Source organism: Poecilia formosa, unplaced genomic scaffold (assembly GCF_000485575.1).
Source record: "Poecilia formosa unplaced genomic scaffold, Poecilia_formosa-5.1.2 Scaffold7, whole genome shotgun sequence".
Taxonomy (NCBI): Eukaryota; Metazoa; Chordata; class Actinopteri; order Cyprinodontiformes; family Poeciliidae; genus Poecilia; species Poecilia formosa.
In genome coordinates, this window is record NW_006799946.1 from 335,058 (window position 1) to 401,604 (window position 66,547).

At 39.7% G+C, this 66,547-nt stretch overlaps 3 protein-coding genes across 5 annotated transcripts in view; 2 read left to right on the forward strand and 1 right to left on the reverse strand.

Moving 5' to 3' along the window:
* Positions 1-7,165, forward strand: part of fam53b (family with sequence similarity 53 member B) — a 16,913-nt gene extending 9,748 nt beyond the window's left edge. For both annotated transcript variants that reach the window (XM_007570165.2, XM_016680760.1), the window contains 2 exons: positions 681-1,426; positions 6,087-7,165. In XM_007570165.2, the coding sequence (XP_007570227.1) occupies positions 681-1,426; positions 6,087-6,389 (1,049 nt within the window). In that variant the 3' untranslated portion in view covers positions 6,390-7,165. The remainder of the gene's footprint in view (positions 1-680; positions 1,427-6,086) is intronic.
* A 7,323-nt stretch (positions 7,166-14,488) lies between these two features.
* On the reverse strand, positions 14,489-39,109 carry lhpp (phospholysine phosphohistidine inorganic pyrophosphate phosphatase). The gene is made up of 7 exons (XM_007570178.2): positions 38,953-39,109; positions 38,493-38,680; positions 37,984-38,137; positions 37,830-37,893; positions 37,632-37,724; positions 36,979-37,070; positions 14,489-15,135 (listed from the first exon to the last, which is right to left on the reverse strand). The coding sequence occupies exons 1-7, from the start codon at positions 39,081-39,083 to the stop codon at positions 15,033-15,035; spliced, it is 825 nt and encodes a 274-aa protein (XP_007570240.1). The 5' UTR covers positions 39,084-39,109; the 3' UTR covers positions 14,489-15,032.
* A 982-nt stretch (positions 39,110-40,091) lies between these two features.
* oat (ornithine aminotransferase) lies at positions 40,092-47,137 on the forward strand. 2 transcript variants are annotated; one of them, XM_007570190.2, is made up of 10 exons: positions 40,092-40,272; positions 42,339-42,530; positions 42,632-42,856; positions 42,964-43,059; positions 43,194-43,321; positions 43,539-43,661; positions 45,131-45,259; positions 45,368-45,481; positions 45,610-45,754; positions 45,983-47,137. In XM_007570190.2, exons 1-10 carry the CDS (start codon positions 40,107-40,109, stop codon positions 46,141-46,143), a joined length of 1,479 nt encoding a protein of 492 aa, XP_007570252.1. In that variant the 5' UTR covers positions 40,092-40,106; the 3' UTR covers positions 46,144-47,137. The 2 variants fall into 2 exon arrangements, with proteins under 2 accessions (XP_007570252.1, XP_016536260.1); XM_016680774.1 differs by having other exon boundaries at positions 40,136-40,220.
* Positions 47,138-66,547: the final 19,410 nt, after the last annotated feature.

Here is a 66,547-nt window from a genome sequence, read left to right on the forward strand (position 1 = left end):
CTTCCTTCCTTTTTCCAGTCGGCACGGCGACTAGAGCACTGCCTGAGGGACAGGGCAGGGTGTGTTTGTGGTGAATACAACGCAAAGCAGCCAGTGCTATGAATACGGAAACAATCCCGAAGCAGAAGTTTGACGTCACTTATGTCTGCACAACCCTGGCATATATAGTAACAAAAGAGCAGCAGTTTGGTCTGTCAGGATAATAATGTACTTTCTTTCTAGTGGAAAATTGTCTCTATGGAGTAAGAAATTCAGCCGTCAAACCACAATGCTTCTATCACTATTGAACAAAACAATCAATACAGACCGAGCGTGGGCTTTTTCATCAATAGTAATACAACCGTCACGGCTTGGGGGCTGAATTTTACTGTATATTGTCAATTTTCCACTACGATTTCAAGCAAGTTAACAAAGCCTCTGCAACAAACCACGTGAGGCTCTTCTGTGAGCAACGGCAAACAAAAGCAAACAACAAAAGCTACTTAGATTTATAGTATTTTAAACCTTACAGTCAGCAGGGATGTCAAACTCATTTTCATTTGAGTGTTTTTTTTTCTGTTTTACCCCCGATACCAGTAAGTGGCCCATTCTTATCGGAGATACTATTAACAAGCTTGCTCTGAACATCTGCTGTCTTGTGTTGAGCATTTTGAAAAGGCCGCTGCTGCTGTTTGTTACAGAGACGAGCCGATGGTGTGAGGTGGGGACCAGCTGCGCCTTGCAGCAGCGGCCGGTCGGAACCAGCCTGGAGAGCCTTTGGGACGTCCTGCCCGACGTGCACAGGACTTCTGCCCACTGGGGCTGGGACGTGGGCTCCACCTCCAGCACCATCTCCAGCCTGCTGCAGGACCTGAGCCTGACCGAGGCCTCGCACTCCACCGCGCCCCCCAGCAAGCGCCAGTGCCGGTCCCTGTCCTGCTCTGACGAGCTGAGCAGCTGCCGCTCCACCTGGCGCCCTCAGGGCTCCCGCGTGTGGACTTCGGTGGAGAAGAGGAGGTGCCACAGCGGGGGCAGCGTTCAGCGCGGCGGCGGCCTCGGGAACTCGCAGCTCTGCTTCCCGGCCATGCAGCGCAGCTCCAGCTTCAGCCTGCCTGCCCGCTCCAACGGCCAGGAGCAGCCCTGCTTCCCCCAGCTGTCGTCAAGGCCTTCCGCCTTCTCTGGCCCAACTCCCAACTCCTCCGATCCGTCTGCCCAGGCCCTCTACCTCTCCCATGAACAAATCTGTCTCCCTGAGGCGGAGGAATCCTCACCGGCGAGCTCGCCAGACTCCACTCCAGAACTCGAGCGCCGCAGTGGGGAAGGTGGCCTTGCCCGGAGTCGCTCCCAGCCGTGTGTCTTAAACGACAAAAAGATCGGTGTGAAACGCAGGCGGCCGGCGGACTCTCAGAAACAGAGGCCTTCCCTGGATCTGGCAAAGATGACTCAGGTTAGTGTTTGGAGAACAGATCATAAAGTAGGAAAATATGCGGAAGAATTTCCTGTTTTCAGTCAGTTCGTCGTTATTTATAGCGGACAACATAAAATGCTGCGTATCAGATAAGAGACAAAGGAAAACAAAGACCAAAAGGAAAAAAAGTGATGCTGGTTTGGAGACTGAGAAAAAAGTTTAAATGGAAAGGAGGAAACGGTGAAGTTAGATGAAAAAAAAAACTGATTCTAAAAACAAATTGAACATATTAAATGGCACACAGATGGATTTCTGAACACGTAGGTTTTATTTATTGGTTTATAAAGGGGGCTGAACAGTTCAAATTATATAATTTATTTCCTGTAAATAAAAATAATAATAATAATAATAATTGTACTTCTTAGTCTTTATAACATCTACCAGATGTAAATTCTACAGACATCTATTGGACAAATTCTACATTTTGTGATCCAAACATGATCATGACTTGTGAGATTTAGTCCATGTCCTCCAGCCTCTGTTACGTTTACGTGTTACACTCACAATTTTTTTTTTTTTTTTTTTTTTTGCTTGTCATGCCATGAAAACAAACACTTTTGGTAAAGGTCGCGGCAGTCTCCCTCGACACACCTCGCAAGTGTCTGTCTGCCTGCATTGTCGTTGAAAGCAGTCATTCATTCATGCAGGCCTGTTGAGATTCACATTCCATTATGTGGGTGTGTATTTGCATTCGCATTCAAGGAGGATTCTGTTGTATTTATTGCCTGGGAGAAGACAGCCGGGTCAAAGCAGACTTCTAGAAAACGGGTTCGCAATCCAGCACACCTCTCTGTTTTAGTTTGCTCGTCCATGGAGGCGTTATGTCTTCCTGCCCTCACACGGAGTAAAGTTTCACGTATTTTCATAAACACAAAGCAGGCCTTGGCCTTTCGGAGACAGTCATTTGGAGTTCAGCGGTGTCACTGTTGTGACACAGCAAGTAGACGCCACAGGAGCTTCAAACAGAGGCGAGGTCAGTGCAGAGAAAAACAACCAGAGGCAAGACAACCAAAAGTGTTTTCACACCATTCTCAGCTGCAGATCTTCTCTATTGTTGTTCTCTGATTCTGTGTGGAAGGACGACATCAGTCAACGCAGGGAGGGGCAAAAAAAAAAAAGTGAAAGCTGTTACTATTTTGGAAAAAGTTCTGCAGAAATCTAAAGAGTTTCTCTTTTCAAATTAAGAAACTCTGAGACATGTTTAGTGGTGATAAGACTCTGAGGTTACTCCCCCCACCCAGCTGTAGGACTTTTACCCCCATCTACCTTATCAGGACTCAAAGTCACCTCACTATTCAACGATTGCTCGCAGCGTTGCTGAATGTGTGTCTCCAGAGCGTACCGTCATCCAGACATGTCGGCGGTGTAGCTTTCCCGAGGAGAAACCAATCGCCTGCTGCGGAGCTCGGCCTCGCTTTACAAATATCAGGAAGTGGAGCGGTGGTGGCTGAAGGTTATAGATTATCGAAAAGATAAGACGGATTTCTGTTAATTCAGCTTATCTATGGGGCGCTATAAAAGTATCCATGCCCCTTGGCGTTTTCTACGTTTTGTCAAGTTACAATCACATTTTACAATGTATTTCATGGGGACTTTTATGGGATAGAAAGGTACAAGGTAGTGCATAAAAGTGGAGTGGAAGAAAATGATTGTTTTTTTGTTGTTGGCCATTGTATTAATAAGCAGAGTCCAGCTGTGTAATTTGATCTCAGTGTTAATCCAGGTATTCTGTGAAAAGCCTCAGAGAACGTTAGTTAACAAGCAGCATAATGAAGACCGAGGAACACAGCAGGGCAGGGATGAAAGGTGTGGAGGACTTTAGAGCAGTAATCCCAAAGCAAAGCAGTGGTAGTAAAGCTGGTAGAACAAACAGGAAAATAAGAGCAGCTGAAACCAGAATATTACATACACTACATAAAAAAACAGCCCTTCTGTCCTATAAAACAAGATAGCAGTGTTTAAGGTGTGGCCTTAACACAAATCTACAGGTGTTTACTTCAGTTATCTCAAATGTATCAGTTAACCTATCAGAAGCTTCCAAACCCATGACATCACGTGGGCTTTTTCTCTCACTGTTTTAAAGGGATAGTAATCACTCCGTATGAAAACTCCTGATTTCGAAGATATTAATGAATAAACCTCTTAGATTCTTCCTCTGGTCATTGTGGCATTTAGCAAATAGAAATAATTTTAGTAATTCCAGCTGACCTAAAAGATGAGACGTTTGGTCTGGCTTAACTTCAGACTGAGAGACAAAAGGTTCATGTGTCTAAATACAAATGCTTACTATTTGCAAAAGAAAACTGGAAACCATGTATCATTTTTCTTCAACTTCAAAACTGTGCACTACTTTGTTTCGATCTGTCACAAAAAAAGTCAATAAAATACATTGAAGCCTAGTGGTTATAGTTTGATGAAAGGGGAATGAACTTTTGCAAGGAACTGTATTGATCTCGTTTTTCTGGATGTTGTGGAGTTGAGGTCTGCATCTGTAGCTTTGATGACTTTTTCGTTTTGCTCAGACCCATGTTGTTGTTGGGTCCCTTCCACTGGTTCGTCCCATCGTGTTTTGATCCAGAGGTCTGACTCTGGAGTCTGAAATGCTAATCCAACAATGCAATAATCGGCATGGCAGACGAATGTCCCTGCTTTCCCAGAGCCAAGAAAAACATCAGTATTCCTCTTTGATCTCCAGAGGAATACTGGATCGTCCCTGTCTAGAAGGTCATGGCTGACAGCTTCAGCTTTAGCTACCCCGGTCCTCGTTTTTCACATTTTCTGCTGTTAAATGATGATAAATCACTTTTAATATATCTGAACTAAATTCACTTTGGTATTTCTTTTTTTTTTGTTAGATAATGACCTAAGAACTCTAGGTCATTACTTGGAGTTCGGAAATGAAAAGCAAACTCTTTATTTTGGGTCTGAGTAGATTAAACTCGTTAAACTCACCAGCAGTTCCTTTCAGCAGAGAGTTATCTGATCATAACAGCTCGAGTTTTACTCCTCAGTTCTCAATGTGGCTTACACTGAATGCTACATCTGTGCCTCATCTGAGATGTGCAGATTTATGGATGTTGCAGCAAACGCCATTTCCACCGCTTGCAGCTGTTCGCCCTGCACTCGTTTGTGAGGGGAATGGCTTTTTAAAAGACGGGCGGTGCATTTTAATTGTCTACAGAAACATGTAATGGCCAACTACTGATGGTGTTTATGAGTTCACACAGAGCACACATCAAGTTTTGTCAATCTAAACGTATTCATCTGAATCTTGAAATCGTAGGTTTTTCCACCCCAATCAACTAAAGCTCATCTGCATCCACACACCTCTTAAACTTAACAGTCCTATTCCTTCTAAAGGTTACATAAGCGCGCAAATGACGGGTCGGGGGATGGGGGGATTCACAGAGGCCCCATTCTCTCTTGTCCCCCTGGCCCGACACCGGCGAGGCATGAGGCAGCTGTCCGGCCTTCTCCATATTAGCCATACAGATTGGATAAGCCTCTGTCATAAAGGCTTCTCATTCCGGCACGCACAGCTGTCGCAGGGCATGCCCGCAGCACCACTGGCACATGTGTATTCGCCTGACGAAGCTTGTAGGTTTCCCCAGATCTAAGTGCGCATTGTGCAGGGCCATCGAGAGGCCAGAGGAGTCAAAAGGCAGACCCGAGTGATGTACGGCCGCTTGCTGCGTGGGTACTCGAAACACAGATCACAGCTTTGTAGCCTCGACCAGTGTGAAATGTGAGCTGAATTAATGCCCCAAGTTTTCTGTTGTTTTTTTTTTTATATTATATTACATTATATTATTCCTGCATTTTTAAAAGTAGCTCTGTTGTGGTTCCATACTTTCATCACATAATCTCAGAAGTAATGAGAAGCAATGGTGCAGATTAATTTCATCTTTTAAATAGAGATGTGACTAAATGTTAGTAAATGAAAAGAATACTTTGGTTCCTTGGTTTCGATTTAAAATTTTCTACCACATTTTTCATTCCACTCAACTCTCCTTTAATATTATTGGGTGATGCACTTTGTGACCAGCCAGTTTCTTTAGGGAGGAATTACTGACTGTCTGCTGGAAAACTGTCAACTNTCATGTTTTTGATCTGAGTTTGTTTTACAGCATGAAATGTCTGAATGAGTGCTCATCCAAGACTGGTGATTCCATACTTTTTGCCAGGGGTTGTAACCCACTCCCAGTGACTGCCGAGGCCATGACATCAGATATCTCTAAAAAACATTGTTTTTTTTATCTCAACAGTTATCCATATAAATTAAATTTAATAAGATTCATCGTTGTGCGCGTAATGGACCTTTGAGTTTCACTTCTTGATCTGAATTACTAAAATAAATGAACATTTCAAAGATATTCTAGGTCATTTAGATGCGGCTGTAAAGTATAAATATCTTTTTAAGAAGTGGCTTACAAACTGCCTTCAGCACTGCTGATTCACCTTTATGTAATCTTGATGCTGTTAATATAATCTTTATTAGTCATTTCTTTTTCACATCAAAATTTCGGGCCGACCTTTCACAGTCATTTACTGTTACTAATTTGTTCCGATTAAGAAATTATGATATTTACAAGGTTTTGATTTCTGTTTTTTTTTTTTTTTTTTCCCTGTTTTTCTACAGAAACTTCGGAATTTCCACAGCCTCAGCTGCCCTGGGATCACAAGCGACGACCCGTTAAAGTCCGGCCCGGCGGCCCGCTCTCTCAGGCCCAACGCCGACGACCTGTCCGACAACGAGGACGCCTCGGAGCTCAACGGCAACGAGTCGTCCGACGCCGACCCCAGGGGCCGCGGCGACAACACGGTGGCGGGAAGAACCGGAGGGAAGGACGGCGAGACCCTGTGGGTGGGGCTGTGCAGCATGACGAGGGACATGTACCAGCTGGGAGGAGAGCTCGACATCGAGCAGATTGAGAGGAACTGAGCTGAGTTGCTTTTTCCTCCTCCGGCGGGGAAGCTAATCACGGGACTGGAAGTTTATCACCAGGTGGTACAATAAACAGTGCTGATAGTCTTAAGGGCAAAGCAAGAGGGGAGCTCATGCAGAGAGCATTCCAGGGCTTCTTCTTCTTTTTTGTTTTTTTCTTCTTAAGGAGAAACTGAACAGGAGTTTTGTGCTTTAAATGTCCATGTTTGGGGACTTTGTGTTGTTAGAGGCGACTCCCCTCCCCATCCCCACTGTGCGGTGTCTCAGGATAAAACGGAAGTCAGGGAAGAAGGATCTGAGTTGAAATAAGAAAAAAATAATAAATAAAATAGATACTCTGACATCACTCTAACCCTGAATAGCCTACTTGTGCTTTGTTTGGAGAGAATTCACAGCAGGTTTGTATAAATTCTCTGCACTAGAAAGAGTGTCTTTACTTTTCCTCTGACGTTCCTCACTAGCACATAGGTACATGATGGAGACGAATGAACACCACTTATCAAGCTACTGTTGAAACTCTGTTCACTCTTTACTGAGCAGCAAGCAGCACAAAACACCTATAAAGTATCCGGATGCTTCACGTTTTACTGAGTAACTTCAGGCTTAACTCTGAGATCTGAGCTCCTGAATGTCTGGAAGACGCTTTGAGATGCTAACTGTGTTAATGTTCTTTCTTTCTTATGATTTGTAACTACAAAGTTATGTAAAACACGAACATAATTTCTAAAAAAAAATAAATAAATAAAAAATAAACACAGGTTTAAAAGTGTAAATTGTAGTCACTTTACTTGACTTGATGTTTACAATCTCTGTTTTGTACGCTTTGCTGGTTTGTGTCTTGTGTTGTTTTTTTGCTCAGGTGCTGTGCCAAAAATATTTATTACATTGCTTGAAGTTTTTCACGTTTTCTCACGATACAACCGCTTTATTTGGGTTTGGTTTGACAAATACAGCAGAGAAATGCAAAGTCGTGCAGATTTAACATATGAAAAGCTAGAAATATTGAACTGTATTCAGACCACAAGTCTTTGCATGGTTTGCCCATGCGAAGTTTTTACTCATTTTTGCAAACTTTCTCAAAGTAAGCTGGATCATTAGTCTTCACCTGATTTGATATGGACTCATTGGATATAAGTCTGGACTTTGACTGGGACATTTTTACTCATGAATTCAATTCGTTTTAGTTCTGGCTGTAGATTTAGGGTTGGTGTCCTACTTTAGAGTTCAAGTCCAACTGGTTTTCGTCTTCCTATCAACTCCGGCCAGCTTCGCTGTTCCTGCTGAAGAAATGCATCTCCACAGCACGATGCTGCCATCACCATACTTTTACAATGGGGATTGTGTGTTCAAGGTTATGTGCACTGTCGTGTTTCCTTCACATATTTGTGTTTTGCACGTAAGCTTTAAAAATTAAAAATACATATATATTAATAACAAAACAAGTACGAGCAATTGCATAAAATGGGGGTCGAACACAAATAGATGCCACGCTTCCTGGCTTTTATTTGTAAAGAATTGTTTCCATCAAACTTTACAATCATGGAGTACTTTGTGTTGATATATCATAAACTCCAAATATGGTCGCTTTTAAATTTACGGCTGTGATGTGACAATACGGAAAAAGTTCAAGGGTTATAAATATTTCTGCGCGGCACTGTATGCCATGTTCCCTTAGCCGGCCTACTTTTTTTTTTTACGAGATGGCATGAGATCTGACATTTTATGTGTTGGAGCAGTTTCACAATGAAAGCGGTTACACGTGAAATAGATCCAACAGTTTACTCGAGGACTTTGGTTTCACGCTGCTTTTTAGGCAGGCAATTAATTGTTTTAGATGTGGATGCACTGCGAGTTTATAGATTAGATTATTCTGCATAGATTTTCTTTTACAGCCTTTCTCCAATAAATTGTGCACATTCGAGTTTTGAAACATGGCTATTAGTAGGGCACGTCTATTTAGCAGCAAATGCCCTTGTTGGTTTACTCGTCAGTGCTGCAGTAACACAGACTGACCCAATTAAGTTGCATGAAAAAACAATTGCAGCAGTAAGCGTGGTGCGGCTGATGGGCCTGTGTTTGTGTGCTGAAGCGGGGAGGACGCTGAGGCAGGGGAGGGAAGTCCGCTTTTTTTTTTTTTCCCAACATACATATATATATATATATATATTTTTTTTTTTTTTGATGGCGGGTGGAGAGGTGAAGCTGAGCGACGGTTCACCCCAAAGGCCTCGCTCCCTCCCCGCTCTGGGAAACAAAAGGGGCTTTTTCTCTAAGGAGCGCGGTGACGTGGGAGGCGGCAGTGAATGTGGGCCATGTGTCAGGGCTGTTGCTGCTCCGTTTGTCTGCTTCCCCTCCCCGGCTCTGGTGCCTGTGTAGACCTCAAGAGTTTGTATTGTTCCCTTTTTTTTTTTTTTTTGGCTCTGTTGTGATTGCACACCCTTTTGTAGCGTGCTCACACTGAGAGTGATGCTGCTCCACATTCTTTGAAAGTGTAAGGTACCTTCTGAAGGAATGAAGTCACATCATTAAAAGGTCCGGCTGAGTAATTCGAAGATTGCTTGACATGCTATTCTCCTGGCTCAAATAGCACACAAAGCCCCATCTGTGGGGAATTTAAGTGGCCTCCAAGGCCACTGCGTGCTCCTGCAATGGATGATTATGTTGTCCTACGAGAATCTGTATGCTTGCACAGTAAGGTCACATTCACTCTTGTCAGCCGCCTGTGGTACGTGCAAGCCACTTACCGGCCCTGGAAATGAGTAAACATGGCCCTTGTTAAACGTGCTGAGCGGCAGACTGACACACTGAGGGCCCCTGGGCTTTAATCAGCGAAGTGACAGGAGTGAAAGGAGGCTGTGTTCTGGGAGAAGATAGGCATACAACAGGAGGAGTGGGCTATGTCAAGGTCCAGCGCTGCACGCTCTCACAACCCCCCCGGCCCCCTCCACACACACAAGCACTAACTCAGCAGAGTTTTGGTCACTTTTGAACTGTCATAAGGGCTTATACCCAGTCCTTTCTGCTCCAATCACTATGTTTGCTTTGTTTTTGTTTTTTTTTGTTTTTTTTGTTACACCTAACTGTTCAAAATCATCAAACAAATTTAATGTCAGATAAAGATAACCAGGGTAGACGCAAAATCCAGTTTTCAAATGATGAAAAAGCTGTCTAAACCAACCCGGCTCTGTGTGGAAAACGAAGTACCCTCAGAGTGGAGAACTATCAGAAGTTTTTTTTTGTTTTGTTTTGTTTTTTTGTGAGAATCAACAGCTTTATTCTATCACAGATTCTCAATCAGATTTAAGTTCAGGCTTTGACTCTGCCCACTACAAAACTGTAAGCCATTCACAGGTGAGTTTGTTTGTTTGCTCTGAATAATTTTTCTGCTGGATAATCAAAGAGAGCTTGCATTTCATGAACTGAATCTTTCCAGATTTTCTGGTACAGTCGTCCATATCCAGGAGAAGCAAAGCATCAGACCATCGCACTAACACAACCACGCTCGACTGTCGGTTTGTAATAAAACAAACACTGTTTGTTTTAATTCTGGTTTACAAGGGCAACCTTTCAAAAATGCTCCTTTTCTTTCTTGACCAGTGGTGTTCCATACAGTGTTGTTTAAGCAGTTTCTTCATTGCATTCGGAAATGTAACTGTTAAACTGTAAAGTGAGTGCTAGAACCTGTCAGTAATCAGACCTGGTTAGTTGAACTGAATCCAAAAAAAATGTTTATAATGTGTAGTAGCAGTTAACTTGGAAAAACAAGGATGTGCAGGTTGTTCTCTGGGTTATCTGTGTCTGATATTAAAATTAATTTGATGGTGTCAAACATTTACAGTAAATGTGACAAAAAAAAAAAAAAAGAAAAACAAAAAAAAATGCCAGGAGGACTACATCTTTTCACAAACACACTTCTTTAATTACTACTTTTAAGTTCAGGGATTCATTTAACTTTATAAAACTAAACTGTTTCCTGGAACCTCATTTGGGTCTTCATCTCATCAGACCTTTGACCCTTTTTCGTGCAGCTGGGGAGTTGAAGTCGTGCCAGAAACTTTTCTTTTTCTTCCTACGTTCTCCTGTGGGACGGGCACCAACTTTTATACGTTTCGTTTATTGGGTTGATTCAAGGCTAAGCTGTCGCAAAAAGGACAATTTAAGGCTATAAAAGCTCTCCCGATGTCAAGAAAGATCCCATTTCCAGGATGGTTGCAGGAGCCGTTATAGGAGCACTCAACAGGCCTCCTTTCACTCTGACAACAAAGCAACTGGAAATCCTCCGAAAAAAGGAGCCCAGAGAGAGGGAGAGAGAGACCTGGCTACAAAGCCGAGGTCAGCTGTAAGCTTTCAGATGTTTTGAATACCAAGACAATCGGTTTACATTGCATGGTGACATACGACCGCTGTTACACCCGGATTATGCATACGTACAAGGTCGAGAACGGCATCATGGGGACGTGCTTTGTGTCTAGAGCGCGAGGCCTCAGAGAGGCTTCAGTGGGCAGATGAGAAAGGGTCGTGTCCCTGGAGTGGGCGGGGGGGATTGTGACGACTGTGGGCCACATTAGAGGAATACAGACTCCTCTGTGTTTGAACTGGGATGCTTCTCAGATTGCTTGTAAAGGCCGTCATGGGGAAACTGGGATTGGACTGGGAGAGAGAAGGGGGGGAAAAAAATCAGGCTTTGGCTCAAACCGTAATTATTCAGACTTTTAAAAAACCTTACCACACCTCTTGGAACTGTTGGCACAGTTGCCCAGGAGGAGGAATGGAGAGTGATGAAATGTGGAGGAAAGCATGAAGCCTGGCACGCAAAAGGCAAATATTCCACACTCAGGAGGGAGGGGAAGGAGGAGGAGGTGTGACAAACAACGGGCCTCTATAAAAAAAAAAAATAAAAAAAAACAAGTTCAGGTTTTCCACGGATAACGGAGCGCTCAGTGCTGCAGGTGCTCTGCTCCGTCTGGTCACCTGACCCCACCATTTCCTGTTAAACAGGAAGAGGCAAATGAGAGGAGATGAAAGTTCAAGGTAGTACACAGCTGGAAGTTGTTTTAGGTGGGTGAGTGCAGGTGTGGCACAAGTGTGGCACAAGTGTGGCAGTGTGCTGCAGTTAAAGAGGAGGCCAACCCAAACAGATGACATACAGCCGAGTACGAACTTTGGCTCAGGCTGAGCATGCATGATGTGTGCTAAGTAGGACCCCAAGGGCGTCATTTCTGGGGGGGAAAAAAAAAAAAAAATCTGTTTTGCTTTCTAATTTTTCTAAAAAGTGCAACGAATATCTGCTACAGCCTTTTATTTTTTTTTAAAAAAAGAGCTTTCTTAAGTCGCATAGAATCGTTTTTGATTTTTCTTTTTTCTTTTTAAAGAACCTTAAATTCTTATGCATATGTGAAAGTTGTGCAAAAGATCGCTCCGGGGTAAATGCCAGAGGCTGGAAGAGGCAGAGCCATTTTCTGCATTCTCCATTTGTAGGCAGCGGCTCTCTCTGTGGAGTTTAAAAGCCGTAAAAAAAAAACAAAAAAAAAAACAGCTCTGCGACTCCTTATTGAAATTAGTTGAACGATCAAACAGGTCAGCTCGCAGCCAGGTTGCTAAAGTTGTTACAAAGACCTTTTCCTTTTGAGCTGCAAAGAAGCCACAGAAAAGGAGTAGAAGCCGCATGTGAAGGTCACAAGTACAAGTCAGTCAGTGAGGTCAAGTCATGAACCAAAACCCCAAGCAACGAGCAAATCTCACCATGCAGAAGAGTAAAGAGGTGACAAGCTGATGTGAACATTAGCTTGAAGAGCGGCCTGTTGCTTAATCGTTCGACAGCCTGTCAATAATGGGAGTGAGCTCACAACATGTCCAGACATGTCAGCTGAAACTGAGGTCATTGCTGTTATCTGGAGCGGCTCTGCAGCGACAGCGAAGGAATCAATGCGCTGGACTGCAGGAGGAACGTACCGCTGTTTACCCAACATGGCAACCGGAATTGGGTAAACTCGTACTAATTTGTGACTCGTGTAAAAAAAAAAAAAAAAAAAAAAGAATTTTTTTTTACCTTTGGCAATTTCTGAGAGGTGCAGTTAACAACCAGCCGCATCTCAGGGTCATGAGATGCGTTTGTGTCTGAGACGGAGTAATGCTGAACTTTCGAAGAGAACTTCTGTTTCAGACTCCGTTCGAAAAATTGGGAGAAAAAGAAAAAGAAAAAAAAGTAAACAGTGAAATGAATGTTTAGTTGCTTCACATACAAGGCCAACAAGCAGGGAAAGTATCACAGACAAAAACACTCATTCAAACAGAGCATAAGCTGTTAGAAAACAGAGCACCAGCAGTACCAGCTGCTAGCACTTTGGCGGGTGCATTAATATTTAATAAGCAATCTGAAGGAGCAGCGACACAACCAGCTCAGGCACGGTTTCATAACACTTTGCAGCATTTTTATTACCTCTAATTGTCCAATAACATTCAAGCATGTGTGTCAGCTAATGGCGAAATGAACCAGTCAGACCTCAATGAATCACTTGGCAGCGGATTTCTGTTCTCGCAGAATGTACACTGGGACCTTGGGGGCAGGCAATTGAGAATCATTTGTTTTATGCCCCACTTCAAAAAAAAAAAAAAAAAAAAAAAAAGGCCTCTGTGATCCAGCTGGCACGCACGGATTTTACACACTCATCATTTTATCAGCCCTCGCTGTACGGCGCAGTGCAGACAACATGTGACGTAACCATCAGAGGCCAGCAGGGGAGGAATTCAAGTCAAAACAATAAACATAAACAGTCTCCGGTCTTCTGCTGCCTCACGCGTTTACTACCAGGATTGCCCTGTAGTTTTCTGAACCCATCTTCCCATCAACTCTGTCGTCTAAAAAGGCTTGTGGCCAAATGCAGCGGGGGAATTCTTTTGGTTTTCTTTCAGCAATACAACTTCCCTAAAAACATGAGTTGAGTTTTGCAAAACTAATAGTTGTGCCATCATCAGTTTCTTCTCTTATTTGATTTCTTGGCTGCTTACAATTAAAGCTCTCCTTGCATGTTTAGCTTGATGGCCCGATCTTGTTAAGTTTGTAGTTGCGTCGTCCTCATTTTATGTGATTTAACACATAAAGTTAGCATTAGCCTTAGGCTTTTGTGACGATCAAACCTTGGGATATTGTTTTAGAATTGAATCCTACTTTAAACAACTCAACCATGTTATCTCTGACCTTCCTGTTGTGTTCTTTGGTCATCATGATGCTGTTTGTTCACTTATGGTTCAAACCTCTGAGGCCTTCTGGATTTTTACTGGGAATAATCACTAAAAAAAGTGACTTTGGTAAGCCCTAGATTTATTTTGAGGTGGAAAGGGAGATTGGAATAAAAATAAATGTTAGTTTACCAAAAAGTTGTTTTTAAACACATTTTTGTTGATTTATTATTACAAGGGTCAGCTAATATTACCATTTTTGAAATCACTGTCAATACATATAATTTATGTAGAGCTACAAAACTTTGCCCTTTGCAGAAATTTTATGAGCACCTAGAATGCAAACTGTATCAGTTTGACAGTTTAAAAAAAATGTAATTTAACATCCAATTTTAGGTTACAGAATAAAGGAAAGACTAATGTTTCAACAGGAAACGACTTCTTAAGTTTGTAGCCTAATGATCAAAGGAATGAGCTAAAACCCCCCCCCAGCAATTCTGTTTTCGTAAATCTTTGCACAGATAACTTGGAAAAAACAACAACAAACATAGCTGACCATGTCTAGACTTTTGTATTGATTTTATATTTAAGAATACCGCTCAGTTCTTCCGGACAAAGTTATGAAGAGCCACCGTAAAGGGCTTAGAGAGGTTGAGGAACCTCAGCTTGCTGACCCCTGGTTTAGGATATAAAATTCCAACACAACACATTGTACTTTGCGGTTATAAATGCAACATCACTGTGAATCATCATGTCTCTCTGAGATTAACTCACTTCCCATTTCGAGAGTTTTACTGCTGTGCAAACAAAAGGCTTCTCTGCTACGAATTAAGGTTCAAAGACTAAAGAAACGAAAGCCAAACTTTTCCCAGGTGCTTTGAAACCTTTGGGGTTTCCGTGACAATTACTCTGAAAACTTCAAGAGGATAAAATATCTTTATTTTCCAACTAAATGCGTGATATCATCTATTTCATATGCACAGACATCATTTGTGTTATGACACGTTCAACAACTTGATCACCAGTCATTCTCAGCTGCACTTCTGTACATGTTTCCAACGACTCTGAACGCCTCGACTTTCCACATCTAACTGTCGATCAGCAGCTGGTTACGTGCTCGTTCGTGTCAAACTTGAGGTATCCCATCTATGCCAATCGCGTACCGACAAATGAACAGCGCAGCTCGAGAGCATTTACAACCATCTAGGATAAGTTTCACTGCAGTTAGGTTAACACTATGTAGGGCAAGCAGATGGCTGATCCGCTCCCATGTTTAACAGCACAGTTTATAGTGGTTAGACAACATGGGAATAGTTCTGGTAATTCTTTTCACATTTTTCTTCAACGACCTCAACACAGAGGAACCTCCTCATACGAAACGACACTTTTATGAGCCATAAGTTAGCACTACAGTGTGACAGTGGGCCCGGACGGCTCTGGGCCACAGCAAGTGGAGCGTTCTCAGGCGCCGCGCCCTCTCTGTCCGAGGATCACATCCACAGCGTGGGCCAGGTTGTCCACAGTTGCATCGGCGATCACAGTTGGGTGCCTCTCGTCACTTGGCCTGCAGGGTGACAAGTGAAACCGTAAGAAACAGGAAGGAGCAGCTGCTACATGAGAATCTGTAAACATGGAATCTAGCTCTCATGTGATAAAAAAAAACAAAAAAAAAACGCAGAATGGCAGCTTATAAAGTGGACAAGATGGCTTAAAAATAACCCACACAAGCCAGAGTTAGAATACAGACCACCCTGATGAGCTTCTGTGGAAATATGTCCCAGTAGAAACAGGTTTATAGTCTCCAAGAAGGAATAGCAGAGCAATAAAAATAATGTTTGTTTGCAATAAATTTTGCGGAGTTATTAGTGCTGTTAAAAGAGGGTATCCGTGTAGCTGCTTGTGTTACAGAAATGCAGGGCAGTGCACGCTTCTGACCTTCATCACCAGCTGCATCGGTGCGTTCTAAACCTTTACCATTTTGACATCTAACTGAAACAGACAAACTGGAACACACACACCCAAAGGAAAACATTTCAAAACATACATACCAGATTCTACAACTGATTTAGGCTCCAACACCTGAATTTGGCTACTTTCAGCACACACACACACACAAAAAAAAAATGCAACCTTTCTGTTCAAATAATCTCCAACAGGTTTCTTGGACATGACAATGAGTTCAATGTACTCCAAAGGTTTCCACAATCACTAAATCGCAATCAGATAACAAGGCTAGTACCACTGTACCCAATAAACTATGCTATATAAATATCCCTGCCACTAAATGCTATGACAACCAGTGTTCACTTTACCTTTCCTGTGATTTAGACTTTTCATCATGTTGTACATTTATAGTTGGTCTTGTTTTTTTTTTTGTTTACCAACTATGGCCTTATCCATACCTGCTTTGACAACTGACAGTCTACTCATGGTGTTGATGAATGATATCTACCAGCAGGAGGTTGCTTGGATGAGTCAACTGGTCTAAATTGCTATCAGAACCAAAATAAATGAGTAAATGGGGTGTGATGGAACGTTTTCAGAAAATATTACATGGTTGAAATAAGCTAAAGAAGATTTGACTTCTTTTATGACCAAAATCCATGATAATCCTGAATAACTGGAGGCTGCAAGTAAGAATACTATCACATGAAAGAAGAACCACCCACTAGAGAAGAGTGGGTTGATACAACATGTTCCTTAAAAAAAGATTCACCTTTCCATGAGACCACATAAAGGCACACTTTGCAGAACATGGTCTAACTGGAAAAATTGTGTAACATTAGTAAGAGTCAACTTTAAGTGATGGACTTGACACAAAAAGCATTTAATAATTCCCTTATCCAGTTATCAAACCGTGAAAGAAAAAATACCCTCCAACTGATCTTTAATGGAAATAGCCACACAAAGCCACTGACATTGTGTTGGATATAAAGAAATAAACACATTTGTAAAGATTATAAGTCGCTGTATTTGGTTGCTTTTCAGGTATCAAGGGTAATTGAAGAAAACGCTGAACTACAATGAAAAATAAACTGATTCAACAGGAAAATATTTGCTTACAGCATTGACATGGAAGTAAAAAGTGATTAAATAGCAATGCGTAGGTGAAGGCCCATCTGTCAGTGGTCATAAAAGTTATGCCTGGTATCAAGTTTTCTTTAAGTGAAAACTGTTTGCTGTTGAAAACTCAACTAAAAAGGTCTCAGACTGGTTGAGGTTACAATCATAATCTTGGCTCTGCTTTGGCTCCTAAATTGTGGGAAAGCTTCACAAAGCGTTCCCCAACAGTTCATATCTCCCCCACTGACTAATGCCTTTCTTTGGATCAGGGTCCACTGATGGATGCAGATATGGCTGTTTAATCAGCTGGTGGAGGAAATGTAATCCATTTGGTGTGGCACCCGGCCCAGGGTCGGCATGCGAGACCTTTTTCCTCCCAATCACATCAAAAGACATGGACACCCTTTTCATTCAACTACAGGAGTCCTGTTCATTTATAAAGGGGAGCCTATAGATACACACCCCCCACACACACCCGCTTCTCAGACCAGCCTAGACCAGACTCTGTGTGCTGCCTCTGTTCTGTCCCTCAGTCACGGGTTGGAGCTCCAGATGGGGACTCTTTGTCTGGCTACGGGCGTGCGGCACACACCACCATTAATCCTCGCTTCTGAGAGCCTGCGGAGAACCATGGCAAATATTTGTGAGCTGCCCAAGTGTAGCGCTAGAAAGAAGAGGCCTGGAGGTGGTGGTGGTGGGGGCAGAGAGGTGTTGAATACTGAAGCCACGTTGAATACGGGGGAAGCGGTGCCATGTGTTTACGCATGTCTGTCAGCTGCCAGCGCTTGGGTTATGTGAGCTGCTGCACTAATGGTCGGGGTGTTATGTCTCCTGTGCAGAATTACTCCCGCACCCTTTTCTGCCCGAGGACTGATAGAGTTTACACACGCACACGGATGCATGAACTCACAAGCAAGTCGCTCACATGGCTCTTAGGTTTCAAGAAGTGAATTCAACCGCATTGTCTCTTTTACCTCTTGCGCTATTAAATCTTTCAAACGTCCCTTTGCTCCCGTCCTCCAGATATCCAAGCATGCATGCATGTCTGCATGTATTCATTTTGCTGCTTTCCAATCTCTGCCATGAATAATAGAGGAGCAACCAGGTCAATGTGACCATGCAAAATTCAGGACAACGTATCTAGTGTTACCGGTGAGGTAATCTGCGGCTTGCTCCGTGCCCTTCAGGTCAGCGCAATATCAATACGGCATAAGCAGATCCGTTCGGCCTCTGCGACTGACCGACACTGCGCAGCCTTTGTGCAGCGATGAGGTCAGCCATGAGGTAGGAGGTAGACAGCAGCAGCAGTCAGGGATTTTGGCCAGCACAGCTGCTAACATGTTGACAGGGCAAAGTGTTTCTCTGAATTAAAGTTACTAAGTCACCACAAGATTTAGCTTGCATGTGGAACCTGGAAAAGCAGTGTATAATTATAATGCACTGGGCAGAAATCTTGTTAAAAATAATAATTATTGTTTCTGTTGTACAATCGGGGAGGTTTTTCTTTGTTTGTACTGTTACAAAAGTAACAGTACAAAAAGGTACACAAAATAGAAACAGAATTGCTTTGAGTATGATTCCAAATGTGTTACCTTCATGTTCTCTGTAAAATTAGATAAGATTACACCATAAAGTTGAATTTGCTTCCTTAAATGACACATCATATCTTAGAGCCATAAGACAAATTCAATCATAATTGGCTATTTTATTGTTTATTAAAGACAAACAAAATCATTGAAAGCCTGAGGTAAGACAATACAACATACTTCCCCCATGACAAAGACAAAGCTTAAAGAGAAAGTTACCAGGCAGGCCACTAAATCAGCTGTTTGTGAGCATAAAGTTCATAAGGTTAGAACATTGTTTCAGTCTCTAAAATACGTCTATAGGATGTTTAAAAATAACTACTTTCAGCTTTAGCTTCTCTTTTATCCACCGCATGTAGCATAGGGTGACATCATCTTATTTGATTAGTTGCAACTTGGAAGTTATACCGAGCAGCTGTAAAATAAATACATCCAAATAACTGGGTAAAATAATTAGATGAAAAAAAAAAAAAAACTCAGATATTACGCAGAAGAAAAGTTAAACCACAGCAACCTGGAAGATAAAGCAATGTTGAAAAGTAACAGCACTAACAGTGCTATTGTTGGTTTGACCTGTCAGTGCTTAAGCATGGTGCATTTCCTGCTCAGGAAAAGACCAGAAATTTGACTTTATGACCCCCCCCAGTCACTGGCCTGGGCTTAGTAAGCTTAATGCATATTTTGAATAGCTGAGTCTTGCACATTTGATAGGACATGAGTATCCTAATAGATGTGGCAAGTGAATGCTCTCTATGTATGATAAAGGCAAAGCTAACATACCATTAGTCCATGTAAACATAGTTTAGTGTAAACTTGTTGCCTATGACAAAACGGAACTGCTGTGTGCTGAAAGTCTTGCTCTCTCTTACTTTCTTGCAGCATGAATGAAATACACTTTCCAAATGCTTCTTATACCTCTGTGTTGCAAAAATCTTTACCTACCCATACTGAAAAGGTTTTTATCTCCACCAATAGGACACATATGGCATATTTATTCATTAGAAAAATTAAGCCTTTCTGTTATCTGCTGAAAGTATTGCCCTTTCTCATTCATGTAGCCTGAAATAACTATCCACATGTCATAGAGCATACTTAAAGTTTCCAACATGTATGTTTGAAAAAATTAAACAACTTTTGGAAGGAATTCACATTCAAAAATTAAAAAAAAAACCTAAATATTTTTCACTAATTAACACCAGTTACGCTTCAAAAAAGTGTTGCCAGTACAATATGGTAGCAATTTCCAACCTCCCGGCCACCTGTAGGGGCTGACCAAAGTGAATTCCAGCATAATTTCTTTTGAGGTAAATGCCACACCTTACTAGTGTTCAAAATATTTACAACCCCAGTCAGAAACATGGTGAACGAGATGTTCGGGAAAGAATGCAAACTGTCAAATTAGGAACAAAACTCTAAGTCCATTTAATGGACAACCTACAGAAATGCATTGATAAAGGCAGATTATTCGGTATGCCTAATACATGTCTTTGGAAAATCCCTTTGAGTAAGCAGATTAAAATGGGAACCCCTGTTCTAGCTTGAACCAGTAAGCAGACTCTGATATGCAAACCATAAAATTCTGCATAGAAGGAAATACAAGAGGTTCATCTTTGTGGTTGATCTTTAACCAAAGGTCCAACCAAACTTTTTTTTAGCTCTCTGTACAAGCAACATTTAAGTCCACTTTTATCACACCATTTGAAATCCATTTTGATTTACTCAACTGAAAGTTGGGCCTTCATAGCTGTGTATTTGGAATGACTCAAGAACTTAAACTACATAATAAATGTTTTAGAAATTAATCTCTTCTCTGCTCTGTATGTGCTTTAAAGATGAATTTGTAAACCTCTAATCCTACCCATGTTAGACATTATAAAAGCTGAACCCGTGTTGCAAGCGAACGCTCTTCATGCATTACTGAGACGATGGTGGTTTAGAGAACTTACAGGTGGTTAATATACCACTAGTCTCTATAAACAGTTTGTGAGTACAGACTGTGCCATGATGAAATGAAAGTGGACTCAAATGAGTCATAAAAAGTGCAAACTTGTTTGTGAAAGTCAGCTGTGCATGGGAGATAAACACAGATAAGACACCGCACAGAAAAACAAAAAAGGGAAACGGGATCATTAAACCTCTCGTTAGGAGAACCACTCCATTGTTGTTTTGATTGCATACATTGTCAAGGCAACCGCCCGCAAGGTACAGAAGACATGACAACTCTCCCAAACGCTACGGCCCACCACACAGGAAACATGAATGAGAAACACGCGCACAAGACCGAGGGAAGCAAATCTGTCACATAATGTGAACTTAGTTTCGATTTATACTTCTCTCTTAACCTCTCCACCTTTTTTGCTGAGTAGGTGTTTCAGCTGAGTGAGTGCAGATGGCGCAGATATGAAGCAGGCATAGGGGGTTGAGATAAAAAGTTCAACCAGAGCCAGCAGTGAATTACTTAGTAGGCTGTTATGGTGGGAAGATGGTGACAAGAAAACAAACCAGGATAAAAAAAAAATTGTTTTGTTTTTCTGGCAACGTAAACGGAAAGAATCTTGGTCCGTGACACCCACGGTTATTATTGTTTTGACCTTGATTATCTATATGGGGACTTGGTCTCAAATGACCAAAATGCCTACCCGAATGTGTTTTGGCCCCAAATAAAATACGATGTTAAAGCTGGTTTCAAGACGCAATATGTCCAAAAAATGATAGCCCTTTCCCTTTGCTAGTTGTAGCATCTTAACCTTTACTGCTACGAGACCTTTGTATTGGTAAATAAGAGCAACATCTAGACGAGCCTGTAGGACGGACAGCAAATGTGCCTGCACTTTTAAAGATTTTAAAAGTTGTGTATGCATCGACGTTAACTGGAGCTCAGGATTATTATACAGGGTCTTGCAAAAGTACTCATGTGCCTTGAGCTGTTACAGATGTCAAATTCAAAACTTTTTTATTGGGGTTTATGCAAAAAAAAAGCTTCATAAAATGGTTCATAACTGACCTGGAACGACAATGCGGGACTTCATGCAATTGTATTTAGCTCATTTCACGCCGCAGGGCGCCTCTTTTGTAAAAAAAAAAAAAAAAAAAAAAAANAAAAAAAAAAAAAAAAGGTTCATAACTGACCTGGAACGACAATGCGGGACTTCATGCAATTGTATTTAGCTCATTTCACTCTGCTGGGCGCCTATTTGGCAAAAAAAAAATGCTGACATATTAGCAAAACCTCAAGCCTAACCTAATCCTCAAACGCATCATAAATAACAGCGGCAAAATCTTTTCAGATTTTTGCTTGTAAAATAATACATATCCATAAAACCATATCTCGTTTTCCTTCTACATCACCACTGTGCCATATCATGTGTTCTTCTATCACATAAAATCCCAACAAATGACATGGTAGTTAGTAGTTTTAATCTCCCAAATTGTGGAAAAGTTAAACTTGGCAAGGGTCTGTAGCTGGCCAAGACTGTGTCGCATGGTAATTTGATGCTGGACTGATATACTTTCCCACTGCACTAAAAACAGATGTTGGCAGAATTTTGGAACTCTTGATGAGGGTAAAAATGACTCAAGATTGCTGTGGATAGGTGGGATTTACCACAACAAACACCCATTAAAGTCTAGAAACTGTACTGAAAATTCCATTTAAGCTGACATAAACTAAATAAGTTAAAAATGTCAGATTAGGCAAAAAAAAAAAGAAAAGAAAAAAAAGAAAAAAGATTGCTCCCATCACACTGAAATGACCATTTAGTTTGTTATGAAGGAGGCCAGGCAATCAGAGCTAACTTTAAAGTGGTAATGTGCAAAGAATTACGTCTCTTGTTTCTGAATTACATGTCTTCTGGTTAAAGAACATTGCATGAAGAACATTTTGATTCATATCGGCAAAGTATTCAAAAGCACATTCAAACAAAACAAAAAACAAAACAAAAAAACAGACGTTTATCAACATGTTCATTACACCTGCGTAATAGAAATAAGCGTGCAATTATTGTTACTTTAGTTCTGCTTCCCCTGTCCCAAATGGAGAAAAACTACAGTGACAAAAACAGAAATATGGAAGTGTTTTGTGGCTTCCATATTTCTAAAGCTTTCTACAAAAGCAAAACATAAGTTAGAAAAAGATTTTATGTGAAACTGATTGTGGTGCTGTAATTTACTACGACAAATTCTGACTGGTGTCAATTTCTCTCATTTGGTCCCATTTGTTGGACGCTGGTACGATTAAAATGCAATGGAAAAATAAACCATGTTTGAGGTACAGTTGAATGTAGGTCACTACTTTGTTTATCTACTGGAAGCACACATCTCCTTTTTCTATTCCATAATTAAACAAGATAACAAGATAGTAATGCAGAAGAAAGGATTTGAAAAATGACACACAAATAATGTGTTGGCAAAAGTAAACCCTTTTTTCTCCTAGCAGGGCCAGTTCTGTTAACTAAAATCATCCTGAATTTTGAGGTTGATTCCTGAGCTCAACTTTTATTACTGACTCTAGGGTATTTTTTATACTGATTTTTAACAGCTAGATATGAAGACATGCACTTACAACATTAAGCAAGTTAATACAGCAATTAGTGTAAAGTAGACCCTTTGTACTACTTTAATGAAAAGGGTCTAGATTTCAATTTTTTTTAAATGAAAGACAAAATAATTACAGTTGAACATGCTTACCATCTTATATTAGTAATTAACATTTCTAAATCAGATACCACTGAAAAAACAACACATCAGTCTCCTTTGATGTTCACTAATTTGCAGATCATGATCTTAACACCAAAAAAAAAGCTGCCAACATTTTAAATCCAATATGTTCATCAGTAGACAGAGGAAATCATAAAAAAAACACGGACACTATACCTTCCTGTTATCTTTCTCAACTTAAATAAAGCACAGATGTGTCTTCACATGTTGCAGAAAAGATTTTAAAATAGCTAATCGAATCTTGTTCTTCCTCTGACCTCATTTTTAAATGCCTCACTGATAATGTTGATGCTATGGATTGATAACTTTGGGTTCAATTTTCTCGGTAACAGCTTCCACGCTGAAAAAGAGATTTTGATAGCAAGAGCATTCTGTATAACCAAACAGGGAATTTTTCAGGGAATTTTTTTTTTCTTTTCTTTTTTTTTTTTCAAGTTTCCCTCTTGGTCTGTCAAGCAAGCAAGAAAATTAGCCGATTTCGGTCAACAACCGAGTTCTTGGTTAATCTCCAAAATAAAGTAACCGAACATGTCTTGATTGGGTGGTTTTGCACGTCACGCTCCCATCTGACTGCTGCAGTGAGGATATTAAAATGTTTCCAAATGTGGTTTTCATGACAAAACACAAAAGCTTTAAAGTTCGCAAAAAAAAAAGAAGAAGAAAAAAAAACACCTATGTGTAACTGCTGCAAATCACCAAAAAATAACAACGTGGGTGGATTAGTTATGACAGCAAACCGTCGGAGATGATGTGGAAATTTTCATACCAAACTGTTGAATCAGGAAAAGAGTAATGGGAAGGACTGTATTTTCATAATAAAGTTACCTACACAGACACACAACCTGAACGCAAACACGACTGCATGATAACTATAGCCGTTATGCTCAGCCAAGCCTTGTGGGTGGATATTAGATGCCAACACAAGACAAAGCTCCCTGCTCCAACCCCGGGGCAGTCGGAACGAAGGTGAGCAGCTGCTCGTGTTTTCCCTAAACGGGAGACTCAGTGGCCTTGAGGGTGAGAATGTGATCACAGTTTAAATGCTCAAAAATGTGAAGAGCTCCAGGCCAACTGAGATGAAGCGTGATTTCATCCCAATCAACTCAGGGCTTTTCATATATCTCCCTCCTTTATCTGACATTGCAAGGCCTTACTAAAATAAACAACCCAACGGAACAATGACGAACCACCATCTTTTCACATGTTGTGGCAACAGACGTGTCCCTTTTCTCTGCAGAGAAGATGTGCAATGTTGACTCACAAGCAGCAAACAGCTGCACGACGGTGTTCGCACTTTACTCAGATTAACCGCTGTTTTCAGGCGAGCTGGACTCAAAGGGAGTTCCCTACGTGCAGCGTGATGAGCAACTAGATTTGCTTTCCGTTTTCCACTCATCCTGCTGCTGTACAAAAAAGAAAAAAGAAAAAAAAAAGCCTCTTGAGAGAGCCAGGCAGAGTTTTTTGCAAGAGAGAAAGTCAGAAGCGTCAACTCCCTCCCACTGGAAACTTTCAGCTTTTCCAAACATTAAAGACCAGAGGACACAAACCGTTACCGAACGTCTTCGTCTTCTTAACTGCATTTTAAGAAGTTCATTATTTCACAGCTGTTAGTATTTGCTCAGTATGCAGAGCTTCATGTGACCCAGATCTTACCACAGGCTTTTAACCAGCGTGTTATTATTTCCAGTGTTGCTGACGAGTTGCACAGCTTTTATTTGCGTATCTCTCTGTATGAGCGTTTTAAGATAGCGACGCGGTTCTGCCGAGTCACTTGCTTCAGACACGCATAATGCGTTCGTGTGCACACCCAAACAAACATGCAGAGACAAGGCATGTGGATAAATGGTGGCAAACAACATTAACTAGGCATATCCCCAAATTCACACCATGCTTGGCTGATTAGGGTGGCAATTAGGAATTGTTTAGCAGGACTGATTATCCATTCAAACGGCAAAGAATTTTCCTTTGTGTGTTAAAGAAGCTGCTCAATGCTTTTGCTTGTGGGCTTTAGCACTCAGATTCTTCAACACTTTTTGTTTTCTCTGTCAAAGGGTGGAAAAGTACAGTTGTGGAGGTCAGAGGCTAAGGCCCAGTCAGCTCTTTTGTCTTGTTGTGGCAGTCTGGTCTTACCATAAAAGAAAAAAGAAAGAATCTAGGTTAATAATTGATATCTTATTGAGTTCCAACACCAAACAAGCTTCGAAGGAGGCCGGCGGAAACAGTCACCACATGGTGCTGAGGACAACAGGCTTTCTGAAAGAGTGTGTCGTCCACTGACGGTTGAGATTTCATAGTTCAGTGTGTTGATTTCCTACATTTCTCCAGACAAATTCCTTCATTTACCACAACTGTTGTATTTCAATATCTAATCAGACTTTTTATATTATTATAAAGATCCAAAACTTTAAACATAGCCCTCAACATTTTATTAGACTAACAGTTGTTTTTTTTGTTTTTTTGTCTGGGACAGCAGCAACTGGAGTTGGTTTGGCAATTAGAAATTCTTCCAAAAACCAAGACTGCCTTTGTTGTAAAAGAAAAAAAAAAAAAAAGGAAGCTGGCTAGCATTGTGCAGCAACAAGTGGAGGAGGGGCAATACTGCATTACTCTATACAGGCACAATTTACTTTCACTCTCTTTCCTGGATTTGAACTTTAGATAATACGCCAGAAATTATTAAGGGTTCTAAAAGGTAGGACCATGTCAAAACTCAATGAAGGTATAGCAATAAAATGGCAGCACACAATCATGAAATGGGTGTACAAAGAAGCTGATCCAGGAATAAATGAACCAAAATTTCAATTAAAAGAAAAATAAAAATCCTATGAACTTTACCCATTTGTAAATGTTGTAACCTGTGTAATTCTATGAAAATGAAAAGTGTGGCATCCTAATGCACTTTAATTCTTTGGAAGCAAAAAAAAAAAAAAAAAAAAGATCAGTGTGGAGCAAAGATGGAAGGAGGGGTGGGGACCAACAAAACAAAAACAAGCTTTCATGTGCCATCTATTAAAAATAAAGGAGATACAGCAAAGGAAATACTAACCTTTTGTAACATGCATGTTCCCATTTACCATGCAAGTGTTTCACCAGCTGCTCACAAAGGAGGTGCATAGAAATGTGCAGCTGGCAGACAAGAATGTGCATGCATGCATATTCAATATGCATTTTTATTTTTTTTATGTTGTTTTGGCACAACTCAATATCAAAATTTGAATAAACATGCACAGATAAAACGTATTATGTATAAATTGGGTGGGATAAATCATTGAAAAAATAAACAGCTTCGCTCAAAACGCGCTGGCTCGATAACAAAAATCCCTAAATGATTCAGAATGCTTTTCATTTTCTCTTCGAATGAGGTTGTGAACATAAAATGGTGTCTTTGTGGATTGTGCTGTGGAAGCAAACCGACTGAAATGACACATTTAGAAACACGAACTGGTGAGCTGACGATCCTTTGACAAGTTTACAACCTCAATGGAGACGAGTTGCACTGAGATAACTCCATTTCCTTCCCACACAGACAAAACTCATCTGCAAACGGTGGTTAAAAAAAGGACTGGGTGTGTGGGACTGCGCTGTTCTGCTCGACCAGACTCTTGCCTACGGAGGAAAAGCCTTCGCAAAGCTGAGCAATTGTGTGGTCAAAGTGTGACTCAGACTGAACCTGCAAAGGCACGACTGCAAGAAGAAGAATCTGGTTCTACAAAAAAAAAAAAACTACCCTGAGAATTAAAGGCACAATAAGTGGGTGAAAGATTATAGAGTTGCATAGGTGAAACCTACAGAGAAGGGTATTAAATATAGAAGGTGACATAAATTATGTTACAGACGTCATCGGACACCGATGGAGGAATGAAAGATAAGCCAGGCTGAAATACAGTATGTACCTGAGAGCTAAGCTAGGGGCACTACTCGGTTTGTAAAGAAGATTAAGCTGCTGCTACAGAAGACATAGCCACCCTGTCGAGGTTCAGTGACACAGGTCTGCACAGAACAAAGGCCAGCCGTAATCACTACGGTCTTATGTTCAGTCCGATGCCTAGTCGAGTCAGTGAGGAGGAGATCGGATAGGAAAGAGCATGTGCTTTCTGCAGACGCACATAAATCCTACAGTAACACATTTACGGTGTTTTATAGCTGCTTTAACAAAATCCCTAACCTGACTGATCAGGCTGCTCTCTTTAGGTCCTCTGAAAATGTGTCCTGTCCTTTACCAGAGAATGCAATGTCTGTTACACTCAAATGTTAAATTCACCAGGCAATAGTGCTACCATTCAAAATGGTGGCACCAAAAACAGTAAATGAAGCAAAACAGTTTATTGTCAAATGCAGCGGTGGGCACAGTTCCACTGATAGCAGAGCTAATTTTTCATTTAGCTCTTTTGCTATATTCGAAAAATGTTTATCGCACTTAGCTTCCCTTAAATGTATTTCTCCGGATAAATTCTAAGGCGCTAATTTACTTGGCTGTTCCGAGGACGTTCCACGAAATAAAGTTTGACAAAATAAACCAGTTCAATTCACCTAAATAGATTCCACCATGAGGAAAAACATAAAGAAATATTGAAAAAAAAAATCTCATAACATTAGCCAAGAAGTTAAACCTTACGTACAAATGAGGCATAGGACCAAATTATTTACAAAGTGGCATAAGGACAACAAAGTCAATGTTTTGGAGTTGCCATCACAAAGTCATAATCTCAGAGCTGAAAATGTCTTTGATACCAGAGGCCTAAAAATTAGACCAGTTCTGTCCAGAGGATTGAGCCAAAATTACAGCTAACTCAACTAAATAGGAAAGGTTTAGTCTTTCTGTACAGTTTGTGTAAATATCTGGTTTCAACTTTTTATCATTTTATTATTATTGAAAAAATACAAGTCAACAAAATATTGCATCCAAGATACTGTAAATGTGATGGTGAACACATCGATTTAGCAATTTCAATATATATAGAGAGAAGCTCTAATGATCCAATGATCCAACTCTAGTATAAACTTTGATCAGTTGCTAAAAGGTTGTTGCTCCTGGAGACTTTCCTTTCATCTCCACAAACTCTTTGATGTAGAGGCTGGACGACGATTATCTCCACTGTAGCATTAGGACCACAAACAACTACTCCTAGATTTTCCCACTGTTTCAAAGTTACAGGATCCTCACATTCCCCATGCGGTAATGCATAGCAGGCGTTTTAGTAGTTCAATGTGTGACAAATGTGTGTTAAGCCTTCTTGTTTACCTTTCCATCAAAATATACTGTACCACCTCTACGGGTAGCAGTGCCTCACTGTGACGCTGACCCACATTCTTTCTACGCTCATTCCCTATTCGGTCTCAGGCCATCGTGGTTCTGACGACTGACTGCAGGAAAATGGAGAAGTTACAAGGATGTCTGGATATTTGCATAGCGACCATCTGGGGGTAACTGTGCTCCAACTGATGTTATTCATTTACAAGCTTGCATTTGTGTGTATATGTGTGATTTTTTTTGCACAAACACAACAGCTTCACTGATAAGACGTGCTAACCTCCGTACTTTATAACCCTGGTTACACAATTCCCACCATTCATTCTAAACTAAATAAGGAAGTGCATTATAAGTTTACTGTAATGCAAGCCACTGCCTAACATATTAAAAACAAATTTTGAGATGGGATTTTTTATTTTTTTTTCTTTAGATACGTTTGTGTAGATCCATTTTCTGAGCTTACACAAAATGTAGGCCCATTCAAAAGGAAAACTATCTTTTACTTTCAGAGATATCTACAATTTCGAATCATTTTAAAAAAATTTTATTCAAGACAACCATTTCTCCTGGTTGTCTTGAATAAGACTCAGATTACAGTTCCCAAAACATCCACAGACAAGTAAAGTTCGTAGTGGGTTTATTTTGGATGGATAATGCTTTTTTTCCCCCCCAATCTCTCATCGTCCAATTTTGGTGACCCTGTGAAATAAATAGCCTCAGTTTTATTTTTTGCTGCCTGGTGTACATTTCACTTTTCTTACCCTTCATGATGCTTTTTTCCAAACTTTAGTAAATTTTCCTTACTACAACTATTTGCCCAGATGAAAACAGTTCCTGCCATGTGATTGGCCAATTATCCATTTGTTTTTGCAAGCAATTGAACAGGTGCACCAAATAACATGGCCAATGACGGTATGTTTCAGATATGGGAGAATTCCTTTGTGAAGCCTAGATGGCAATTCTTTATATTCCAATTTAATGAAACAGATGTAACTCAAGCATTTTTTTATTACTATTTTAGGTTTTAGTTCTTGTTTGCCTTGGATAAAGTATGAGGTGAACAAAGTTAAATTATCTCAGTCCTAGACAAGAGGTGTGTCTTGATCTACAAACATCAAGTCTCCTAGACATGTACAAAGTCGAAAGGAATAAATGAAAAGATTAAAATGACTGGGACAATGACAAACCAGACTGGATGGGGACCAAAGATAATTTAACTACCATGAATGGAGAGAAGGATTGTTAGAGAGAGAGAGTAAACGTCTTTGAATCAAGACTCTAAAACAGCAGTTAAAAGGCAAGACTAAAAAAGACTGCAAGCACTTTTATAATGAACCTAAACAGGTGGAGGGTCCTAAATGCTACGAGGTCTAAGATAAGACAAGATTGAGCTATTTGGTAATAAACACTCCTTGCATATTTGATGTGAAACAAAGGTGAGCAACGGAAAATCCATCTCATGGATACTGGTAAGTAGAGAGGCGAAGGTGTGATTCTGTGGGTGTGTTTATCTTCTAAAGAACGTGGAAAGCTTGTTGGAGAGCATCATACACTGTATAAAATACCAGAGTATTTAGAATGACAATTTGGCGGAAGAGAAAACCGAAAATTTGTTATCACTTGAGCATTTCTGCAAAAAAAAATAAAAAAGTGCAGAGAAGAGTTAAATGCCCCCCCTCCTTGTAAGTATAGACACTGTGAAATTTTATAGATGACAAAGTTCTACGGCATTAGCAAAATACAGCTGCATGCAATCTCGACAGCAGAAATATTGCACTACTGTTAATGTTGCATAATAAAATCTCTGTCTCACAGCATGATTTTTACATCTTCCTTCTGGGGGTGTCAAAAATCATGGAGGGCACTGTTTACATAAAACTGCCACAAATACTATTTTTATTTAACTTCAATGAATAAAAATTGTTCCTGTAGGTAAAATAAAAATCTTTAAGTTGGCCTCTGGAAATGAGTCATGTTGGACTAATAATACTGATTAACAGGAACAGAGAGCTGTGGTTACAATAAGTCGACGTTTCAGGGAAGTTACATATTTGCTGTAGTGTCAACAACTGCAAAAGCATTTCTCAAGCTCTTTTGCCAAGTGCTTGCTCAAAGGGAGTTGTTTATTAAAAGCGCAAATCCTTTCCTTTCCTATTTATGACCCTAAAGTAGCACACACTTCAGGGTGTTCCGACACCCTGAAATACTTCTAACTCTTTGTTTTATACGATAATTTTATGCCAATTGCCAAAACATGTGGTTTGTTGTCATGTGCATTTTTTGTTCCTTGAGAAAAGTGCAGTTAAGCTGCAGGAGGAACACTTATCTGGATTATAATCACATGACCACTGACCCCCCAGTGCAGAGCTTGCTTCCTGTTGCGTCCCTCTGTGACGACCGCCGACTGAGAGGGCACAAACCTGGGTGCGGTTTCAGTGAACTTGCACTGTGGTTTCGTATCATCGGGGGACTCGCACTCTCTCCCTCCCGAGAGTCTCAATCTGGCTCGGTCTGCTTGTTTCCCAACGTTCCCATTAGCAGTGACGTGCTGGCCAGAGTGGGAGGTTTACAGTGTAAACCTTTGAAAGACGCTTACTGCTGTGTGTCTGACCTCTCTGCCAGATTTCATCAGAAATGCAACAAGTACTCATCAATGGCTGGTTAAGATCCGACACACTGCTACAGAGACAAAAGGATGTCGACGTGCACAGAGAGTTTTTGCAAATCTGTGTTTCATCTGAAAGAAAGAAGAAAACACAAACAAACCAGCAGCAGCAGCAATGAAATCATGTTGCAAAATGGGATGTAAGGAGGCAGTGTGACGTGAAGCCGCTTTTAAATTGCTTCAAAGTGCCCCGGTTCCGTGCTGATGCAGCTCCCTGAAGATAAGAGAACAAGAAACAAAGAGCACAGGACCAGCTAGGGTCAGAGACTGTGGGAGATCCCTGTCCAAAACCGAGAAAACCACAGGACAGAAAAAAACAAGAACAAAAACACAGAATTCACGTGGCTGCGTCATACTCTGGTAACACACGGTACGAAAATCTAGAACACGGCTTTCATTAATACAGAAAATGTGTGATGACAACAACAGTCCCTTGAAGAGACCACAAACATCCAAATGTTTAGTTCCTCTTTTCAATTCTTGATTGGTATTTTGAGATCTTCCGATTAAGATTCTTTTTATTGCTTGCAACTTGGCTGTTTTGTTTCAGCACCTTCCTTGGTTTGTTGCAAAATGTTTCACACCCCTCGATCTATTTTCACAATGTGTTACATTTCAACTAAAACCTTCAGTGTTGCCTCAGTCGATCTGACGTGAAAGACGAACACAGTGTGTTGCACAACACAAAGTGGAAAGACAACAACATTATCTTTTCAACATTTCATAGAAACAAAGTGTGGCATGCATTTGTTTTGATCTGAAAATGGAAAGTGACACATAGTGTGTCACTTTCCATTTTTAATGCTGACAGGCTAGGTCAGCATTAATCAGACAAGCAGCCAAGAGGCCTTGTACTTGAATTTTTATTTTACTCTGGAGGAGCAGCAGAGATCTACAGCTCAGGTGGGAAAATCTGAAGAAAGGGCTCGCGCACTCCCCAAATTGGACCTTTATGGAAGAGAGGAAGAAAGCCAATAAACATACCTATGATCAAACGCAGTGGTTGCAGCATCATGCAACACTGTAGGGATGCTGTTTTCAGCTGGGACAGGAAAGCTGCTCAGTTTAATGGAATATTGATAGAGCCAAATAAAAGAGAGTCCTGTCAGAAACACCGCAAAGAAGCTATGAAATATTTCATACTGGAAGTGAGGTTAAATTGTTAGCAGAACAATAAACCTTAACATAGTCGGAGCTGTACTGAAGTTGTTTCAATCAAAGCTTACTGTAAAGTCATATTCATCAAGTTAGCATAAAGGTTATGATGACACTTGTTATTCAGATTAACATCATATTTTAGAAATGACCTTTAAGCAGCTGTTATACATACTTTCCCATTAAGTCCACATGCCTGTGCTAATCTTTTTATTGGTCTGATCTAACATTCTAATCCTAAACGTCTTTATCTTTATTATTGATAACAGTTGGCAGAAACCAAGGCTTTAAAACATCAGTCTTTGTGTAATTAAGCTGAATGGTGTTTTACTTAGTAAGTCCAGCTACTAAAATAAATGAACTATTCAATAGTATCCTACATGACTATATTCATGCATTAGAATGGCCCAGTCAAAGAATATCTGGGAAAAAAAACTCGGAAATTCATGTTTACAGACCCCACCCGTCCAATCTGACTGAGCTTGAGTTATTGAGAGTCTGCATGTACAAAACCGGCAAAAATATATCCCCAAACGGTTGCAGCTGTAATCCGAGCCAAAAGGAGGTCGTTGTTCAGGGAGACTGAATAAAAATCCATACTAACACTTTTATTTTTTTAAAAAAGCTAAACGATGACTCTACCTGCCATAATCTAGCAGCTTTTATAGCATCTCTAAAACAGCATTGGGATAAAGTTGGAGTTAGCGTAAAGGAGCCGCTTGCAAGTTTTTTTTTTTTAATGTTTTTGCCCAAGTGTTTACACAGGGAAAATAATGTTTAAAATTTTCTACACCTCTAACTCCCTGGCTGCAACTCAACACTCAACTACAAAATCTAAAAGGTTGAACAAAGGTTGGAGCAGAGCACGCTGTTGGCACATTTGTCTCCATGCAGCTGATTAACATCAGGACTCAGGTTTCCCACACACCTCATGTAAAATCCAGCCACATTTCACTCAAAGGCCCCACTCTGAAAACCTGTTCTATATTAAAGAGCAAAGGGCTCCTTTGGATTGCACTAACTGTAGCTCATTATTTCAGAACCAGGAAAAGCTGAGCACTAGCAGAACGGCTTTGTTGCAATTATCCCTATGATCTGCCTACACATCGGCATTCGTTTCTGCCAAGGCCTTAGCCTCGTTATTTCCAGAAAGCATGCAAACATGCTGTATGGAAACTTAAAGATTGAGGAAAAGACTTGCGGGGGTGTGGGAGTGGATGGATTATTCGCGACAAGCCTTTTAGACGACATTATTACATTTTCCTCAGCAGCAGCAACAACAAAAATTCAACAGTAAGTATCTGCCAAAGGTTTGCCACATGTGAAAAATGAAATCCTTGCTATATTTTTGAAGCAATGAATATAAAAGCAATGTACACTTTTCAGGTTTTTATTTGAAAAGACAAAAAAAACAACAAAAAAAAAAAAACAAAAACAAGATGAGACAAAACGTTTAAAAATGGTACTATGTATTCATTCTAGCTGTAAATCTTAAGAGAAACCAACCGGGGAACGTTTCTCAGCCACAGTTTTTCCAATAGCCCCTTATGCCTGATTTGTCTAATATTTGTATCCTTTTCACCTTCCTGCCCCGTCACTGGGTCTGGGGTATTTTGAGGCTGCCTTCATTCAAACCTGATGGGAATTGGAGGTCTGTGCAGCATCTGGTTGACTTGGAAACAGCTGTGTTTTCACAGATCTGACTGAGGGTTTATAGCTCCTCTGAGCAGGCCAGGGTTCACCCGGGCTGTTTGCCTAAACAATGTTAAATCTCACGTCTCCCATGGCTCTCTGAAACACCATTACTGTCACAGTTACTCTTATTTCTTTCAGACACTCTGTATGTGAAATTGGCCATTTGAGAGACTTTAAATATTATGAGCTGGTTCTGTTTAAGACATAAATGACTGTTTTGACGTCCTAAAGTTGTTGTAATTGCTGTATGCAGTGTAAAAGTAAAAAAAAAGAAAAGGAAAGTAGATAAGTTAATAGTGCTTGGCACTTGGTGCATAGCAAAACGAGTATTTTTTTTTTCTTGCTTGGGCTTGTTTAGCCCAAACAAGCAATGAAAACATGATGTTTGAGTTTTAATTTGAAATGCCATCAGGGTGATTTTTCTCAGTCCTACTAGAAATGTGGAACTTAGATTTGCAATAATGGATTCTGAGAACAACCTGAACTTTTATTTTGAAGATGCTGTGCAGTATGTGGTTTTTTGGAAAGGCTTGACAATACATTTTTAATCTTTAGTGAGTCTACTAGTAGTGATCCAAACTATAAAATACAACTATTTAAAGTAGAACTTTTTTTAATGTTATCTGTGAGTTTTATGTTGAAATTTCAACACAATCTGTTCCTTTTTAATTACTGGTTTGGTAAAATTACTAACAGAAAAAACTGCAATCGTGGGTTTTATTTCTTCTTTTATTTTGAAAGACCAACATAATCCCTTTTTTCATTTCTAGTTTACGTCCATTAGCAAAGAGGTCCCTACATTTTAAAAGAAAAGTCAATTAAATTAAACTTTGAGACTTGAGACTTTTTCTTTTTTACAAAATAACTATTTGTGACCATAATATGTGACAAAAGCAGAAACGTAGTTAAATTTTAGAAAACCTTTAACTGCAAACAAAGGAAATCTACATTGTAAAAAAGGATAATTTTCTCAAAACCTTGTCTGACTTGTAAGATAATCTTGGGATAACTGTAGGGGTAGTGGGAACTGAAAAGGAAACGTATTGGTCAACAACCAGAACATTGAGCTGAATCCGCAGGTGAAGGCTTTCAAAGTTGGGCAAAATATGCATTCTCCTTGCTGAGGGGCCGCCAGCTTCAGTCCTCAAGAGCTACTATCCAGCAACATTTGGATGAGTCGCTGCACCGACACACCTGATATCAGAAGCACCAAGACAGAGCCACTAAATAACAGCCGCTTCTTTTTACCAAACATGTGACAAACTAGCTACACCAGTGACTGAGCTTAGCGATTATAGAAATATCCAACAGCAGCTGCGATAAAGCCAAAAAACTGATAGCACGTACGTTCCTTTGCTCCATTCATCTTGCTTACATCCACATAATGAGATGAGTCAAGTGGTGATATAATATAATCGGCCTTATCCTGTGTTTAGCTTATATGTGACAGACATTCTTCAGAGTACCTGCGTTCTGGAGCCCAACTGACTGAAACTGTTAGAGCAACATTGTGGAGGAACATAAACCACATGAACTGAGCCTGTTCCACTGAGAGCTTCACCCAGAATAGCCTCGTCTCCTAAGCTTGTGCTGAATCACTCTACAAAGTTGGCTTTCCAGCTCATATACTGGTACAAACACAAAGCAGGGTTAACTATACATGCATGTGCATGCTAGGCCAAACACTCAAAAAGCACAGCAAAGCGTACACAGACAAATCCCAATATCCCATAAATGCACAAGAATAACTGCACAAAGGTGAGGTATAGTTTTTGAGTTGTGAGAAACTGTTGTCTGACTGCAGGATTAAAATGACTGATGCTCTTGCAGATTACTCGGTGTTGTCTCGGTATCATGATCAAAAAAAAAAAAAATCCAAAAAAAAAAAAATCCTGCTGTGACAGTCTGCAGCAGGCCCTGCCGTGCCACGGCAAAACCCAGCTGGTTTACAGCTGCACTGAACAATCGCTGCTTTTCGATTCTGGCCAATTGAGGCTAGGTGTTGATTCATGATTAGACGCATTATAGTAGTGACCCCATTTCGGTGAGATGGCTTTAAACCACCAATGATTGATAGATTTAATTTGGTCTTAGCTCACTTTAGACAGAGCACGAACACATTCACAGTGCACAATGTGTGATATTTATTTTGCTGTACCTGGGACAAAGTCTCTAGTTGTTTTCTATTGCAGCTGCAAACTTTAATGTCTTTCATTCAGATTTTATGCGATGGACCAACATAAAGTGGAGCACAGCTATGAATTTAAAGACTCTTCACTGATAAAATAAAAACTAAAATCTGAAAAGACAGTGTGCGAAATGCAGTACCCTTGATTCTGATACTCCTATCAAATCCAGTGCACAAAAGTGTCTTCAGAGGTCACTCAATTAATACGAGTGTGAGAAATTTATTCCCAGCATAAATCCAAAGAACGCTCTGAAGGCCTCAGAGTTTTCTACAAAGTATTGACTATCATCTATAAGACATAATTAAAGCCATGCATAATTTCCTTTCACTTAACACGAGCAACTACGAGAGGATCCATCACATAAAATCCTGTGGTAATGTGTCAAAATTATCTTCAATGTAAATTCCAGTGGCGTTCTGAGCTAAAATACACATTAAAATCTGGTTTAGATGCAAAATTAAAACAGATCTGGATTTATGATTTGGAACACATAACAGATATGCCATAATGTGCAGTTCCACACAAGCATCAGCATATTCCCATAGTAATGTTTCCATTTCCTTCAAACCATAAGCACAGCATTTACCATTAAAAATAATCTGCCATGACCTCCGTGTGATGACATCCTAAGAGCTGCCTTACAGTAATCCCCAGGTTGGGACCAATAAATCGCTCAGTGACTCAAAAGTTGCGGTCAACCTGGGGGAGAGAATGAACTCTATTTTTGGCAGAGTCTTAAAGCAAACAAATCTGGAAGATTTAAGAACGGGGTCGTCTGGGCCACAGGAGGGTCTGTGGAGGAAAACGTGTTCAAAGTGCACCATCGTGTGGTGGAAAGTAAACATTTGTCTTCTCAAAGCGCTTTGCTCCAAAAATGGTCATGCATTTCCTTTAAAAGGGCACAAGTTTCTAAAAATAGACTGTTGCGTGTTTTTCTGCAACATGTCTGAGAGATTTGTAATACTTTTTCAACTTTTAAGGAAGCCTCAAAAAAACAAACCCAGTTACAAAGGAGATGGAAATATTGGATATTGCACCATTTGTGACTGAAATGAAATGATTTATAAAGCTTGAGGATATCACTGACCTGTATTTGCCTGTCCTGACTTGCACACCTTTCATGCCACAGTACTGGGCCCCTCCTACATCGTTCACAAGGTCATCTCCAATCATAAGAGCCTGAAATTGTGGCGAAGAAGAGAAGAATATTGGTGCGTAAACTGTGAGTGCTTAATGGTTGCAAAATGTTGTGTACCGATCTTGTGAGTAAATATTTTAAGATTTCTTTTTTTAAATAGCAATAGAACAAATGGATGGACAGATAGAAAAATAGGTAGATTGATGGATGGATAAGAAAAATACAGATGGATAGATGACATATCTATGATTCGTTAAATGCAGAAGTGGGTGGGTGGACGGACGGATGGATAAATGTGAAATTGGATGGACAGAAAGATGGATGATTGGATTGAAAAACGGATGAGCAAATTTGCGGATTGAAAATTTTACAATTGGATGGACAAATGGATGAACTGAAGAACGTACGACCATAATTATCCAGATCAGCAAATGACTAAATAAATTTATCACTTTGTGCAGGAACCACATGATTATAAGTCGGTCAAATCAAATTCCTCTTAAATTTGAAGTCATATTTGACCCAACGAATTAGTGTAATTTTAAGGACAAATCTTCATCGGTGTGCTCTGACAACATGCAGGACCATTTCTTGTTACTTACCTCTTGTGGTTTCAGTCCCATGTCACTGAGAACACTCTGGAAGAACGTTGGTGATGGCTTCCCAATTACTTCTGCTTTTAAATCACAAGCATACTGGAAAGGAAAAGAAACTTCAGGTTATAAGCAGGATGGCATTGTGACAGAATTATGTCTTACTGCCAAACTGAACAAGTACCGTAATACAAAAAAAAAACATACCTCAAGGGCCTTCATGTAAACACCAACATCTAGTTTTAACCCATCTGTCTCCTTGTAGTATCTCCTAAGAAAGCGGTGAAAAAAAGAATCATAAGCATTTAGCTAAATCTGTGAAATACATTCAGTCTTGTCTTGCGTTTGAATAATTTATTACCCCTGGCCAAGGGAGAATAACACTGGCTTTTCCAGTCCTATCAAAACCCTAAATGCCTCATTTAAGTTCTGGTACGAGAAGTTTTCTGCTGCGTCTCCAATGATCACACAGTTTGGGTTGGTCTTATCTACGGCATCAAACTCAGGGAGAAGTCCTGCAAAAAACAAACAAACAAACAAACAAAAAAAGAACAAGTCATATTTGAATGAGCAAGTGAGGATTTGTTTTTAAAGATTAATAGAACTATTCTCTTTATTGCTTTATTAATGTTTAGATCGATTACTAACTCCACATTAGGAAGCTGATCAGAGTTGAAGGGTAGATGTATGGATCAACTCAGACCATGCAGAAGAATAGCTTCATGCTGCTGCCACCACTGGCCACCATGAATACAGGGTTGTGGGATGTTCAGAGGGATATGCAATCTCCAGCTTCTTAAGATTTTCTCGGCTTTATTTATTTAGCTTTTTTTATTATTATTATTATTTTAGGATATTTACGCGCATTACCGTCATGCACCAGTAGGTGGGGCCTCAAACCCCGCTCCTTGAGAACAGCAATGGCTGCAGGGGCAGGAGGGAAGACCTCGGATACAGAAATGTCAAAGCCCAGTCTTTGGAGTTTGGCTACAAACTTCTCTCTGGTTGCCTGGGTCTCATTGGTGCAGAAACGCAGCTCCAGGTCTGATTCTTTGAGTCTATAAAAAAAAGCAAGAGTGATATGAAGGTTACTGGGAACACAAGAACAGGCAACATAAAGTTTGCCTGTTCTTGTGTTGTTGGCATAAATGGCTAAATCAATGCAGAATGCACACATTGCATACACAACTTTTGACTTTCTACCCCAGAAGAAAATGCGCACTATCGTCGTAAGTCAGACAGGATTTCTTCGCTCCGTGGTATATGAACTTTTGCAAAAATAAACTTTAAAATCTCAAACAACGCCACAAGCAAACAGTCATACACTCACCTTTTCACAGCCTCTATGGAGCCAGGGATAGCAACTCCGTCTCCCTCCCCGCTGTCATACAAAACTCCACACAAGTCCAAAATAACACCTTTCAAACTCTTCGCACAGCCTGGCCAGCCTGTGTCAGCCATGACGTTCTGTGAACTGCGCCTGCGTGACCCGTAACGTGGCGAAGATAACCTGTATGGAATTACAACAGTGCCATGAAAACTAAAAAAAAAAGAAGAAAAGTCTATAAATGCAAAAGAGAATATGTATGTAAATATGTTGGCTTTAGGTTAAATAAAAGCAACAAAAGTAAATCAAAAAAGTGTGAATATATAAAAATATACTATGGTTGAAGCCACTATAACCCATAGTGTACACACTACATGTTATAGTGTATACTTTCATAGAAAGTGAATACATATTTCTTCTTATAGTGTTTTATGGTAGTTGGTAGACCACCTATGAAGGTGGACAGAAAAAAAAATCTTCATCTTTTATTTCAACTATAAGGTATGGTAAGCAATGACTCCATGAAAATGTGCTGTAAAGATTTAGTTTAGTTTGTTTAAGGAGGACTAATAATATCTTAAGAGATGCTTTTTTTCATCAGACTTTAGGTCTTTGAGCTATTTTCCATCTGCAGTCCCTAAAACACAGAACAACAGTGTACATAAGACTACGTAATTTATACCATTTAAAGACAGTGCTATAATATGTGCTATAATAATATTGAATTTTGAACAAATTACCAAGGATTATTTTGGATTCACCCTAACTCTATGTTGCTTATTGATTCATTCTTATATTTTGTTTTTATACAATACAATGTTTTTTTTGTTTGTTTTTTTTTTTTACATTGACTGTAGTTTTTTTTTTCTGCCTTTTTAAATTAACGTTAGCCTGTAGAATTTCATCTACATTCTTTGGCTCTAATAGGACTCTATAGAGCCTCACGTGGGATTTCATTCATGCATGTGGCTTTTAGTCATTTTCGAGATCGTTACATAATGCCTAACTTTGTGACTACCAGTTCTCGTTAGATAAATAATATTAAGTGGCATAGATACTTAACAGAATAGATATTATGTATAATATTATGGAATAAATGTTAATTCTGGTAGTTAGGTATGGAGTATATCGGCGAAATCATCAGCTAAGATTGCACAATGGAAACGTGCGTCTCCACTGACGTAAGCACGCACAAAGAACCCCAGCGTTGGCACGTTGGGCAGTCAAATAATCCGCATCGGAACAGCACAAGCATTATATTTTTCAGCTGGGTGAGTGAACATCAACAAAGAGGGTTTCCGAACTGCTTTCTGTTTACACAAGGTACATTTTCCATCCTTTTTTTCTTCTTTGTTTTATTTTTGATAGACTGAGTTTGAAATATTGATCGAGACCAGCAGGAAAAAAACCCCCAAAAAAACAGAACAACTGATCATCACCACAAGTCTCTGAACAACTGGTATCATTAGTCTCGGGAGGGAGGAGACGCGGCTATTCATACGGTTGACGTTCATTTTTGAACGCATTTTGTTATTTTTTGACATTGAATGCAGGCAGTTAGGTTTTCTGTGAGGCTCTTTCAGGTCTTCCTGACATGTAACCGCTCTGGAAATTTACTAAGAGATACTCCGTGTTGCATAATGTCTGGATGCTAAGGATTGAACAGTTCTCCGTGGAAACCGGTTGAAAATGATCATGCAGTTCTTTATTTAGCTTGGCACCGTGAGGTTAGTGGGTGCGGTGGAGGCAGCTCCTCGGGAACCTATCAGCTGTTAGGGACTGAGGGATGAGCCCAGGCTCAGGCCAACTCCCCGGTAGAAGGTGTATGTTTGCTTTATTGAAGTTTCAGCTCATTGATTTACAAACTCTGCTATCTTCATTTAAAGGTGGATTTCAACACTTAAAAGAGGTAGCACAGGTAACATAGCTGATGAAATATTTGAGGTCGTGTACAGGTGCCAACAGGTTGGTGGCTGGGATGCCTTAGATACTGCAGCTTTCCTCAACTTTCAGGATGTCAACTACTTTTCTCCCCTTTCTTTCAGGAATTAAACTCTGCAATACTCATAAGTTGAAGATTTATTTATTATTTCAGGTGTTTATTTTATTATTATTTATATGTATGGCTTATAACTAATGTAAACCCAAAATTTGGTTCTTGGATAATTAGAATATTACATAATGTGTTTTTCTTTTTTCTTTCTTCTTTTTGGCTGATTCAGTGCTGACTGTTCAGAATGAGCCTGCATTTAAATGTCCAAACCTCCTAAAAGTTACACTATCAAATCAAGTCGTTTTTCTTCTTTCAAACCAGAGTTGAAAACTTTTCATTTCTGTGCAAATGGAAAAATCTGGAGCTGCAGTGTTGCTGCTTTTGTTAACCGGTAGCCAGTCCCTTCCTTTGTGTTGGACATGAAAGAGAAGCTTGGTTCAGCAGACCTGCAAATCCTCTGTGATCTATGGAAACCCATGTAGCGATAGACTTCTTTTTAACCACTTCTGTTTGGTTCATTTTCTCCAAGTCATTATGTTGTCTGTATGTACAAATATTGACATAAATTAATTAATTTGTTTGAAAGTAACAACCATCCCTACTGTAAAATAAAATATGTCCAGGATAATCTTCCAGCCCAGGAAGTTTTTGATAATCATGTTTTTAGTAAATACTATCGTATCCCTTTCCCACAGGTACTTTTGGTATTTTCCTCTCAAATCAGCTTTGATTAACCAGTCTCTCCTCCACCTTCTCGTATCTGCTGGAAACTAAACTTGACACTGCAGAGTTCGCAGGGCTGAACAAATTATTTAGGTCCTATGTTTAATTAAGCGTAAAGCAGAGACAAGATTTCAGATTGTGCTGCTGAGAGGCGTTGCTAGCATGGGAAGCATGCAAAGCCCTTCTTTTCATTCTAATCCTGTAAGAAATTTCGAAGCAGTTGTCGCTAAAGAAAAAAAACAAACAGGATAATGAGTTAAAGTTGCATCAAGTCTGTGCTAGTCTCAAGACGAGCGACAGAATATCTGGAAAATATTCACAATTGTCAATTTTGTTAATATGGCATTGGGTGCAAATGAATAAGTACACATGTACAGTGTTATGTTTGGAAATAGCATAACAGTAATGTTTGTTAGAGCTTCCCTCAAAACAAATTCACACAGTTTCATGTCTCACTAATTGATGAACTTGCAGATATATTACAGCAGTTCTAAAACAGACTACTTTCTGTGACATTTGCATTTTGCACAATTTAAATGTCATATTTTACATTTTGCTACAAAAACTTAAAATGTGTTTCCACTAAATAAGTATCTTCACAATCACTTTAGATATCAAACCTCTTCTTTTTCTTCTTCTAATTCCCATTTCTGTGCCCAACCACACAAAACAGCAAGCATGAAGGGAATGATTTTTCAACTCGGGAGCCTGAGCCGTGCTGGGCTGATTCTCCGCAGGAGCGTCCATACACGTCTACGCCCCGCCCCCGTGACCAAGCGCACCTCGGAGGAAATCTACGCCCGCGAGGAGAAGCACGGGGCACACAACTACCATCCGCTCCCTGTGGCCCTGGAGCGAGGCGAGGGTGAGTTCATGACCAAAACTTGCAAATCTTCTATGAACAATGCTGATCCACATCGAAGAAGAAATAATTTAATAATTTAAAACATTTTTTATGCACTAAAGGCATCTATGTGTGGGACGTGGAAGGCAACCGGTATTATGACTTCCTCAGTGCATACAGTGCAGTAAATCAGGGTCACTGCCACCCTAAGATCGTCTCTGCGCTCACCAAGCAGGCGTCTACCCTCGCCTTGACTTCCAGAGCGTTCTACAATGACGTGCTCGGAGCCTATGAAGAGTACATCACCAACATGTTTGGATATGACAAAGTTTTACCCATGAATACAGGCAAGTCCTGAAGTTCACCTTGGGATGGGTCTTTCAAATTTCTTTGACATAAAATCTAAAGGAGCTCCTGCCGTTACTTACTTACTTTTTATTTTGTATGAAATTAGGGGTTGAAGGCGGTGAGACGGCCTGTAAGCTTGCCAGGAAGTGGGCCTACAGCGTGAAGGGGGTTCCAAACAATAAGGCCAAGATCATTTTCGCGGGCAAGTCGCCATCCTGTGTTGGAATATTTCAACACAGGAAATATTCCACCAAATAGCTCACCAAACTCCAAACTTTGCCTGGAGTTTGGTGAGATTGTTGCTGAAGCTGTATTTCGCTCTCTTTCTTTCTTCAGAGGGAAACTTCTGGGGTCGCACCTTGGCTGCCATCTCCAGCTCCACTGACCCCAGCAGCTACGAGGGTTTTGGGCCGTACATGCCCGGGTTCGAGCTTGTCCCGTTCAATGACATTCCTGCACTAGAGGTACAGGTTCTATGGGTTTTTCTTTAATTTTTTTCTTATTTTATTTTTTTCACTGAACAGCTTAGCTTGTGCAAATACAGTTCCCATCAGCTTAGTTTAGGGTTAACTTGTTTTGCAGAATGTTGAGAAACATTGACTCTGAGTTGAGACATTGTCTTTCCATGGATTAATGTGTGTAAAAAATCTGAACTTGCTTTTTGCCCCTCCCTTTCTCTAGAAAGCTCTTCAGGACCAAAATGTCGCCGCCTTCATGGTGGAACCCATCCAAGGAGAAGCAGGCGTGGTTGTGCCCGATCAAGGCTACTTGACTAAAGTCAGAGAACTTTGCACAAAATACAATGTAAGTCCATATGAAGGCACTAGAACTAAAGAGTATAATGACTAGGTTGATGTTAGTATCAAGGATATCTTAAAAACCTCCACCTTTATGCCAAAGAACTAAGAATGTTCATGTTTTTATATGGTATAGTGTCTACCACAGCTGTCTGTTGTTACAGATGGCAAGGTGCAACTGCAACTAGCAAGATTTAAACAGAATCTACAGTATTATTTTTATGTTATTTCCCAGGTTTGGATAATTATGGAAATCGAGAAGAGAGCATGGAAGAACATCAGCATTTTCTAATCTTATTAAATGCCCCGTTTTTTAAAAACAATTTGTATCCATCCTTTCAAAATCAGTCCATTTGTTCATCCATCCATTTGTCAGAGATAATGTTGAGTGCTTGCAGCTTTTATGCAAAGTAAGTTTTTAAAGTATTTTTACATGCCTGTAAGGTGTTTGACGGTTAAATGTTTGTAGATAGACCCCTTTGGGCCGTACATGCCCGGGTTCGAGCTTGTCCCGTTCAATGACATTCCTGCACTAGAGGTACAGGTTCAGGTGTGTGTAGAGTACACACACCTGCACAACCACCTACTTTTGATTTGACATCGGCATATTTTTTTCCAAAACATTTTTGGACGGTTTGGCAAACCTTCATTTTAGTTAAAAATAAACTTCATTTCTCCTGCTAGGAAAAGTGATCTTCCTTAATATTCTCTGTTTAATTTTAAGCTGCCAACAGATATAAATCGTCCTTCAAGGAGAAAACAAATCAAAGGTTTTTTTTAAGCTTTATGAATCTTGCTTTAATGTAAAAGGAAATCTTCCTTTTAAAAATTCTCAACACCAAAATAAAAAAAACCCTGAAATTTTGTGGAAACTGAGCGTGAAGAATGAAAGGCACGAAAGTAAATTAAATATCAGAGTTTGATAAGATTCTCAGTTAAGAGGCATCCAGCAAATACTTCTAAGAAGAGACCGTTTCCGTGACCACAGCATGTTCTTTTCCCTAGAAAGCTAACATTGTGTGTGGGAAGTGCTGCAGATGGATATTTTGTAGCTGTGTCAGCAAGCACAGAGATTAACTTTCTAAGCGACGTGTAATCGTAGTTCCTGGCCCCAGGAGCGGACTAATTTACTGAGAGATTTATTCAAACTTCTAAGACCCAAATTGCAATCAAATCTGAACTGGAGCCGTTTCGAGGATGTTGCCAACAAGTATTTGCTCAAAGAAAGTTATTGGCTGTGTCTCGAGTCCCGGAATGATTTTTATCCTTTTGTCCATTTCCAAACTGTTGCCAACAACAACAACAGCTGCTAGCCTCACAGGGAATCCTTGGCTGTGGTTTAGTGTGAAACGGCCTCAGGTGATCTTACTGCTGCATCAAAAACTGATCAGAACCATGCTGACCGTGACAACATCACTGAGTGTAGATGTTTCTGTAGTCACTAAAAAAAAAAAAAAACCCTTGTGGTTTTTGCAGGTGCTGTGGATCGCTGATGAGGTCCAGACGGGCCTGGCACGGACTGGCCGGCGCCTGGCCGTCGACCACGAAGGTGTTCGCCCGGATTTGGTGATTCTGGGCAAAGCTCTCTCCGGAGGAGTTTATCCAGTGAGCGTCATCTGTAATTTCATCAAGATAACACTTGATAAGATAATCAAGATAACACTTGATTACACCCATGTCGACTTTAACTTCAGCTGTTTTCGATTCCCTTAGGTGTCTGCAGTACTTAGTGACAATGATGTAATGCTGACCATTAAGCCCGGGGAGCACGGATCCACATACGGAGGGAACCCTGTGGCTTGTCGTGTCGCTATTGCAGCTTTGGAGGTGAACATTTTGCAGCAGTTTTAACTTTAACGTTGTTTTTGCCTTTTTAAGTATTCCTCTATATTAAAAGTGTTTTATCTGAGCATCTGTATTAAACCAAAGTGTTTTTTTTATTTTTTTATCCCCAGGTGATGGAGGAAGAGAAGCTTGCGGAAAACGCTCAAAGGATGGGAGAACTTTTGCGGACTGAGTTGAGGAAACTACCCAAAGACATTGTGACAACAGTCAGAGGGAAAGGCCTCCTCAACGCAATTGTGATCAAAGAGACTAAAGGTGAGGTAGAAAACAATTTCTGAGAGAACTGAGACCAAGCTTTGCATGAGTCAAAATGTTGGCAAATACTGTGCTTGCTAAAAAAAATAAATAAAAAACCTTAACTAATGGAGAACTGTCCGTTTAGCCCTGTCACATCAAGAGTTTTAAATGGACCATTGCAACACCTGACGTTCTATATATTGAACTTTACAAGTCAGTAAGTCGCTTTGTCTTCCGCACTTACAGACTACGATGCCTGGAAGGTCTGCTTGCGCCTTCGGGACAACGGACTCCTGGCTAAGCCCACCCACGGGGACATCATCCGACTGGCCCCGCCTCTGGTCATCCGAGAGCATGAGCTCCAGGAATGCATCGACATCATTCAGAGGACCATCATGTCCTTCTAAAGAGATAAGAAAACGCAGCCCATACCTTCTGAGGCCAAGGAAGGCCACACGTGATGTTTTAGTCGCTTTCATTTAGATTCAGTTTTTCCTTTCGAGGCTGTTTTCATGCTCTTCGAAAGAATCGTTAGTAAGAATTGTATGAAGATGCACAGACACCTTTGTAAGAGTAACTGCTGCAGAAGAGATAGAGAATAGAGTTTGGTTTCCTAAGGAGAGGTTGCAGGAAGATCTTAAACTTTTGATGTGCTTTAGTTTACCGTGTGTGATTTTAACTAGAAATAATTGTTTAAACCTTCAGTTTAAAAAAAAAAAATAGAAACAGTGTTACTACTGAAGCCTATGGTCTGGTCAAGAAGGGAAAAGACCTCCTATAGGACAGTGAAGCAAATGCACCTTTTTTTTTTCAATGTAAATCATCTTAAGCTCCTACCACACAGGTTGAGTAAGGTCTAACCGTCAGTCTTCCACCATCCTTTACATTTAGTCTGATATGTTAACGTTAAGCCGTGTTTGCGTCTACAGCTCCAACTCTAGTAGAACTTACCCAATAACAGGTTATCATTTAAGTGTTTACACTGCTGAATTTCTTTCAGCTTGACTGCTTTCTGCTGACACGTTCTGAAAACAATCTTGTTACAAAAGAGGTCAAAAGTCTACATATCTTGCGATTTAGGTTTTTCTCTCTTTTTTTATGTAATTGTGCATTTGCACTGTAATTACCACTTTTGAAAACTAAAGTTGCAATAATTCATAATCCAACTGACCAAATTTCTTAAGTTCTCTCTATAACCGTTGTTGCTGCCGCAAAAAAGAAAATATGTGAGAAACGTCACTTCCGACGCTGCTTTAGGATAAATGAAAGAATGTTTGGATGTCAGTGGCTTAGTTTTAACTATTTGCTGTCTGTGCAGGATGTATGCGAAGATGGTCTTTTTGAAGACACCCGACATTAAATTAAAATCCTTTTTTTTTTTCCAAATAAATTGTTTCAACAGTCTCTTGCTACTCTTTTTTTTTTTTTTTTTTTTGAGCGAGGAGCCAAAGTTGTTCAGTTTGAAGTTAAATTAAATTAAAACTCACCCAAAGGGATTTTTAGAAATAATTTTTATTTTTTTTTATTTACTTCTTTGCTTTTTGTACAGAAGTCTTTTAAGCAACCTTATTTTATTTTATTTTATTTTTTGCTTCAAACGTATGTAGTTACAGAAGGATTAAACAAAACAAATGACTTATTGATGTACCAGTTCCTATCAAATGTGCTCTCAAAGCAAATTTAAACACATATTATCAAAGCAACACAATCATGTAGACATGAATTAAAACATTTTCCTGTTGTAACAGTGCACTAAATTAAGTCTATTATATAAGTTTAGTTAAATAAGGGAAACTACAGGAATCTTCAGTGTGGCAACAGAATAAGGAGGTGCATCTCAATAATTGAAAAATATCACTAAAATAAGTAAATCTGTTTAAAGGTGGATCTGCTTTATGATATAGATTTACGACTACTACCTATAAGAATTCTTTGTTAATTTCTCATAGGAAAAATGCTAAATTGTCAAGCAGACAGTAATTGATGACAACCTGCAAGTCTCAAAAGGTAATTGGTAAAGATGCTGGCTGTTTGCAGAGTTGCTTTCGTCTAAAAATGTTAATGGAAAGTTGAGTTAAAGAAGAAGAAGAAGACAAAAAAAAAGAACAAATCACAATGTTGATTAAAGCCCGTTAAGAGTTTGAGGAGATTCACAAGAAGTGGCAAGGAGCTGGAGCTGGAGCTCCAAGAGCCGATACACACACAGACTTAACCAGGATATGAGTAACCACTGTTCTGTTGGCTGCTCCGGGCAAAGGGAAAAAATAAACTGTGGCTCAGATCCAAGAATTAAAAAAAAAAAAAAAAAAAAAAAAAAAACAGTAACAGTGTCCACAATGTCAATAACCAAGAAAAAAAAAAAAAAGGCAAGTTTGATTTGGGAGCCATGTGATCTGCTGCTGTTGGTAAAAATGTGTTTTATTAAATTCAAAGTCAGCGACATGGTTTACTAGAATATTTTTAAAGCACTTAATGTTTCCCTCTGCTGACAAGTGTTATGAATCTGCTAATTTTATTTTCCCTGGCGGACTTTGCCTCTTCCCCAAACTGTCAAAAAGTAACAACACCAGCTTTTGCGATCATGGTGTTAATGTGTTTGATAGCAAATTTGTCCTAACCCATGGATCATTGTCCAGAGGAGAATGAGAGGAACCGGACCCAACACTCCAGACAAACAACAACCTGAGCTTCCTTCCACAAGATGGTCTTCTGTGTGATCATTATTAACCCGCTGACATGTTGGAAACATTTAAATATGTGATTTAATTTAACTGTGTTTTTGAATTGTGAATCGAGCTTATGCTATCATTTGCCACTAGGTGGTGCTGTGTTCTTACCAAAGTAAATCCGCGCGAGGACTAGAAGGTGCGGTGAAGACGCCTAAAACGTTAGGAAAGGAACAGACTTGAGCTGGATTTTAGGAGAACCAAAACTCTAAAGAGCTGTCAAGTCAATATGTAGATGATTTTCCTCTCAGTACAACCAGTTAAAACGTGCTCATAAATTTCAACACCTTATAAAAATATTCACACCCCTTATTTTTTGTTTCTCTTTGCAGTGATTTACATTTGGATTTTATGAAAACAAAGCAGTATATCATTGTGAAACAGAACCAAAGGGTACATATTTGCATTTTTAAATATGAAATGCTTCATAGAGTCACATTTTGACTGAGATTTCTCCTCATTCCTCTTTGTCAACTAACTCAGGCTCTGTCAGATTGGATGAATTACAACTTTCAGGATAGAAAAAAAAAAGTCTATGCTTTTTGTGAATGCATTACAAAACAGAAAATAATGCTTGTAATAGTAGATCGATAAAGTTCGCTCAACCTTGTTTAATGTTTTGCACATTTAATGACGTACTCCTCTTTAAATGCTCTGTATCGATTTCGTCTTTGGAAACTTTCACTCAGCCAAGAAATGCTGAAATTATTTGCTGTAGGAATACATTTGTTGATTATGTTCTCAATCATAACATTAAAAAAAAAGAAAAAAAGCTGACATTCAGTTTTCCTCTGGTTGGACTCTGGTCAGCCCTGTAAGTATGTGGTCGGAAACCACAACAATTTAGAAAATGGCATGTTTTCTGAAGATTTAAGGCTTTTGTTACCTCGTTGTTTCTTTTTAAACCCCCAAATGTTTGGTAAAAGATCATTTAAAATGTACATGTATTTACAAGTTTACCATCAAACCATCTATTTAGTTCTGGACAAAAAAGAACAAAGCACTTCTGTCTACTAAGTACAGAGAGCACTGCAAAAGTGTCTATACCCCCTCAAAGACTGCATTGGGATTAGATATACCAGAAACCTACACAGTTTGGTGCATAATTGACCCCTGGCTCTCCCCTTCCCCAATAAATCATTTTAGCAGCGCGTACGGCTGCAAGTATCTCTGTGTAAGCAAAGTAAGAAAGAATGTAAAAGTTTATATAGTACATTTCCATAGACAAATTCCGTAATGCTTCACAAGAAAAATTGACCCAAAAAATTACACAGTCAAAGGAAAAGATAATAAAATCACTAAAGCATATTGCAAAACCTCAAATCTAACTAAAACCTGGAAGGAATTAAAATGTCCTTAAATGCACATATCAAAATAAAAGGTCTCAGATAAAAGACAAAATACTGCTAGATTTGTTGCTTGTTGCTTCTTTAAGTAAATGTTGTTGGAGAGTTTCTGAAAAGTCACCAATTATGGTGACAAAGTGGATAAGCTAGCATTTCTCATCCTGACCAGTCCTGCAGAACCCCACGCTTGCCCGTGCCGTTCAGTGTCTCTTGGCTCCGCCCACTTTCTTGGAAGATTTTCAAAATTTGCCAGAGGGCTTGGCTTTCATGGGAGGCTTAGTTGAACTTTCAGTTTTCAGTGTAAACTAACCCCCCTTAGCATAAGCCCACCCTGACACATTTTGAACAATTCCAAGAAAGTAGGCGGAGCCAAAAGATATATTGCTCAGATATAGAAATCACAACATAAAATAATGGCAAACTAAATGAATTGCACAAAAATGCCAATAATCACAGAAATGTAAAGATAGAACCCAAAACGACCTATTTGGACAGCTTATTAGAAAAAAAAAGTTGATTTGGGGGTGAGTTTCACTTTAAATCAAGGGTAAAACCCCATTTGTTTAGAGTTACCTTTGTGTAGTAATCACCGGCACACAAATTTTATTCCAATATTTGTATGATGTAAAATACTTTGACTTGTTTTGCTGCTACGAATAGACTTGCCTTGCTTGAAGATGAATCTCTGCTCCACTGTCAAGATGACAGGTAAACTGTCGTTTTATCTTACCTTTGCTTCTGACTCATGAAAATCTTTTCAAGCTGGGTTTTGTTTATTTGGAAACGGTCTGCTAGCACTGACATTTATCTAAAGGTCAGTTGAAAATAGAGAACATAAAGTCTGATTTTGCATTTAAAGAACCTCTTAGATCATCTCATAGTGATCTTTAAGAAATGCACTGCAAACAGAAACTTGAAATCACTCCCAAATGTAGCAGAAAATCCCCCCCAAACACATTAACATTTTTAGATGTAGCACAATAAAATATAAAACAGTTCTAAGATGTAAGGCTACTTGTGCTGTATTTTTTTTTATTATTTTCTTTAACTGAGCCTAGAGACGAACGGGTTTGTCCCGAGTTTGCTTGAGAAATATGAGTGGAATCCAGTTTGGCAGGAGAAATGAGCGTTATTACCAGGTGACACTGAGAAATGAGCAGACTTTGATCCTACACTCTGCTCAGACCCGCATCCTGCCTTGCCACGGCAGGAAGACACACTATATTCCACAAATGAGCTCCAGATTTGGCAGGGGGTTGACAGGCCTGCTGGCCCTGTGAGGAGCTGGGAAAACTTGAAGTCCGGCTCAAGGCTCAAACTGTCTTGGCCAAACCTGAGGATTCTCCCGCAGCTTCTTACTGCTTATCCCCTCCCATGCGCTCAGTGCCAGCAGACAGTCTCCTTCTGAGTGTGAGGTACGGGGCTGGGTTCAAAGCTGGCTGTCTGCTCCATCACTATTTCTCACACCGAGTGGGTCAAAAGAGGCTCATCCAGACTAAATAGCTTCTTTTGTTCCCCTCTTTCAGCATTTAATCTTTCCTTTTTTTTTTGTTCCCAGTCTTTCTAGCTGACTAGTCTTTTAATTTGTTATCCCTCCATGTGACACCACTTTCCACCTCTCACTTTCTGCCACTTTCCCTCCAACTCAGTACGCCCATTTGCAATCCCCGCCTTACATAATGCAGAAATCAGATTGTGGTACTTATCTGGGATGCAATCAAAGTGGTGGAAGTTGCATTCAAACCACGATAAATTTAAAAAGCCCCCGTATCCATTAGAGGTCCAGAGAAGCAAGGTGCCAGCCTGAGAATGATGACTGATGCTGTGGAGATCAGGAAAAGCTATTCCTCTTTTTTTTTTGCTTCCTGTAGCTCCACAGATAAATCACTTAAAATGTTGGGCTTGCCTGCCAGTACTCAAATTAATGGGGCTTTTGCATTAAGTTTATGACATCTGAACGCATTGATGAGATACATGTGCATGCTAAAGTGCAAACGATATAAGGACTGTAAGGGAGGAAATGCATCAGCTAATTTTCTCCCAAAGCTGCAGACCTTCCCTGTCTGAGGGGATGCATAAATGTACATACATTTATCAGGCAAGGTCTTCCGAAGGACATGCCTCTCTCTCCCTGCACACCCCGAGCACGGGGACACTTGACTCTCCATATAAGTGCTTTCAGAAAATTATCCTATTTGTCACGACCCATTTGATTTATATCTGCCTGAAAAAAACTACAGAAATGTCACAGCAACAGAGGTTCAGAGATTTTTTTTTTCCTCTCCTCTCCTCTACATTACATAATGCATCTGATAAACAACACATCGAGTGGTGGTATGTGCGCCCCTGCCTTGGCCAAATATTTATATCTGAAGGAACAAAAATGTGAGGCATGCAAGAGTTTATAGAATCATGTTGTTGTTTTTTTTGTGATTAAAGCTGCCAGTCTTTTTCTAATATTTGTCTACTGGCTTCACACATGTAGAAACTGATATTTTTGTTCATTCCCCTTTGCAAAAACACTCAAGCTCAACACATGGATGGCTGACGCCACATAAAAATTAGGCCTGTCACAGCAATAAACTGTCCCACAAATTATTGCGATAAATGACTTAAGTGTTGTTTTGAGAGCATTTCCGATTAGTGCGCTGATAATGGTGTAATAATGTAAGTTTGCCTTCTCAAAAGTCAACAAAATTAATTTTTTAAAGAACACTCCACACTGGAACTAGAAGGCATTTTTTAATATCCAAAATAAAACACAACAACCAAGAATAAGACATGAAAAGGAAACAAAACAAACAAGCAAAAATAAAAAAAACACACCCACACCCAAAACCATAAATAAAATGGATTAAGAAGTCTCTATCAAAATTGCCCTTCAAAAAATATTAATCATCAGAGTGGAAACAATCAAGCTCATTTTATTTTATCACGCAATTAATTGATTTATTGCTTAATGTGAATGTCGAGCTATAGTTTTCAGGAAGGAGGCATGTCTGGTGTCCTGAAGGTGGAACTTGTTTCAGCACCAGAACAAGACCTTGTGAACATGCTGGTTGATACTGTCAAGACAGAAAAACATGCCCTGTATCAACATAGGCTACAAATGGTTAGTCAGAAAGGAAGAAGCCGCAGTTAAAAGTCCGATTACAGTTTGCAAACGCACTCGGGGACAAGTAGATGCATTTTTAGAAATATGTACTGTGGTCTGAAAAAAATAAATCAGTCAAGATGCCACTGTTATTTTTTTAATTTTTTTATTTTAAGACAAAGGGGGAGCTTGCAGTCATGAGTCAATATCCCAGCAAACTATTGTAAGAAGGTTGTGGAAGGAGAGTCACACAGTTTAAAACAAATATACCAAATACTAAAGAAATCTAACCTTCTGAAATTGAAGAAAGTGATAAATTATGAATATGGCATTGAGGAAAGAGTAATGATTTTGGTAATCCTAACTGACCTAGAACAAGAAAGGTTGAGGCAGGACAAATATGTTTCTTGTTACCCAAATGTCTATGTTCAAGTGGATGTATAAATATAAATATTGCTCTGGACTCTATCAGAATTTAAATGTTGCACCCCAGTATGGTTTATAGTTGTGTTCTTGATTTTAACCTCCTACTGGAAATTTAATGTTAACCTGTTTTCAAGACTTTATCTTGAACAGATGTCACATATATTTTCCTCCTTGGCTTAAGTTTACTGTTACTTTAGGTTATTAATGACCACAGTGATTTTTTTTATTTTTTTATCTTTCACTGATAAAAAAAGTGAAAGATAGTTAGAAGCTGATTCCTCCCTAGTAAGGAGGAACAGAACGTCAACATATAGCAAGCGCAACATGGAAACCACAGAAAAACAAGTGTTTCCTCCTCTTCTGGCTTGAAAATGTGTGTTTTTGAACATCTGCAGAAACACAAGCCGCAGACATTCACTCCCCCCCAACCCCCCTTCAGGTCAACTGAAGTGGCTGTCCAATGACTCAGGGCTCAGAAAAATGTGGACTTTACAGTGACAGACTGACCACAACAACTGCAGACAAAGCCCCACTGTGTGGATTTAGGTGAGGGAAGAAAAGGCGGCAGCAGGAAGCAGGCGGACGTTGGGGTTGCCCACAGTAATCCAAGTTTAAGGCCAAAAACACTTGAAAAGGGGACAGTCGGACACAGTTTACATAAAACGACACACACACAAAGGACTTGTTTATTCAGTAAACGAATGTGATGTCGAGGCCTGCAAAGCAAAAGAAAAAGAAGGCGTTGGTGTGCTGGAGAGCGCAAACACGAGGGCTGTTCAGAAAGAAAAGACTGGCAGCCTACAGTATCACACTGAGGCTGGCAGTGATGAGGACTCCACAAGCCCGGGGTGGGCAAGCTGCCACAGAGGCTCTCAGCATCATAAAGGGATACATCAAGACTTCAAGCATAGCCGTGGCACTTCGGGCTCTCCAAACACGAAACGACACGTTTTAACCTCGTTCACGACAGAAATCACTAAAGTGCATTAAATCTACGTGATAATTCACAAGATAAATGCTATTAAAGTTAAATACTGAGTAAAAAAAAGAACAAAAAGAAGAAGAAAAAACTTCAGCTCCCATCCCCCCGCTCCCCCTGGAGGGAGAGAGCTCTCCACTTATCGTCACCCGGAGGTAAAATTAATCAGTAATGTTTTTCCTGTTCATTGTCTGAGCTAATTAATCGCTAATGAGGTACGTCAAATTTCATTTTAGAAACTCATTCACAGTTTGTCCAGGGGATTAAATCACAGTGTTTTTTGGCCAGTCAATAAACTGGGAATGGCTGCTCAATTATTTCTGCTCTGGAGGCCTTTTAGAGAACCGGGATTTCAAAATGAACGTCTAGAAAAATTTACTCTTTAATAATGAAACTAAATTATTAGATTTTTTTTTTTTAAGAGCTTAAAATATTTTCAATTTGCTCACCTGTTTCCTTAAATGTAAATGCACTAGTTGCATAATCCCGAACACCTTGCAGATGTACTCATAGCCTTGTATATTTTCACTTCTTCTTCCACATTGCTGATGTTGCTGCACCTGAGTTTCACTATACGGTGAGACAATAAAGGCTATTTCCATTCTATTTTTATTCTATTTATCATGCTGCAACCACAAATGTCAATATTGTGACATGGAAGGAAATTAAGACAGTTCAGTCCTTGAAAGGTACTTTTTCTTCAACTTTCAGTTGTGTCGCTTCTCTTACACACCTGAATCACACGGCTGAATTTCCCAATCAGCAGTCATTCAACTCTGCAGAGGCCTTGTAACAAGCCCTTTGTTTGGTTCAGGTGTGCTGAATAAGGAATGCAATTTAAAGTTGCTGGAAAGTAGGTCTTAAGGACTGCAGAGCACGCTTGGTCTAGAGGTGTGACACTATCTGTTTTGGAAATATAGAGAGACACTTCTCCCCCCCCCATTCTTTCTCAGAGAACAGAACAAGGTTTGTCCAATTAGATAATGAGTGTCTGTAAACATACGTCGGCTGTGGCTCTTCGTTTTTTTTTTTGTTTGTTTTTTTTTGCTTACGGTGTTTCTTGTTTTTCTTGCTCTCAAACAGCGCACAAACGTTGGCGAGTAGGAGGAGAGGTGAACAGGACAGGTGGGAGATGTACGAGCGTTATCCTATTGTCTTCTTTTCCACTCACTCTTTGTGCCTTTTTGAGGCCATGTCCCATGCCAAACCTGAAACTGAGGGATTGTCAAGCAGACCACTGGGAAGCATCAAAATGAAGATTTATCTTTTTCTTAAGCAAAAATATTGTGTCCAGAATTTTCTTGGACACAATATTTTGCTTAAGAATATTTTGAAATTTCTCCCCCCATTCTCTTCCTGACCCTCGTCAACATTGATGCCGTGCTTCAGTGTACGCTTCTTTCTTTCTTTCTTTCGGCTGCTGATACAAAGTGAAAATATTTAAGCACTCATCAAAGCTGCTTCATAATCATCCTTAATGTTAGGTGTAATGAAACGTTTTAGCCGTAGCCTGTACGTAGGGGCTTGGAGACCGGATTGACGATCGTCTGTCTCATCTGGGCCTCCCACAAGCACTGCCACAGAGTAAGGCTGTAATTAAAAGTAAAATGCTATTTTTTTTTTTTCCTTTTTTCAAAATCAGTTTCTTTTGACGCACGGAAAGGTACAGTAGAAAGGAGCCCACACACACAGAGAGACCCGCACACTGGAAAATGATTACAAGTAAAGCTCAATGAGAACACAGTCTCCCCGTAGGTCTACAACGACAAGACGAGAACATCAAATTCCTCAACCATCCGAGTGAAGATCTGAAGACTGCGCCCACAGCGGACGCTGCTAGTCATTGTTCAACTGGAGCACGTTCACATAGCTTCTCATTCCGTGCGCCTTTTCTATATGCAAATCAAATCCCCCAGAAATAGAAGTTCATAAACTGGCAAAATCCTGTCTTCACAGCTTCTCCACGCTCTGAAACTTTAATTTCTAGCTCACGTAAAGCTCCGAATCTGCAACGACACTCTCCGGCTTTGATCCTTGGCGTCCTCCACAGTCCTGCTGAGCCTGCGTGTTCTCGGCCTTCTCACATTAGTAACACTTCTCCAAAGGGGAATTGTAATGCCAGCGAACGCGGAAACGTTTGAGACTTGATGAGGTCACTGGGTCAATGTCAATATTACTCATGTGTGAAAGATGTTTTGATGTCCACAAATTTGTAAAATTCCTCCATGTAAAATATTTTCAAGGATGAAATTTATTGCAAGCATAAGCACTCAATCACTCACACATTCATGAGCAAACATATTCTAAGCATACCTTTAAGTCATCACATTGTGTATTTTCACTAGCAAACTTCTTGAAATCCTTTCTTTAAGTGATACAAATCCTTTACCACTACTATCCTTTCTCCCTTAATGTGTTTCTCACAAGAACTGGATGCCTGAAATCACTTAGAGTGGCTTAATGGGGTGATTAGGTGTACCTTGCTTTATTTTCAAACTGTACATCCATCTTCATCAAAGCGTTGACACTGCAGGAAACCTTTTAGAAGGTTCCTCACAAAGTCTGACTGCAAATCGTTGGAGCTCTACAGAGGTAAACGGCTCAATATTCTCCAATGCCTTCATTCTGAGGGGCTTACCTGGTGTCCATCAGAGTAAAGCTCAATGTGACATTGTTTGATCTGCTGGTCAAACCATTTACAGACACACTGTGTTCCAGTTTTGGAAGGAGTTATGAGATCTAATGTGGTAAGACGAGAGCAGATCCTTGAAGGTTTTGACATCTTTGTGCCTTTTTTTTTCTTAATCCTCAAGTTAAAATTGTATCCATTCTTCTTTTGCAAAATTGCTCAAGCTCAACCAGATTGTATGGAGACGGTCTGTGAACATTAGCTTTCATCTCTTGCTACAGATTCTCACTTGGCCCGGGTAAGTTTGTACACTGACTGGACCCAATTGAAGACTTACTTCTGCTTTGATGTAAACCAATCTATTGCAGCAATAACTATGTTTAGGGACATTCGAGTCTTTTGCAGCCCTAACAGGTTTTCTTCCAGTGATGCTCGGTATTCATCTCCACCCATCTTCCACAATGATCCCCCCCATGATTCTGCAAACAGACGCCTCCTTAAAGCCAGATTTGTACAGTGTGTAATTAATCGCTTTCCTGTCAGATTCTCCTGTGTGAGCTGTGGACCTCTGTAGCTCCTTCAGAGTTGCAAAAGATCTCTTGGCTTTACTAATTAAGGAACTTCATCCTCAATTCTGTACAAAACATTGAAGCATAAGGATATGCATATTTAGGAAAAAGCTGTTAAGCAAATCTTTTATTTTGCTTTAGAAATATTTTGAATGAGCCTAACCAGTTCATATACTAGTCATTTATCAATTCTTAAATGATATGATAAATTTGTCATTTCTCTTTAAAGAAAGGTGACAAGAAAAATCTGGAAAGTGTACATATATAAAAAATAAACCGCCTTTATAAACTGACTAAATAACCAATAGTAAAAACATTTGCTGTGAGTCAAATTCAGAAATTAACCAGAAACTGCAAGGAAGTGCAATCAGAGAAGGAAATTGTCCTTGTCAAACTTAATTTGGTTTTCTTTCCTAACTGACCAGTTTTGACTGTTGTCTGTCTGTTATCTGTTTATTGGGGGATTTTGGACTGGGGTGATATAAGCAATTATCTATCAGGCTTTTCCTGAATAGGTTTTGTTTTGCTTATTTGCAAATAGAAGGAACAAAGTCACACATGTTAGCCCAAGAAATCAGAAACTCAACTACATTTTTTTATTATCATAGTTTTATATTTTTTAATCATACCGTTTCGCATCTGTATACTACATATGTGGAGCTTTAAAATTAGAGAAGTTTGGAAACTTATGTAAGCCTATGAGCCGACACAATTCACTTTTATTACAGATTTTTAAGTCATATGCAGTACTTTTTCTTTTCTATTTTTGAGCTTTAAAAAGTTGAAACTAGAAGAAAGTCATTGTGACAGGTGTAACATTTATTTTACCCTCTAAGATCCTTACTTGGTGCAGTGCATCCCACACTTTATCCCCATTAACATGAAGATTATGAAATATGAGACATTCAGAGTGTGTAAGATGGCAAAATTTACCGTGTGAGGCATCTGTCCAATTAGTCAGAACAAATAAATGTTGCTTGGTTGTATCTGTTCATTGAAAATAAATTCAAGTAGTCAGCTTCCAATGACAGGCTCTATAAAAATAATTAATAGTTAGTTTTTATATCAGACGGAGCCATCACAAACAATGACGAACCAATACAGGTAGTAGAAACAATAAATTATTGCCTCTAAATAAAATCTAAATTGCCCCCAGTGAAAGATAATCCGACATATAAATTCCTCCAATCAAACGACACACAATTTCCCTTTAAAAGCGCCTCAGGTGCTGTCAAACATCGGTAGAATAATAAGAGTTCAAAAACAATGAAAAAGCTATACTGTTTCAAACTGGCCAGTCGCTTCCCTGGATTGTGACCCATCACTTTTGTGACACAGAGTTCAATGGTTTGTCTGCAGCAATGACGGCTTTTTAATGCTTCTGATTGAAGCAATCCCATCCAACCGTGCAGAGATGCTGGACTAAACTGAGATTAGTATGCCCCCGGTGTGGCTTGGTGACAGAAGTTGGAGCTCAGTCTTCCTCCCTCTCTCTGTCAGTACACCTCGGTGTCAGATGGAGAATTTTATGTGCCAGAGGGTGAAATGAAATATGCTGGCGAACATGCACTGGCTCTTCAGCTTCCACTCTTAGGAGATGAGAGATGGACAAAGCCTAAAGATGCCTGAAGATGCTATTTTAATTTTAGCGATAATTGGACCTCATCCTGTGTGAATATTAAATAAGTTGTATGTTACATATTTTAATTCCCCGAAAGGGATTTTTTTTTAAATGGAGGACTAACACAGTGGATTCTGAAAATCTAAAAAATAAAGCTATATAAAATTCAATTTGTAAAGATATTCACAATATTCCCAAATGTTTTCTTGTCATATGAACTTTAGTGACATCCTGATCCTTAGGGTTTAATGATGTGTTACCCCACCGTTTGCAGCTATAAGAAGTTTAATTATTTTGGGAAGGCTTTGTAAAATATATTAGTGTGCTTATACGAATGTGTGACCATTCTTCCAGAAGCACATTTGTGAGGTCAGACACTAATGCTGGACAACAGGGCCTGGCTTGCCGTCTCCACTTTATTTCAGATTGTTGGGTTTATTTTAAGATTCTGTGCCGGCTAGTCAAGGTCCTTCTCAACAAAATGACACATCTGTGCATTATTTGGAAATCATTTTGAAACAGGAAGGAATTTCTTTAGACAGAAAATTTTAGACATTTAAACTACTTTGGATTTTGATTATAGCAAGGTCAACATTGCAGAAAGTTTTAGCAGGACCTAGAAAATGAGCCTTTTTTTTCTTTCATGAACATTTTAACAATATTTTCAAGGATTTGGGTCAAGTGTAAAAAAAAAATTGTTTTACAATAGCTCACTTTTCATTGACATCCCCGCTCCCCCCCCCCCAATCTGCTACCAATTCAGTCGGAAAACATAATAGTTAATAGATTTAGGAACAGGCTTACTATTGTGCCTCCAGAGCTGCTCACTTTCATGTTACGCTGAATCAGAACACATTCCAAGAGCGCTGGGGATAACACCAAAGCTCCAAAGTGGTTCTGCACTGGGAAGCCTCCCCCCCCTACCCACTCTGACTGTTCTTGTTCAACCACTAAAAGTGAATTCACGGGTTGCCAGGTTTGGTACTGAACCTGTGATAGATAGCAGGTAATATTATCCACCTTGACATTCTCCCAGCATAAGCTAATCATTGTTTTTCTTTTTTCTTTTTTTTTCTTTTTCACCGAATCTAGAAAGGAGCTGTAAATGCCAGGACTGGAAACCGTTTCCTTTTACCTTAAGAAAAGCAACAATTTTAAAACAGTACAGATCTATGTTTACTGAGTGTTCTCACCTCTCTGCTACACTTTATTGGTGCATTGTTGTTGTTTTGTTGGGTGCATGGGTATCATTTATATTTATCCATTGTAGCAGTCAGATTTTCATGTTTTTTGTGAAAACTATCATTTAGTATTGATACATCACTCTTCTTTTCCCCCCCTTTTTTTTTCTTTAAAATGGCATCAAGAATAAAAGAAATAGCAGCACAAAGACATTCTCAATGTCCTTGGAGGGGAGACAGAAAATTTCCCACTTTGTGCGGGCAGCATTAGTCCAACATCCCCTCCCCGGTGGACAGACAGAGTAGAGGGGGTTTGCAATAAAAGACCCCAGCTTTTTTGTTAGAACGTGAAAGATGGACAATGCTGCTACTGTGCTGACAGCAGGAGTCGTAAGAGTGCCAGATCTTGTCACAATTACGCCATTCTTTTGTTGGGTTTCTTTTTCTGTAAACATGACCTACCTCCTGTTTTTTTCCTCTTTGAACTCTTTGCATTTTCTTCAAGGGATTCCTTTTTGACAAAGGTGTTTTCACTCTACTCTTCTATATTGCTGATTTATTCACCTTTAAATCCTAACATAGTGCACACAGAAAGCATTCAAGGTGCTTCATTTTTTCCCCCACTTTCTGTTATGTTACAGCCTCATTCCACATTGCATAAAATTATTCTCTTTCCCTATAATTCTGCACACAAATACCTCATTTTGACAATGTGGAGAACAATAAGTTTTTCAGATATTTGTAAATTTATTAAAATTAGAAAGAAAAAAAAACACATTTACCTAAGTATTCACAGTCTTTGCCATGAAGAGGGACAGATGAATCAAACTCTAACCCTCTCCAGACCACTCTTGATCTCAGACTGGGGTGAAAGTTAATTTTCCTTCAAGACGGTGACCTAAAGAACATGGGCAAGATCTCAAAGGAATGGCTTCAGAAACGCTCAGCAAATGTCCTGGAGTGGTCAAGCCAGAGTCCATACTTGAATCCAATTGAACATCTGTGAAAATATCTAAAACTGTCTATGTGCCTCAGCTCATCATCAAATTCTCAGAGTCCTGACAATGCGTTTGCTATTTATTCCAGGTTTAAGTTGTGACACATCCGTCTGCAGGACCCTTTCCCTCAAGGACTGGAGTTTGGCACGTTTGAATCGGATCACAGTATATTCATATGTATAAATTTGAAGCCCACTTTAATGCATTGACATTTATAATTGTAAAGGGACAAAATATATATATATATAAAAACTTCAACAGATCTGCCTGCTTTTTGCAAGGCCATCAATTCATAATTATAGTGATTTGTTCAAGCGGGAGGTCTTTTTCATGAGGTGTCCTTGTGCAAATCAGAATAAAGCGAGTAGTCAGCACAGGAAACCTTGGCTGCTTTTATTATCACAATCCTCAGTGGATAACACGCCTTCCGTGACTAAATACCTCGCATAGAAAACTCCAATTCAAAAGAAACAAGATTCCGTCTTTAGAACACCTCTGGGCCGCGGTGAATTCCAGTTGGATCACAACATCCTATGTGGATGTATTTGCTTCGTATAAAGAGAGGGTTCTCCAAGGAGACCTCAGTCAGTGAAGGACTGAAATAGCTTCTGCATCATACAGATTAGGGCAGTGCTGATTGTGCTGTCAGATGCATTTGAAGTGCTAATGAAAAAGAAAGTATGCATAAAATGCTGCGCATAATTGTAGAAGCAGTCAGCTGTGGAATATGGCAGCCTCTAAAGTGGAGAGGCGATTTTTTATTGAACAAAGTCAGGAGAACAGCAGAGGAGACTGAGGGACGGCCAGGCCTGTTTTACATGGGGAAGCCTCGGGGAACAGTCCTTCAGTCTTATGTTCGGCGCTAAAATGTGAGCACCTCCAACTAAAAGAAGGAATGTGGATTTAAGGGAGGTTTATGCATGCATAGTCTGAACCACGCGGAACAATTTAATGTAAATATGAGCACAAGAGTAATTAAGGCACTGAAAGCAGTTACTCACTGTGCCTTGGAAAAATATTCATACCCCTTGAAATTGTACAAGTTTTTGCACAGACACAAACTTAATCTATGATATTAAAATGTTGCGTAATGCGCCAAAGTACTGCTTAAATGTGGAATTAAAGAAAATTAAGTATAGGGTTTTTTTTTTTCAACTAAGTATAAAAAGTGTAGAGTGCATTTGAGCTGCAGGATATTTTGCAAATATATAGTTATTGTAATATCTTTCTGGGCAATAAAAATATGACAAAGGGTTGCTTGGACTACAATAATAGTTAGCTGTTTAAACCCACACCAGAATCAAGTGATGGTACTCAAGATGCAAAATACTGGAGGGAATTATTTTCAGGGTACTGCACAGCTCTTTGCATGCAGACCAAAGACTTCAACTTTTTGGTCGACGTGGTGCTTACATGGTGCTTTGGGCGGATGTTGAAGCTCAGGGTAATGTTTTGTAGCTAAACCCGGGTTTGAAATATTCAACATCATCCCTGATCCTTCTTCTCTGCTCCCTGGTTTTCATGATGCTGTTTATTTCTTATGTTCTCTACAAAACATCGAAGGCTTTTGTGAAACTGTTGCATTTAAAATGAGAATACATTTCACCCAGACTGACTATTTACAAACTAAGTGGTTGCTACAGCAAGCTTTAAAACCATGTCATTGTCTTTCTTCCAGTTTGGAGTCTTGCACTAAATTTCATTAGACCATCACACAGAATCTCGATAGTGAGGCTTGCAATCGCAAAGTGAGAAATGTGGGAAAATTTGACAGGGATTGATTCCTTACAAAAGCTAAGTGGTGTATTTTGCCTTCGCAACTTTATAAAAGTCACTTTTAATTAAGTTAGTTTTAAAAAAACCCCATTGGTGAATAATTTCATTCTGCTGTGTATACATGTATATACGTATAATAGGCTGTCGTTTAAATTGGAGTAAACAGACAAACCTGCCCTCACAGAAAAAGAAACCTGATCTAAATAAGAAGTGAAGCAGCTGCCTTTGAACATTTACTTCATTGTTACTGAACAAAGCATTAAACGAGCTCAAGGGATGTGAACTGTTTTCATGACAGGATTTGAAAAAAAATAAAATAAAAAAATAAAAAGGTTCTGGAGAAATAGAGAATTTTGAGTGAACTATACCGCTAACGTCTTATTTGATTAAAACTTTAAGAGCATCACTGCTTACCTTTGTCATTGGCTGAGGAATTTGTTCAGCTTTGTGTGATAAATACAGAATTCCACTTGACCCCAAACACATTATTTATAAAGACAGTCATCATCATAAATGAAGTGAGCTCTTCCTGTGCTGAGCAACTGGTCTATCATCAAAAATAAATGCCCTTTATGAATAACATCATTTGACCACAAATGAGCATTTTCACTTCGTTTATGTTGCAGATGCAACTCTGACAGACTCTGACTTTGGGCAAAGAAGACATGCAACCCCCACCTAGAGTCATTGCTTTGGAAACTGTAAACTCTTATTTACCCCGGATGTTCTCCTTGTTTGCTTTGGCTGCTGTTCACGTCCCACCACAAACCTGCGCATCAGAAGCTGATAAACAGCTCGCTGAGCTGACAACAGACGTGGAGAAGGAGCAGCCACACTCTCTCATTATTTTTCTTGAGAATTTTAACAGCGCAAACCCCCTCAAATGAGCTTCTCTCCATACTGCACCCTTGTTAGACAGACTTAAAAGAAGCGTACCACGTAGTTCCCCTTTCAGCTTTAGGACTCCCTGACCACTCTCTCTATCCAGCTTGCAGACAATAACTGAAAACCTTTAAGCCTATGCTTCGTACTGCTAGGAAGTAAACTAATAAGTCAAGGCAGAAATTACAGCGCAGCTTCGACTGCGCAGATTGGAGTGTTTTTGGAAACTTCAGCCACTGACCTAAATGAGCTTGTTCAGACTGCGGTACCACACATCAGCTTTTGTGAGGACATCCGTACGTAGGCGAAGACCAAATTTGAATCGTATGAACAATATGAATCCGCTCAAGACTGTTGATGACAGTGGATTTGCAGTAAACGCCCCTCACACTCCTCCTCCTCACCATCCTTAGCAACACTGTGTCTACTGTGGATCACATCTGGTTCCTGGGAGTCTCCCTTTCTCTGGACCTGAGCTGGTCCTCACACGCGGCTACTTTCCGGAAAAAAAAAAAAAAAAAAGACCCACAAGAGACAGTGCTTCCTATAGCAACTCAAAAAGTAAAATCTTCCACAGAAGCTCCTAGTCATCTTCTTTATGGTCATGATTCAGTCTGTCCAGTGAACATCCATCACTGTGAAGTTTGTCTCATGCAAAAACACAGGACAAGACCGAATTGTAATGAAAAATTTGGTCTGCAGAGTGAATTATCATGGCTGACCTTCCCTCCATCCAGGTCTTGTACAGGAAAAGGGCAGCAATCTTTTCTGCAGACCACACACATTCTGGACACAATCTGCTAGGAATTACTTGCGGGTTGGTGCCGCAGAGCATCATTTTCAAAAACAAGTCGTCACAGAAACAGTCTCTTCCACCTGTACACCACTCTAATGAACACAATAAACACCTTACAGAAGTCAGCTACTCTGCTGTGAAAGAAAATGAGCATATTTGCACGATCACATCCTGCCTATTTTTTTCCCCATTTACTTTCAAATACAGTTGGGCGCAAATGCTGTTCCTTTCATTCCTTTTTTTCATTTCCTCTAAAGTTTTATATGTATATTTTGAGGTTGTGTGCATAAAGCAGAGCGCGCTTGGCCAATAAAGCTAATTCTGAAATGATTATCATGTGATATTTTGATACTATTTCCGTCCTCAGGAGGGTGATATGGATCTAACTTCTTGCGATTCCACAACATGTTTCTTTCTTTATTGTGTGGCGGTCAAAGAGTCAGGCAAGAGATACAAAAAAAAAACCTCTAACCTGGCTGGAGCTGATGGTAAAGTATGTGTGTGTGTGTGTGTGTGTGTGTGTGTGTGTGTGTGTGTGTGTGTGTGGGTGGGTGGGTGTGTGTATGTAATTTCTGAGCATTTCTGTTTTAAAACATCATCAGAGTTCTGAGGAAAACTCCAAAGAACATTTGGCGGGCATCATTCACAGCTAAAATATTTACACTCTCCTTAATTTACATTTAGTAAGAGCTCATGTGTTCACACTTTGATTTTGACATACTAACCAATGAATGTCCTTCAATACTTTGCCACCCTAGATTTTATTTTGTGGATGTCAGAGCAAAGCGGACAAATTACATATTGAAAAACATGCATGTTTTTCTCTTCCAATTCCCATTGACAAAATGTGAAAAGTTAAAGTATTCTTAGTGGCACTATTATTCTCGTAGTGACTTCGTAATAAGGAAACAAATATTAGCTTTAGAGCGAACAGCTCATTAGAGTGGGTCACAAGACGAAGGAAATTTGCCATCATCTTAAAATAACTCCAATCCTTGTCTCATTTGATTAAGATGGTTAATTATATTAACAACTGTGGTTGTCCATAATTTCCAACACTGACTTTTCCCTCTTTATAGGGCATGCTACAAAAACAGGATGTGTTCGGTGGAAAGAGCTTAAGGAACCTCTGCGAATTTACAAACAAACCTGTAGAACCTTTTTAAGCAGAGCCTGACAAATCAGTCAGTGCAGACATGAACAAAATGGCTGCTCTTTCTCCAAGAGAGTGAATGTGGAACACAGGACAGGCATTTTTTCTTTCAAACTGAGACTAGAAGAATGAAGAAGGCAAGAAAAACAAAACAAAACAAAAGAATTCAGGCATACAAACGTCTGCTTTCTTTTTCCAACACACGGCGAAACCTCACTGTCAGAGCCAGGGAAAATCTTCACCAAGTCTTGAGGTTTTTTGTTTTTCACTCACTTTCAGGGACTCTAAATGGCGTTTTGTTGATGATAGGTTTAAACAGAAGGAAAACAATCCGAGGCATCAAAACAATCTTTGACTGCACAAAATACGGAAGCAGACCAAGTCCTAACGAGGTCACACAACCAAAACAGACGTTTAGCTTTTTGCTGAAAAATGCTCCCTTAAAAGAAGATGTGAAAAAGGCTTGATTGCGTATCATGCATTCATAATTTTTTTTCCTATCCGAGATCAAATCACAATGATAAAAGTTTCAGGATGGAAAGTCAAATTTCGATCTTCCCAGCTAATTTTTCGTCTTGTTCTGTGGAATCCCAAGACTTTCTAGGGCTAAAAGGAATGCTAGGTATGTATATATA

What these genes read in the sequence shown, in the direction of transcription:
- lhpp (XM_007570178.2), bottom strand. Translation starts at nt 39,083, where the DNA reads ATGGCTGACACAGGCTGGCCAGGCTGTGCGAAGAGTTTGAAAGGTGTT. An exon ending in TCCATAGAGGCTGTGAAAAG is followed by an intron (nt 38,681 to 38,952) that starts GTGAGTGTATGA and finishes TTTTTTTTATAG; the next exon opens with ACTCAAAGAATCAGACCTGG. An exon ending in GTCAGGACAGGCAAATACAG is followed by an intron (nt 15,136 to 36,978) that starts GTCAGTGATATC and finishes GTCACCCTGCAG; the next exon opens with GCCAAGTGACGAGAGGCACC.
- oat (XM_007570190.2), top strand. Translation starts at nt 40,107, where the DNA reads ATGGAAACGTGCGTCTCCACTGACGTAAGCACGCACAAAGAACCCCAG. An exon ending in GGCCCTGGAGCGAGGCGAGG is followed by an intron (nt 42,531 to 42,631) that starts GTGAGTTCATGA and finishes TATGCACTAAAG; the next exon opens with GCATCTATGTGTGGGACGTG. An exon ending in TCGCTATTGCAGCTTTGGAG is followed by an intron (nt 45,482 to 45,609) that starts GTGAACATTTTG and finishes TTTTATCCCCAG; the next exon opens with GTGATGGAGGAAGAGAAGCT.